This window comes from Rhincodon typus, chromosome 1, assembly GCF_021869965.1.
Source record: "Rhincodon typus isolate 14 chromosome 1, sRhiTyp1.1, whole genome shotgun sequence".
Classification (NCBI taxonomy): Eukaryota; Metazoa; Chordata; class Chondrichthyes; order Orectolobiformes; family Rhincodontidae; genus Rhincodon; species Rhincodon typus.
The window spans coordinates 165,948,715-166,020,803 of NC_063332.1; positions in this window are offsets into that span (position 1 = coordinate 165,948,715).

The following is a 72,089-nucleotide window of genomic DNA, read 5'->3' on the forward strand; positions in this document are numbered from 1 at the left end:
TTACTTAATGGAGTTCCAAGCTGTCAGAAATGCATTAATATTATTTAATACTTTGCTGAGACAATTGTATAACAAGTGTAAATTGTATTGTATATAATTCAGTTTAGTGAACAGCTCAGCAATGCCAGCAAAAGCCCAATGATCAGAACTGACAGCCAATTATACACTCCCAGCTGTGTGCAGTCTCATTACACTAAACAGACCAAATATCTACAGTTAAGAAAAGAATAAGTATTTTAACAGCGCTCTTTAGCAATAATATCATGTTGACTTTTTTCCAGAGGTTTGCAAGGATTAATTTATTAACTCCTTGTTCACCCATAATCACTAAATGCTGATCTGAGATAGCACAATTGAGATGTATGCTTTTTCCCCCTTTAAGGACTGTTACTTGTAACAGGGTGTCACTATTCCCATCTGTTGTGTTGACATTGCAATGGCCAGTAAGTTTGAATGTCTCTCTTTTTTCCCAGACAACAAATGAACTGTCCCCTATCCATTTGCTGCAAGTCCAGTATTTCAAAATTAAGACTCTTCAGGCAATCGCCACTGTTTCTCCAGGACAACAATCCTGACAGAATTTTTATTTGCAGTCCCTCTATTCAGACATTCTTGTTTGAACCTCAGTGATACTTCCTGGTTTGTACAATCCTGCCTTGCATGGTTCACTTCCATTACTGCTCTACACAGCAGGCATAGGCAAAGGAGGAGGCTCTGTCGGAAGTGCCTGCCAGTAACAGCCAACTTTGGGATAGTAGGAAGGATGTCCGAAGTATAATAGAACAACTCATCCTTTATGTAGAGCATTTAACACAGAGATAAGGTGTCTTGTCAGGATCTGTGGCAGGGGTTATGTAAACAATCTGGTGAATGTGCCATGAAAGTATATGAGCTAAGTATTGGGTCTGTTGAAGAGCAGGTATTAGACTATTAAATACACAGTCTAACTTTTCCTGAGTATCTATTTTACTTAATTTCATCAGAACTATTCAAAGTCTCCAATTTAAATGGAGATTTTGCGAGGTGTTCAGAAATAATGGAATTGCTCAGTGGTAGGTTGAATTTCCAGGGCATTTTCCATTTGAATGTGCTACGATGGGAATTCCCTAAGTTCCTGACGCACAGCTCTTATCTACACTGGTATAGCGAATGTCTGGCAATTGGAAAATCCTGGCCTATATTATGTAAATGCGTTGTTAAATCAGAGGTACACTTATAAAGCTGACTGTTCACATTTCAGAGTTTAACTTTGCTTTACAAAGTAATTCCCATTTTCAAACAGTGACCTTTCTGATGGATTTTGCTGCTGATTAGACGTCAGCACAAACACTTCACTGCATTGGTTGACTTTAAATTGATGAACTTAACCTGAACAATAGATTGCTAGAAGAGGAATCATGAGTCTCTGACTTGAATCAATGTGCTACTGGTTAACTTGTCAATCAGCTGTCTCAACATCCTTGGTGAAAAAACCAAAGGTTGATTTTCATTTCAAATGCTTCTATCAAGGAGTGCAGTTCTGCACTATTTGCATGTAACACTAAATCATCCTTGGAACAAAGATGTCTGACATGCATCAAAAGCAATAAAACCTCTCGCAAAGAACATTAAGGAAAAACTAATGATTCCCCTCAAAGAGTAGCAGTTTCAGAATTCGAAACACCTTCGTTGGTGACAGCCAGGGAAGAATTAATATCTACCAGTAACTCTGACAATCAAACATGGGGTACAGATAGGTAACCTGTCAAAAGTCAATGTTATTAAACAATGGGGGAAGGATAAGACAGACACAAACAATTGGCAAACTTTTTAAATGGAGCTGTCCAAACTAATGGTTTGTTAAAATTTCTAAAAGGAAAAAGGCATTAATTTATGTAGCACAGTTCACAATCTTGGGCGTCCAAAGCACTTTAAAGCTAATGAGGTAATATCAAATTGTGGAGGCTGTTATAATGTGGGAAAGGCAGGAGCCAGTTTGAGCACAGCAAATTCACACAAACAGCAAAACTATCATTATCTGACAATCTGCCTTTTTAATTAAAGGATAAACATTCAGTCAGGCACCAAGACAAAATTCGCTGCTCTTTTCCAATATTGTGCAATGGGATCTGTTATATCGACTGGGTGCGTGTATAGAATGAGCTGCCAGAGGAAGTGGTGAAGGTTGGTACAATTACAACATTTAAAATGCATCTGGATGGGTATTTCAATAGGAAGGGTTGAGAGGGATGTGAGCCAAATGGGACTAGATTAATTTACGATATCTAGTCAGCATGGACAAGTTAGACCGAAGGGTCTGTTTCTGTGCTGTACATCTCTATGACTCTATGACTGTACAAATTGACTAAAGCCCCTGCCTAATGCACCATCTGACAGGCAGCACTCCTTCAGAACTGTACTGGAGCCTGGATTCTTGTAGCCATATTTTGAGCATGGTGCTTGAATCCACAACCTATTGATTCAGGGGCAGAAGTGTTCAAGTCAACACAGTCTCACTGGACCATAGAGCTGCTCTCTCATTAGAGAGAGAGACGACTGGTGGTGGTTTAACCCGAGAGTCACCACACTGCAGATGAGGGGCGAGGTTGAGAAGGAGAGTCCTCCATGGTAGCCTCAGCCAGTGTGGGAGTTGAAACCAAGCTATTGGCATCACACTGCTTTGCAGCTCAACTGTCCAGCCAACTGAGCTAACCCGATCCCCAGCAAAAGTGTTACCCAGTGAGCCACACATTCCCTACCGCACTGTACTTGTACTTCAAACCAATACACGAAATTACACAACTGGAAATCATCACTATTTTTCCTTGCAGAAGGTTTACTTGTTCTGACCTCTTCAATTACATTTTAAGACCAAATTTCAACTGAACATCATGAAGGATTAGCTATATAAATTGTGTATCTGCTTATATTTACTTTTTTTAGTCTGTTATTCCCCATGGTAATGCTGATGACAGAATAGATGGTAACATGGACTTCCTGCAGTGAATAAATGTTTTTCCTTTGATACATTATTCTTTTGGGTTCCTGATTTCCAACTTATATAACTATCATGTATCTCCTGAGAATATTTGGCTGTCTGATTATGTGCAGTTTTCTATTGCTGAAATACAAAGCTTTTAGAAAATATCTTAATGTGAGAGAGTCAGTTCTGGGAGCATTTCCCATCTTTCTCATCAGTTGTTACCCCAGGCCATTCACAGTGGACCAAAACTTTCCTAGTCACGTACTTATTGAAATGTCTTTAAAACACTGCAATTTGTAAAGTTTGGGAATTATATGCACCTTAAATTCACCATGGCAAAATCAAATCTTCACACTTCAATTCGCAGTATTCAGGAGTTAAATGCTACTCACATTCCCAAACTTTAACTAAGTGCCATCAACATAAGCTGTTTCACCTGCTGAGCATTTATAATATTTTCTGTCCCTGTTTCAGATTTCTACTACACAGGTGGGTGGGATGAGTTTAGTTTGGGAACACAGCACGGACTAGTTGGACGGAAGGGTCTGTTTCCATGCTGTATGACTCTATGACTCTATGGACAAGGAAGACATGCTCCCCTCCTCCATCAGCTTGGCTTTCTGCCAACTCTCAGGACATCAGTCTGGCCTGTACTGTAACTTAAATGAAATGAGTTGAAAAGTAGCAGCAACTCCCCCTCTCCTCCTCTTCTCCTCCATCAGTGTCTCTCTGCCTGGTAGCAGAGGTCATATGGGTGCAGTATGCCAGGAGACACATTGGTAAGATTGCATTTCAATCCCAAACAAACAGCATGGCCTAAGTTGAACCTCAGAATGTCATGCCTCAGAAACTGTGCACCCTGTCCATCTGCTACATTTACCATTCAATGGAAACTCTTGAGTAAGGCTGGTGTTCATGGCTATCAATGTATACCTTACCACCATCCTTGGCCCCATCACCACTGGTTGAAAGGCCCTGCTGATGGTAAAACAGACTGCCTCACAGTGAGTGAGAGGCTAGAGAGGCAGTCTGATTCAAGGTCAGGATGAGCTATACACCACTCAGGCACAGGATTACTGCCCTTGAGAACTACTAGACAATCTGATTGGTCAAAAGCTGAGTAGCTGCAGCACTGAAACACAGTAATGGCTACCACTAGGACTGCAAGATTTCCCAAAAAAGTAGAAGATGGATACTGGGACGTCAACAAATGTCCAGGGATTTTGGTACTGGTGTGATAATGGAGCCCAGTGAGTGGGGTTCTAGATGCTGAGGTGCGAAGAACAGTGGGTACCATCTTTGTCCTGGATGGGCACAGAGGAGCATCCCCCTACCCCCCACCAATGAGGTACCTGTCCTGCCTTCCTGCCTTTAACCCATGCCATTACAATTGTGTGCTGCCCATCATCTTTCCTTCTGTTGCATCCAATGTATTCTGGCAAGGGAGGAAGAGTAAGGCACTGAGGTGGTCTTTCATTGGAAACTAAAGGGTCTCAATAGGCCCAAGGGCAAGCTAGCCATCTCACACCTGACCAGTTCACCAACACCACCTGCTTCGACCTCCCCCCACCAACCTCCCCAACCCCCCCCATTGTTTGTAATATAGGGGAATTGGTCAGGAATGGGTGGTTCAGTAGGAGGCTAGTCATTGGTTTTATTTCACGTGCCCCCACTCCCTTCAAATACAGGGGCAGGGGTTGTAAAATTCTTCCCCTAGTAGTGTTGGAGCTACAGATTTGCATAGATGAGAAATGAAACTGAGCTCATTGAGTACATCTGTACAGAAACCATACTATTTCGGAACTAGATTCAAACAATGCAGCAATATCAGGAGTTTTATGCACGCATTAACATACATACTCAAACACACACACACACACACACACACACACACATATGCGCACAGACACAAGCACGTAGATATACACACAGCTACACAAATGCATTCAAATACAGACACAAACACACATAGATACACACACACAGATACAAACATAAACACACACAAATACACACCCACAAATACAGACATAAACACACACAGATACACATATACACGGAGATACGCACATAGATATACACAGAGATACAGACACAAACCTAAAGATACATACATACAGACATAGGTACACAGATACACACAAACACACATATAGATACACACGTACACAGACAGAAAAGGTAAAGATAGACATCAGCTGCTGGAGTTGATGAGGTGTATTGTATAGAGATTTCAGCAATGATAAATTACATTGTTGGTTGATTATAAAGAAGAAAATGATTTTAATGAGGTATTCATCACACGTATTTGCAAACCAAAGAAAACACAATGGAGACCAGCATGAAGAGTAAAAGAAAATCACATATAAAAAGCAGCAACATGTAGTATCTTTAATGGAATAACACCTCATAATGTGCCAAAGTGCTTGACACTGGACTGGTCAGGGCAATGCTCTTGACTAACCGTTCTAAATCCCCTGGATGACGGGTGCCCCAAGTCCCTGAAGACTCTAAGACGTGGCACACTGTTTGCTGCAGACAAACTGTGTTTGGTGTAAACATTGCTGCCACATGGTAAAGGTGGCAGCCTGACGTTGCCCACTGACACACAGGAAGGCATCCTCGACTGAGCACTCTTGCAAAGCATGGCCACCTACCTGCTTGTGTTACAGTGCCAATTACCAGTACAAAGCATGACAGGAATGTCATTGGACATCAGGTGAATGCACGCAGCCTGGTGAGTGATATGTCCCACACCACGTTCGAGGTGCCTCTCCCTATGCAGCCATAGTTGCCAGTGTGCCCTGTTTCACAAGTCAACAGGGTGTTGCTTAGATGCTGAGATGGTGGCGCTAGCTCCCTGCAGATCAGGTGCCAGTTCCTATGGTGCTTGTGGGTTGGGTCCTCTTCTGCAATTTAGCCATGGGCATCATGGTAGTCATTTGGAACAAGCAGCGAGTTAAACTTGCCAATAACTGCTGTGATTTCCATGATGTGTATTCTCAAAGGTTGGCTTGTACGGTGCGACAGATCATTCTATTGAATGGCACAGCAGGCTCAAGGGGCCGAATGGCTTGTTCCTGTTCCTTATGGTTTCAACCTATGACAAGTTGATTGTGACCCAAGATAAGTTGGGCTATGAGCAATCTACTTATCAAACTATAACAAGCCTCAAATGGAAATTCACCGCTCCCTGGCAAGAATCTTGCCACACTGCTAAACTTAAGGTTGTGATGACAAGTTCACTCGAATCTGCCAGATCTCTTGCCACAGTCTGCATCATTCAGTTGCTCAAAAGATTCCACCCATGGTTTGAGTTTAAGCTTAAACTTATTTTGTGAGTTGTGTTGGGCTGTCTAAAGCTTGTTGATACATAGATTTTCAGTGAGGGCTTACAGACTTGGAGTAGAGCTTGTGGTAAAGCATTCAGTGTATTAGGAAACAAGATACAAGAGGGGGAAAACACCCAGCAACAAGGTGTCCTTTGACAGGTTTATTTAAAAAGGCAGTGTATGTAGGTTCAGTCAGAGCAAAAAGACACTGTTAGTTTTGCTGTCTACAAAAAGTCAGGGCTAGCAAATAAAGTCTTGAGTGCTTGAGAGTAAACTCCAGAAGCAGAAAACTGCTGGAAGCTGAGTGTATGGGAAACCCAGCTATTTACTCTGGAAGAGTTTGGAAGTCAGTAAGAAGAAAGCTCCAGGAAGAATAACAGTTGTCCCAATTAAACAAGGAACTTTAAAGTGGAGACAGGGTGATCTTTCAGTGAGGTTTGAGTATCAGTAACGTTGTAGTTGAGAGTAAAAGTGTTGAATCTCTATTTCTGATATTTGTAATAAAACCATTTCAAATAATCCTTGTATGCAAAATTGTTTTTTTTTAAATCCACTTTGTGAGTAATAAGCTTTGCTGCTCTTTTGTCAAAAGTACATTACTAGCTTCTTACGACTAGGTTTAGTGTCCGACCACCATGGAAAATAAATAGCAAAACTAAAACTTATGGGCCAAGTGCAGGCAGGTGGGATTAGTTTAGTTTGGGATTATGGTCAGCATGGATTGGTTGGACTGAAGGGTCTGTTTCTGTGCTGTATGACTTTATGACTTTATCTGGCGTATTCACTACAGGCAGTCTATGGATCACAAACAGGTGCTGTTCCTGAGTCTGCTCACAAGTCAGAACACAGTGCAGGACAATATAAAGTAGCCATTGATACGTACAGGAAATATTTATACGTGGGATCTTTACAATTTCACCCCTGTATGGGATCATGCTGGTAATTACAAGTCGTAAGTTGGACATTCATGTATCAGGGACCCCCTGGTTTACCATCATCTGGGGTCATGACTGGTCTTCCTTAGAAGAGTGAGCAGGGGTATCTTGGCACCTCTACAGGCAGTGCACAAGACACCCTCCCCTGACAAAGAAGATTCTGAATCTCACCTGACACATAAATGCATGGCATCCAAATGTAAACTGTCATTAATAAGATGAATAAAGAAAGCTTTGCAACACCAAAATGAATTCAATGCACAGCAATTCCCTAACGCCTTTGTTTAGGTAATTGTGACATCCAACTGGGCCACACAGTAGCACCAAACCGATATTAAAAGCCATGTGTTAGCTCTTTGGGATTCCCCGATGCAGTGGAAAAAAATTCCACTTGCAGTGCTCAACTCATCTCAGAGCTTTAGTATCCATCTAGCTGGCATAACAATTGTGTTTTAAATCACAAGGTGGCCTGGTATTGGAGGAATAATCAGTTTCAGTTAGTATTGTTCCCTGATTTATACCTGTGTCTGTAATTGGTGCTGCCAATTTATTTGCCCTGAGCAAGGCGATGAGGAAAGCTGAATGCAGCTGCCAGATTTCACAGCACTGAAACAACTGCTGTAAATCAACGCAGGGGCTCGATCTTTTCCCAGACGGATTACCTGTGTCTGTCTCCGAGATTGGGAGGCACAAAGGCAGAGGCACATGTTTCAGGTCTTCGGAGAGCGAGGCACTTACTGGTAAATATACTTTGTGATCACTGAGGAATTGCTGGCATGGGACGACTGTGACTGTACCACTGCAAATCAGCCATCAAGAGACATTTCTCTTCTCACTTCAGCTTTCGTTCTTGGGATGCAGGCATCCTTAGCCAGAACAAAATTTATTGCCCCCATCCCTACTTGCCCTCAAGAAGATGGTAGTGAGCTACCTTCTTGAACAGCTGCAGTTTGCATGGTGGTGAAGTGTTTGTCGTAAGGCAGAGAGAGTTGCAAGATTCTGATGGGAAACTGCCGGGAAGTACACATTCCAAGTCAGGGTGGTGGGCAAGTTGGAGGTGGTGGCCTTCCTTCACACGTACTATCCTTATCGTTCTTGGAGCGAGAGGTAACAGATTTGCAGGTGCTGTCGCAGGAGTCTTGGCAAGTTACTGCAGTGCATCCTGTGTATAGGACACATGGCAGCCAAGTTGTGGCTGATATAAAGGAAGTGCAAAGTAGGCGACTGATCAACTTTAACCTGGATGGTGTTAAGCTTCTTGTGTACATATCTTTTAAATGAGAACACGGCAGATTCTTGCACATATATGTGCATGATTAACAGGTGTTGTATGACTGTCTGGTGCCATCCACTGCCAACCTGTAGGGTAGATTTTTTCCACTGTCTCATTTTCTGACTGAGTTTACACGGTAAACTTGGCCTAAAATGGTACAGGAAAATCATGAGGTTGTCTAATGAGAAGTGGGTCTTGTCTTAAACAAGATGTTGTTTATCACATGATAACAAAACAATACAAGGTACTTTAGTAAGAAAGGGGGTTCCTATGACGCAGTGGCTACTCGACTTGAAACGGTGTTTGTTATGTTGACTGTCCCAGTTGCTGAAACAGTCAGTTCCAATGCAAGATGTGAGGAAGCTAACCACTGCTTTGAGTACAATGAGTGTCAGACTCCAAATTGCATGTTATTAGTAAGTGGGTATCCTGCACCTCCTGCAGTGAAAACAGTGGGAGATGGAACAGGAAGGAGGCTGGAATTGCTGCAAAGCAATTTCCAAAGGACAACCATCCTGGTCTGGTGCAGTTCCTCTGCATCTCAGTCCCTCCCCCAGCCCAGTCCCACCACAGTCCAGTCCCTTTCCCAGCCCTTTCCTCCGCAACCCAGTCCCTCCATAACCCAGTCCCTCCCCCAGCCCAGTCCCCCCACAACCCAGTCCCAGCAAAGACCTTGAAAATCCAAACAAATTAGAAATTAAATTTTCAGATATTTAGTAGAATTTCCAATTTAAGATACTCCAGTTCCTTTTCCAAACACAAACAACTCGCTAACCAAGCCTTAGAACTGACTTCGTAGAAAGCAGTTTTTGAATTTAGTCGATTGAAGGCATCTTCACATATTCAGTTTGAAAGGTGGCCAGAAGAAAATGTTAAAACTGTGAGATTCTCCTGGTCAATAATAACGATCTCCTGCCTCTTCCTGAGCACAATTATAACTGAGGTGTGATAATACTTGGAAGTGTAAGTGCTTGCAGCTTTTGTTTTGTGTAAACATCCTGGTTAATTCCTGGTGCTCCGAGCAGGAACCTTGGCTCAAAGAGAATCAGATCAAACATTGGAGCAGCCGCTCTGCAATGAGGGTTCTCCACCCCTTTGCTCCCTTGAACATTGCTGCTGTCTTGTTATTTAAATGTTCAATAATTTCCACGTTGAATCCCATTTTGGCAATCCCAGCATGTATAGCACAGACTGCGCAGAACTGTCTAACTCAGAGCAGGGTCTATTCTCAGGCATTTGTTTTGGATAATCAGGGTATCCTCTTGGAGAGCTGCAGTGTTGCCATGGATTAGGTCTCACTTCTTTTTGTGGTGGAGATGGGGTGTCAGATATCCTTGGAGGGTGGTGATCCAGTAAGCTGTGGAAACTAATGGGGTGGTCCAGGTTTTCATTAGTGGGAAAGATTGTCAGGAACTTTTTGGAAGGTGGTTGAGGCACACTGCGATGGGTGGAGGGGGAGGTGGGTTGGTTTCAAATACCCTTTGGAGAGGTCAGGAACCCTTTGCGCATAGAAAGCATAAAATCCATATGGAACTGTCAAACCAGTAAAAGACCTGGCAAATCTATCAAGAACTACCAAGAAGTGTCAGCTTCTGTTAAGATTGGTCAAGAAATGTCGAGACCTGTTAAAAAGTGTCAAGGGCTGCCAGGAAATGTCAAGACCTGTATGAAAACTGTCAAGACTGACAAAATGTATCTTTAATGAATGAGTGTTTTTCTCAACTTGTGTAATCTGTAATATTGAACATTTAAGTGATAATTTATTTGCAGGGGTACTTGTGGAAGCAAGGTGAGTTGGGATAGTAGTTGAAAGGGCAACGACTACTAGGTGGAAGTAGGTACTAAATCAGCATAAGGGATATGAAAGATCATAGGGTATGGGTAGAGTAGCTAAGTGGCACAGGGACATGGGCCCATGGGGATGGGTATAGGGGATATGAGGGGCTATGATGGATGGCTAGAGGGCCTTAGGTGGTATGGGTTGGCATAGATGGGTGCACTGGTGAAACAATGAGGGGATAATAGCAACGAGGGCTAGAGGAACATTCATACTTTATTCTTTTCATTTAATTTTTAGACCCAGTGGCACAGCCCCAAATCATGTTTTCCATTCAGCCCCACTTGTCAAATTGGCATCTCCTTGTCTCTTCCGGGGTCACCTGACCAGACATGCAATGCAGCCTGCATCCTGACTGATAAATAGCCAGTGTAGATGGTCGGTTTTAAAAGTCAGGTTCATGAAGCTCAGATTCTCCCGTTTCTCAGCAACTGACCCAGGGACAAAAATTAGACTTTGGTCGTGCTAAACTCACACATGTACACATTTCAAACAATAAACAGCACAGATGCAGCCCATTTCCCAGAAGCCCATGAAAATGTTTATGCTGCACTGGAGCCTCCTCCCATTCCTTCTCCCCTAACACTATCAACATAACTTTCTAATCCCTTCTCCTTCGGCTACTCACATAGCCACTGATTAAACACATCTGTATAATCCATTTCAAACACCCGCTGCGGCCATATGCTTCACAGTCACACTACTGGGTAAAGAAACTTCTTCTGAATCCCCAGTTGGATTCCTGATGACAATGTTATATTGACAACCCCCAGTTATGATCTTCCCCAGAAATAGAAACACTCTCTCTGTCTTATTCAATCAAAAATCTGCTGACTCCATGACCCTTATTTTAAACAGTTCTATTCTGTAACTCATCAACCTTCTCTTTTCAGGAAAAGAGAGACCAAATCTGTTCGTCCTTTTTTGGATAGTTATATTCTGTATGTCTGATATCATGCTTGTAAATCTCTTCTGGATTTCCAATATTTTACCCAATGAAGTCCCACCTTTCCACTGTCAAGTTAGAATCTGTCAGATGTGTTACCAGATCATAGAGCTGTTCTCTACTTAGAGAGAGAGAGAGAGACAACTGGTGATGGTTTAACCTGAATGTCTCCATGCCCCAGGAGAGGGGGGAGATCGAGAGGGAGAGTCCTTCATGGTAATATCAGCCAGAGTAGGAACTGAACCCAGACTGCTAACATCACTCCGCAGTACAACTCAGCCACTCCACCACCTGAGCTGAATGGAATATCAAACCAGCTGTGCCCCCAACTTGTGTACATGCTGACCATAACATTAACCAGTATTAGCAAAAATGAGAAAGCATGCTTACTTCAGACTGATTCCTGGGATGCAGGACTGGCGTATGAAAAGAAAATAAATGATTAGGGCTATATTGACTAGAGTTTATAAGAATATGGGGAGAAGTGACCAAAATGTATAAAACTATGAGAAGCATACATAGGGTAGACAGGAAGAACCTTTTCCCCTTGGTGGAGGGACCAGTAACCAGTGGACATAGATTTACAGTCAGAGGCAGGAGGTTAAGAGGAGGTGTGAGGAAAATCTTTTTCACCCAGAGGGTGATGGGAATCTGAAATTCACTGGCTGTAAGGTCAGTAGAGGCAGAAACCCTCATAACATTGAAGAAGTATTTATATATGCACTTATGATGCCAAGGCATTCAAGGCTATGAGGCAAGTGCTGGAAAATGGGGTTATAAATTAAAATAGTTTTTGATTGGTACAGACTCAATGAGCCAAAGGGCCTTTTTCACTGTGCTGTAGATCTCCATCTCATAGAAACCTAGAAAATTCTGGCAGGATTAGATGGCATAAAGGCAGGCTGTTCCTGATGACTGGGGAGTCCAGAAGCAGGAGTCACAGTCTAAAGAGACAGGGTAGGCGATTTAGGACTGAGAGGAGCAAAAATGTCATCACTCAGAGAGTGGTAAGACTGCAGAATTCTCTGCCACAGAAAGTGGTCGAGGTTAAGACAATGAATGTTTTCAGGAAGGAGTTAGGTATAGTTCTTAGGGCTAAAGGGATCAAAATGTATGGGGAGAAAGATTTTTTTTCTTTATTCATTCATGGGATGAGGGCATCAATGGCCAGGCAGCATTTATTGCCCATCCCTAGTCAACCACATTGCTGTGGGTCTGGAGTCACATGTCAGCCAGACCAGTTAAGGATGGCAGTTTCCTTCCCTAAAGCAAATCAAATGGGTTTTTCCAACAATTGACAATGGTCATCATTAGACTCTTAGTTCCAGATATTTATTGAATTCAAATTCCACCATGTGCCGTGGCAGAATTCGAACCTGGGTTCCCAGAACATTATCTGAGACTCTGGATTAACAGTCCAGCAATAATACCACTAGGCCATTGCCTCCCCGTATGGGAACAGGATACTTAGTTAGATGATTAGCCATGTTCAGATTGAATAGCAGACAAGGCACAAAAGGCTGAAAAGACCTACTCCTGCTCCTCCTCTCTATACTTCTACCAAATAAATCATTTCTCCTACAACATATTTGATTTGAAGCCCATTCATTTATTCTATCAGCTTGATGCTCTTGCACTTAAAAGAGAACAAATACTTGAAGTTAACACAAGCATTTTGAGATTCGGGCTGTGATGATCACAGAAGATCGAAGAGGAGTCCATACTTTTTGTAATGAAATTAATAGCGGAGCCGCAGTTTAGTGGCTTGTAATAAAAGACAGGTCTTGTGGAAGTTTGGACACTGCAAACAAACATGAGTGGTTGTTTGCCCTGAATTGCACAAAATTAAGAACCTTGAGCATATTCGAAATTATGAAGTTCCCAATTTCAATGCAATCAGCTCATTTCAAATTTTACCCTGGGGATTGGAGCACTAATTAATGACACACTAGTCCAGCATGCTACACGTACAGTCATACACATCATAGAAATGGACCCTTCGGTCCAACCAGTCCATGCTGAACATAATTCCAAACTAAACTAGTCCCACCTGTCTGTTCCTGGCCCATATCCATCTAAACCTTTCCTATTCATGTACTTATCCAAATGTCTTTTAAACATTGTAATTGTACCCACATCTACCACTTCCTCAGGAAGTTCATTCCACATGCAAACCACGCTCTGTATAAAAAAATTTGCCTTTTACGTCTTTTTTAAATCTCTCTCCTCTCACCTTAAAAATGTGCCCCCTAGTCTTGAAATCCCCCCATCCTAGGGAAATGAAACCCCCATTCTTGGGAAATGAAATCCCCATCCTAGGGAAAAATCCTTCTCTACTGAAAGATTAAATGAGGGCTGGCCATTGCAAAGGGTTGGCATACTGTCTTCTCACCTCTGCAAGATGAGTTCAAAGTCATCATGAACTGATGGGATACAAGTCTCCGCTCTGACAACAGTGTTAACCCTAAGTGAAATGAATTTGGCTGACCTCAGAGCATCCCATCATTTGGCTCAAATTGCTTTTAAATTGGCAATTTCATTCAGGGACAGCCTAAAGAATATCTGGTGTGTGACATGGACATGTCATTCAGGTAGTGAAAGATCTTATTCTGCAGGTCGGAAAAAACAGTAGTCAATAGGACAGACTAGCAAGGAACGATGACCCAGTAATGATTTGTTCATGTTCTCTCTCAGTCTGAGAAACTGGAGCTGCTTAAAGGTTTCAACCTAGTGACGATATCCCAATTCCAAGCTGCCAATAGTCATTTATAGAGTCATAGAGATGTACAGCACGGAAACAGACCCTTCGGTACGATTTGTTCATGCCAACCAGATATCCTAAACTAATCTAGCCCCGTTTGCCAGCATTTGGCCCATATCCCTGTAAACCCTTCCTATTCATATACCCATCCAGATGCCTTTTAATTCTCTTGTATTAAACATTAGAGTGCTTTGTGGAACATGATCTTCTATGATCTAAATGAATGGTGGAACAGACTCGATGGGCTGAATGGCCTACATCTGTTCCTGACACCTAACTGTTGTCAAATCTCCTTGCTCTTTCACATTCATCAACGGGCACTCCTCAGTTTTTCCAAGCTAAATAGCCATCAACACAAATTTTCTTCAATTTATATTCAAAGTGGGTGTCAAATTAAGCCCAGATTTACAAGATGTCTATTGCAATCTGACTTTTGTTTAAATGTACAAGTAATGAGATTGAAGAGGTTAAATGTATCACTGAAGATGAACAGCTCAAAGCTGGAAATGAACAGTTGGAGCACTAATCAGCATCTGCAGAGAATGGTGGTGGATGCAATGACAAAACTGTGGGGCGTTGGGTGTTTGATCGTTTTAGTGACAAGTTACGGGGAACATCTTTTTTTCTTGTAGGGAGAGAATACAAAGGGAGTGAGGCAAAGAGAATGGGGATAAGGAGGTTATGGAGTACTGAGAAATGTAAGAAAATGACATCTACATGAACATAGGAACAGGCAGAGGTCATTCAGCCCACTGAGCTATTGGTAGCCTAAAATTGGGACATTGTCGTTAGCCTGGAATCTTTAAGCAGCTCCAATTTCATATTATTTACTAAGGTAGGATAAGGACAACCATTCAGTTTGAAAAAAAATGCTTTCCAAATTAGTTACAATCAATAATTGTGAAAGGGCACTTAAAATGATGGACCTTATTTATTCAAATTCTGATTTCCCAAATGAAGTAACATGTTCCAGAGTTTAGAGATAGGAACCTTCTTTCAGTCAAATACATTGACTTGATGCCTTAAAAACTCACACAAATTGATTGTGAAATGTCTCTACTGACAGGACTTCAAATCATGCACTCCACTCCTAGATTCATGTCATGTTCTATCCTATTTGCTACCATTCATTAAATGTGCTTTATAACTCTAATTTATGCAATATATTATGGAAATATGTACAATCAAGATAAATGCTATAATTAATTCAGGGAGCCATACCATAACTGACTCGTGAAAGTGATAGTGACCTTTTCCACTGCTCACAAAGTGAATGGCTGCTCATAATTTAATGCTATACAGAGGGAGTTTGCTTTTGAGACCTGTCATTGTCAATGCCTTCTGAACCCCAAACAACTGAGTAAGGTCAATGCTGCACCCTTGTTTCAGGCACAGATCTCACCATTGCAAAATAATTTGGCAGGGTGAAACTTCGCATGTCCAAAATTTGGGGTTGGGGGGCAAGGGTCAAGGCCAGAGTCGGTGGGTCACCTATGAAGTAGTGTTGCCAACTCTGACCATATTCCATCAGGGAAATTCCAATTGCCCTCTACTGCATTAATTTGAACACCATTGATACTTATATTTAATGGATGTACATGTTTAAGGGAAATTAAAAGAACATAATTTTTCGATGGTCTTATGATTTTTATCCCGAACTGCTCATAGCAGATTCACAGAGATTAAGCTGTCTGGAATCACATACAGGCCAGATCAGGATGGCAGATTTCCTTCACCTGAAGAACATCAGTGAACCAGGTGGGTTTTTACGACAATCGATAGTAATACATGGTCACTGTGAAGCTGGATGCAAAGTATTTATTTAACTCCTTTGCCATTTCTTGGCCCGATTATCAATTCCCAGCCTTGTTCTCTCTGTTCACTTTGGCCTCTTTCTCCTTTTATATATTCAAAGAAGTTCTTACTGTCAAGTTGTTTCTAATCCAAGTTTCTCACGTTCAAACTGAATGCTAAATTCTATCATGTTATAGTCACTGTTCCTGTTCCTGCCTCATTACACATTACCAGATCCAAATAGCCTGATCCCCGGTTGGATCCACAATATATTGTTCCAGGACACCATTCCAAATACACCCTACGAATTCTTTCTCATGTCTACTTTTGCCAATTGGATATTCCTAACCTACATAATGATTAAAATCACCTCTTGATTAATATCCCTTTCTTACATATCCTTATTACCTCAGGATTTATTCTCTGTCCTATAGAACAGCTGTTGTTAGGAGGCCTATAGATTACTCCACCAGTGTCTTCTTCTCCTTTTTGTTTCTTGACTTGTTGTGATTTATTGTCACATGTACTGTTATTCAGTGAAAAGTATTGTTTTGTGTGTTAACCAGATATATTATACTTTACATAAGTACATCAGGATAATAGAACAGAATGCAGAATATAGTGGTACAGCTATAGAGAAGGTGCAGAGAAAGATAAACTCTCATACATGAGAGTTCCATTCATATGTCTGTTAACAGTGTGGAAGAAGCTGTTCTTAAATCTGTTGGTACGTGTTTTCAAACTGTTACATTTTCTGCCTGGTGGAAGAGGGTGGAAGAAAGTATAACTAGGGTGGGAGGAGTCATCGTTACATTGGCTGTTTTCCCAAGGCAGCAGGAATTCTAGACGAAGTCCATGTATGGAAGGTTGGTTTCCATGGTGGACTGGACTGTGTTCACAACTCTCTGTAATTTCTTCTGGTCTTGGCAGAGCAGTCACCTTACCAAGCAGTGATGTACCTGGTTACGATGCTTTCTATGGTGCATCTATAAAAATTGGTAAGTGTCATTGTGGGCGTGCCGAATTTCCTTAGCCTCTTGAGGGAGTAGAGGCATTGATGTGCTTTCTTGACTGTAGCATTGACATGGATGGACCAGGATAGATCGTTGGTGAAAATTACTCCTGGGAACTTGAAGCTCTCAACCACCTTCACCTCAGCACCATTGATACAGACTTTCCTTTGCTTCCTGAAGTCAATGACAAGCGCCTTCATTTTATTAACATTGAGGGAGAGATTGTTGTCTTTACACCATGCCACTAAGCGGTCTTTCTCCTTCCTGTACTCTTTCTCATCATTGTTTGAAATCCAATCCACTACAGTGGTGTCATCAGCAAATTTGTAAATGGAATTAGAGCTGTATTTGGCCACACAGTCATGAGAACTTTAGTAGGGGGCTGATGCAATAAACAATAAACTGCATTTATGTAGCCCATGGAATGCCAGAAATAGAAACTTTCTTTTCCTGCTAATGCATTGCCTGTTACTGCATAGATAGCAGGATATCATTATCGTTTTTACATTTCCTTCAGTGAAACAAACATTCACTGTTACAATCTTAGGAGGAATACTGCATAAGAACTTTAGTAGGGGGCTGTGTACCCAGCCTTGAGGGGCCTCTAGTGTTGAGGATTATGGTGGAGGAGGTGTTGTTGCCTATCCTTACTGATTGCGGTCTGAAGTCGAGGATCCAGTTGTAGAGTGGGGAGCAAAGTCGTAGGTCTCGGAATTTGGAGATGAGTTTGGTTGGAATTGTGGTGTTGAAAGGGGCCCTGAAATCAATAAGTAGAAGCCTGACAATTGGCGCCCTTGTTATCCATATAATCCAAGGATGAGTGAAGGGCCAGTGAGATGGCATCTGTCATGGGCCTATTGAGATGGTAGGCGAATTGTAGTGGATCAAGGCAATCTGGGAGGCTAGAGTTGATATGTGCCATGACTAACCTCTTGAAGCTCTTCATAATGATGGATATCAGAGCCACTAGGTTGAGTGGTCATCATTAAGGCATGCTGCCTGATTTTTCTTTGGCACTGGGATGATAGTGGTCTTCTTGAAGCAGGTGACAACTTCAAATCGTAGTAAGGAGAGATTACAGATGTCAGTAAATACTCCCGCCAGCTGCTCCATGCGGGATCTGAGTGCATGGCCAGGGTCTCCATCTGGGCCAAGTGTTTTCTGTGAGTTCACACTCAAGAAGGTCGATTTGATGCCTGCAATGGTGATTGTGGGGATAGGCGCATCCAAGGTTGTCGGAGCAGGTAACATAATTTCACTGGCTTTCTTAACTCGCTGGTATAGTTTCTGCATCATCTGATCCAAGACTGTTTATTGCTATTTACTTATTCCATCGCATACTAACAAAGCTACCCCACTAGCCTTCCCTTCCTGCCTGTCCTTTTGCTAAGTCACTTACCCATGAATATTTAATTCCCCAAATTAAACATAACCGAGCACACAAAGGGTCAAATACTTTGGTATTTCTCCTGAGATTGGGACAGTTAATGTTTGTTTCACCGAATGAAATGTAAAAACAATAATGATATCCTGCTATCTATGCAGTAACATGCAATGAATTAGTGGGACAAGAAAGTTTCTATTTCTGACATTCTGTGTGCTACATAAATGCAGTTTATTGTTTATAGCATCAGCAGGAGCATTCAATCTTAGGATTAGATCAAGAAAATATATTGTTTCCTTTCCTCGTTGGAAACTCCTGCTCATCAATGACAGCTCCACTTTCAACACCACAGTCCCCTCCAGGCTGATCTCAAAGCTCCGAGACCTAGGTCTTGGCTCCACTCTCTACAACTGGATGCTCAGCTTCCTGACCCATAGGCCGCAATCAGTGAAGATAGACGACTGCACCTCCTCCATGATAACCCTCAACACTGAAGCCCCTCCTCCAGGGATGTGTTCTCAGCCCCTACTGTACTCCCTTGTTGCCAAGTTGGGTAGAGCACTTGTAGATTGGGAGGCAGCAAGTTAGAATTTGGTGTTTCTAAAATACTAGGGGGGGAATAGCATTGTTTGGTCCCTTTAAAAGATGATGTGCTTTTTCTGTACTTAGAGATTGAAAACGGATGTCTCTGAGCAGCAGCTTGAAAGTTTGCAAGTACACAGAGAGCACCCAAATTGAAACATTTATATCGAAAGGCCATACAGTTAGCGGGCTAAGCACCAGTTTTCACCAAGACAACAGGCTTTAGAATTTAGCCAAATAATTTGAACAAGGCATTTAGATATAAAAAAAAATTAAATTTAAATCTGATGGTTTTGACAACATAGAACAAATCCTACTGTAAGAAATATTGATATGTCATCACGGGTATGAAAGAAGGGGGCAGTTGGACAAAGACACAGAGCTAACTGCCATCCACCAGAGCCAACAGCCCTCAGTTTTCCAAAGAGAATCGTTGGCTCTCACAGCCTCCTCTATGTCTCAGAGAAAGCACTATCTAAATACCAACGGTACTAATGGCACAACTAGTTAATATAACTGACAGAAGAATTGACTGAGAAGGCACAGAACATTCCAGAAGACACGTAACCTGGCTGTAATTTCAAGATTCTATTCTTTTTTATATAAGTGGGACTTATATTTATTGGAACAGCATACCATTAGAATCTTGCTTTATTCGGGAATAGCTAGTAGTTAGAAGGGATTTATTCGGTTTGTTCGCAGTTTAGTTAATTTGTTCACTGTTAGAGTGAAAAATTGTTAAATAAATTGTTACTTGTTGATTTTAAAGTGAGTGTCAGCCATTTATTTTATTTAACCATTAGAAGTTGCTGAAAGCACGTCTCGCACTCCTTTTACAGATTATAGGGTGAGGTGCTCCTCTTTGGGTGTTACGGTGTTAGTTCTCAGAGGGGGGTCAACCTCCACTTTGTAACACCCTATACACCCACGACTGTGTTGCCAAATTCCAAATGAACGCCATCTACAAGTTTGCTGACGACGCCACCGTGGTAGGACCGGTTTCAAACAACAATGAGTCAGAATACAGAAAGGAGATAGACGGCTTGGTATTGTTGTGCAATGATAACAACCTCCCTCTAAATGTCAGCAAAACAAAAGAACTGATCATTGAGTTCAGAAAAAAAGGAGGAAAAAATGCCTCCAACCACATCAATGGAGCTGAGGTTGAGAGGGTTGAGGGCATCAAGCTCCTAGGAGCGACGATAACCAACAACCTGACCTGGACTTGCCATGTCGATGTGATGGTCAAGAAGGCACAACGCCACTTCTTCCTCAGGCAGCTTAGAAAATTGGGCATGTCCATAAGGACCCTAACCAACTTTTACAGATGCACCACTGAAAGCAAACTGTCCAGGTACATAACAGTCTGGTACGGCAACTCCTCTGCCCAGGACTGTAAAAAACTACAGAAGGTGGTGTGCACAGCCCTGACCATCACGGAAGCCAACCTTCCATCCATGGACTCCATTTACACTTCTTGTTGCTGTGGAAAGGCTGCCAACATCATCAAAATCCTTTCCCACCCCAGTAATGCTCTCCTACAACCTCTTCCAGCAGGCAGAAGATACAGAAGCTTGAACACATGCACCAAAAGTTTCAAGAACAGCTTCTTCCCTGTCGTTATTAGGCTGATGAATGGACCTCTCTAACTTCAAATAATGTTGAGCTTGCGAATGTTGACCTTGCTTTGTGCACCTCCTCTCCTTGTTTGCTGTGATCTGCCTGAAGCACTCACTGCACACTTAGGTACACGTGACTACAATAAATCAAATCAAATCAAACCAAAAGCCAGCACATGACAAAGCCAGACAACATAGAGATAAATGGAGCTTCTTTAAGTGCTGAGCCTGTATTTGCTGCATCTGAAGGTTAGAAGGCCACTGTTAAGCCAAGCTTAGTCAATTACTCACAAAATAAAGAAAAGGTTAGTGAACAAATTTTAAATTGTAGTGCCTCCCCATCTCCCTTGCTTGCCTTTGACTCTCTTTCCTTTTCCATCCCTTGCCTTACTGGTTGTGTCCACTCCGTTTGTTGCTCAGCTCACTACTTTCTCTTCTTAATTTCATTTGTTGGTCATGCCATGAATCACTCCACATAAACTTGTCACGTCTCAATTTGCCAGCCTGCGAGCTTGTGGATACTGAGTCACAGCACTTTCTACTTAAATGTGTTACCTTTTCGTAAGTGTTTCACAGTGAAGAAAGTGAATTTTGGTAGGAGGGTTTGTTTCCCTGGAGAAATTAGGTTGTTTCAAATAACACATGTTTTAACATCATATTTAATATCCCTGCAGACCAGAGAGAAATTAGCAATTTACCAAGAACAATTATGGCTTTGTCTTATTGATGCCTCTTTTTGTTTTATTTGGTTCCTGAATCGCTACAATTCTGACTGTGTAGCCCATATATGTAAATCATGCAGAATATTTTAATTGCTTTTAGCTATAAGTCAGTACAACAAGCAGGAACTATATTACCTTGTATGCTTATTTAATAGTAAATTGCACGTGGACTTGATCAGACCCTCGTGCACTGTGCTGAAGCAAGCAATTAATAAGCTTTTGTGCCTTGGGGTAGTTTTATGTATTTACGAACAAATAGCCTCTGGACGCTGAACATAAAACTGGGGGAGAATCTTGTGGAAGTGATGAAGATCTCACTTGTCAGTACAAAGGCTGATGAGAGACTCAGGTTACCTGCTTTGTTGAAGGCCTGTTGCATCACGAGCTAACCAGGCAACTGAGAGGCCTGAGTGTATCAGAAATCAGGATCCCAGGCCATACCTGGCGTGGTGGCTCAGTGGTTAGCACTGCTGCCTCACAGCGCCAGGGACCCAGGGTTCGATTCCACCACCGGGCGACTGTTTGGAGTTTGCACATTCTCCCTGTGTCTGCGTGGGTTTCCTCCAGGTGCTCTGGTTTCCTCCCACAGTCCAAAGATGTGCAGGCTAGGTGGATTGGCCATGCTAAATTGCTCGTAGTTTTCAGGGATGGGTCTGGGTGGGATGCTCTGTGCATCAGTGTGGGCTGGTTGGGCCGAAGGGCCTATTTCCACACTGTAGGGATTCTGTGATTCTATGATACCGAGAGCTGTCAACCAGACAGAGGCTGCTTGCTGTTCTGTTCATAAGCCTTACCTGGGAGGTGGTGACTTCTGCCAGAACAACTCACACTGGAGGCCCAGAACCATACAGTGAGCCTGGACATCAGAGGGGATTCTCAGGCTTGTGGGGTAAAAGGGTGTTAGCAGCAAGGCTTGGGGAGTGACCCCTCCCAGGTCCTTTGCAGTGAGGGACAGCCCTGACGCCAAAGATTTACCTGTTGCAAAAACATCGCATGGCGACAGGTTGGTTCATAACAGTGGCAGTGGGAATGAGGCCCTTCATTGGTCATTAACTGGCCACTTAAAGGCCTCAGTGATCTGCGATTGCAGCAAAGCCAAGCTCAGACCTTCCCACTCCAGACTTAATCTAGCCAGAGGTAGGATGGGGTGCTCAGCTACCATCCTATTGCCCAAACAAATGCCCTGCCCACCTTCAAAAAGGCCAATAGTGTGGGCAGGTGATATCAGCCATGAAATTCTGAATGCAAATAAATATTAATAACTATTCAGTGAGAAAAGTGGTCCCATTTCCTTATTCAATTTTCCTTCTTCCTCAACCCTCTGCTCCTGGAGATGCTTCTTGTTGCTGGTCTCAAGGCCCGTGTTTATCAGTTGCTAATGGGCACCTACTCCAAATCACCATTTGGCACAACTGGCAGCTTAGCTTACAATGAGAACATTCTCCCCTGATCCTGGACACAAGAAATTGGAGCAAGAGTAGGCCATTCTGCCCCTCAGGCTTTCGCTGCCATTCAATAAGATCGTTGCTGATCTACTTGTGGCCTTTTCTGCCTGCTCCACCATAACCCTGCACTCCCTGGGCATGTAATCTGGGTTCACTCTTTGGTGATGCTGTCGGGAGGCACCATCTAAAAAAGGAAATGATGTCAAGCAAGGACCACATCTAGATCACATAGCAAAGAATATTTCAAACAACATTGATCCCTCAACCGAGAACCATCACCGACAGGTTAGCATTTCCAAAATTTACAAGTTGTGGAGTCCTGTGTGAAAATGGCCTGTAACATTTGTCTGTCTAATGCTGCCAGACATACCCTCCTTAACTCAGGCCGTTAGGAGAAACTGCCATCACTGAGATCAGCAAAGAGCAGATTTCAGAACTGCCCTTCTCCTGGTTTGTGTAGCTCACTCTCTCACTGGAGATTAAGTGAAGCAAACGAGATTTCAGAGTGGCAAGCTTGCTGTCATAAAGTAAATTTCCTTTCTCTTATTAGAGAGAGGCAACTAGTGCTCGGTTAACCTGAGGGTTACTATGCTTCAGGTGAGGAGACAAGTTAAGAAGGAAGATCCTTCAGCCAATGCAAGAATTGAAGTGCATTCCAGCTAATTGACCAATTTGCTGTAGTAATAAGAAAGTTATCAATAAAAAAACAAGTTAGGTCCAAAATTAAAGAACTACATTGGAAATTTGGAACAAAACAATACAAAAAGATAAATAAAAGCAAATATAAATAAAATTGATTTCTTACTGAGCTAAGGATGTTTGAAACAATGTGAATTTTATTGATACTAAATATGCTCGAACTAAGACAACTAATTGCAGAGCTTTATGTCTGAAAAAGACATGTTTGCTATTGTCTTACTAGGTCGTGAAAATGAAAGTGAGTAACATTAGCTGACGATAGAATGAAACTTCCTTCTCTTGACCCACAAACTAAAACCAGCAAAGCCCACAGCTTGCTTCGGTGCTCACTAACCTCAGTGAGAACATTTTTCATCTTGTTAAATTGGCTTTGCCCAGAGGCAAGATAAAACACATTTGTAAGCACGGGTCATTATAATATGCTTTGCAATCAGTCCAATGACCTTCAGGTCAATGGCAAACTGCATTTAGGTTTGTAGAGTATTTCCAGTATGCAACATTGCCATTGAGCAAAAACACTGACATTGAATAGCGATAAATAACACAACAATCGTGGTTTGTCAACTCACTTGTTAGTTTCTCTTCTGGCCAACGGACTGGAAAATATCTAATGTACCTAATCATCTCCACTCACATCATTGTAACATTTAGGATTTTGAAGGCGCTGTGCAAGAAAGATATTGAAAGATTGAGTCCACTGTTCGGGTTATCGAAACTGCAGGGGCAAAGTCTCAGGGTAAGGGACTGATCCTTTATGAGAAGAATTTTTTTTCACTCAAGAGAGTTGTGAATTATCTACCCTTGAAACTTGTGGAAGCTTCATCGCTGATTATTTTTAAAACTGGGATATACAGACTTCTGGTCTCTGAGGGATCTAAGGGATATGGGGAGTGCGCAGGATAGTGAGGTTGAAGCTCTGGGTCACTAACAATTGTACCAAAATGTTGAAACGGGCTGGAAAAGCCATGGTCTGCTCCTGCTCCTGTGTTTTCTGCCACTGAAGTTGATGGTTCTTGCTGCAGTCTGTTTCCACACAGATTAACTAATCCTTCACCACCACATTGTAGTCATACAGTGCAGGCAATTAAACTCTCAAGGGTTTAGATTGAGCGGACAAGTTTTATTTTTTAATTCATTCATGGGATGAGGCCAGCAATTATTGCCCATCCCTAATTGCCCAGAGGGCAGTTTAGAGTCAACCACATTGTCATGGGTCTGGAGTCACATGTAGGCCAGACCAGGTAAGGATGGCAGTTTCCTCCCCTGAAGGACATTAGTGAACCAGATGGGTTTTCAACAACGGATTCATGGTCATCATTAGACTTTTCATTCCAGAAATTCCACCATCTGCCATGGTGGGATTTGAACCTGGGCCCCCAGAACATTACCTGAATCTCTGGATTAACAGTCCAGCAATATTGCAACCAGGCCATCCTCTCTCCTATTCTACTCTCATCAAATTTGTGCACTTGCACCCTTGCCAACATGCGTCAACAGCTTAATGGACAGTGAACTAAAAGTTCCCTTCAGTATCTCTTCCCCACCTAACCTTCCCTAGCCTGGCACCACTGATGCCAAGTGCAACATTCAAAGGTAAGGGTCCAAACAGGGCATTCAAAAACATCCACTATGTTCCTTCTTTAAATGTATAATTGGGAAGAATCTACTTCATTCACTTATACTGCTTCTTCCTTGTCCTCTGAACAACAATTAGTGCAGAAAAGCTGAATTAAAATGTAAGTGTGCATTTGGTAGTGCATAGTTCGACAACGTAGCACAGAAAATAATGCGGATTTCAGTATGCCAAAACTACAGTGAGAAGCTTACACGAATGGACAGAATAATGTTCTGTTCATTCTCTCTCTCTCTGGGTAAGCACAGTCATAGTGAAGACTTCAAAAATTTGCACAGCCCGATATCTAAAACATGTGCGATTACTTGGGACAGAACAAGAACCTCTTGCTTGTCAATGTATTTTCACCATGAGAAGCTAAGAATGTAAGAACATGATGGAATACTTGTAAAGGGGGCATGGAGGTGGTCAGGGTTACAAAAAGGTGCCAATTTTCACAACAAATCCAGCACAGCTTTCTACTTCCCCTACCCAGCTGCTTGACTGTAAGGGCAGCAGGATTTAAAGAGCACAGGCACAGTGGGGAGAAGAGGCCAAGTATTTATCCCCGAGACATTGTGAGACATATTTAATTTCAATTGCTCCCATCTGTGTGGAGAAACTGCAAACACTCAGGAGTTCGGGGCAGATTCTTGGTGAACGTGTCAAGTCCCAGTTGATGCTAAACAAGAAGGTTGACAAGCAAGGTCTTGAAGGAAGTCAATAACTCTGCACAACAAGCAATTATAGAATTATTAATCAACTCTGTTTAAAAAAAAATTGAGAGCTTGATGCCTAAGTGTTTAACAGTGGGAAATAATGCTTTCTGCAATTGTTCCCAAACATTGGTGGATGAATGGGCTGAGCTGTATAGACATCAAGGTCCCAGCAATTGATTGCTAACTTGAATTGAGCCAATTAATCTTTGTCATGGCCACACTTGAGATTCGACGATGGATTTCAGTGTCTCTGTTTCTCCCCACAGTCCTCTCAGCCAGTTTCCTGCTCCTGACCATTTTCCAGTTGGCCCAACCGGAAGAATCAGTGTGCAAGTACGAAGTGGGACAAAGCTCAGACGTGAAGTTCTCCTGTAGTGCCATGGTGGCCTGCTAGTCATATTCTGCTGCCGCTTGTAGCCACTTCCAGGAGTTCCTCAGGCGTGGTTGCCACATTCATCTGTCTTGTGCCTCCTCACACATCCACTATTGCTCATCTGCTACAGCATGGCTATCATCCAACCAATCCTAGGTAGACCCTCATTCCGATGCCCACCATTTTGCCCTCTAGGAGAAATTTTTTAAACAAAATTTATTTGCTTATGGGATTCAAGCATCACTTCAACTATTGCATAGAAAGCAACCGAATCAGATAGACAGAAGACATAAATTGTCTCAATTTCCTGAAAAACAATAAAGTAAACTAGCAGACTGTGCTGAGAAGATGTTTGAATTGATTGCCCATTCCTATTTGCCCTTGAGAACTTGGGGGCAAACTGCCTTCTCGAGCAGTTATTTGCTGTAGGAAGAGCCACAATACATTCAGTGAAGGAGTTCAGGATTATGATCCAGCAACACTAAAGAAACAGCGATGTATTCCCAAGTCCGGATTAGCTTGGAGGGGAACTTGCAGGTAGTGGTGGTCCCATGTATTTGCAGTCTTTATCCTTTGAGATGGTCCTGGTTATGGATTTGGAAGGAGCCTTGTTGAATTTCTACTGTGCATCCTGTAGATGGTGCACACTGCTGCAACTAAGTGTTGGAGATGGAGGTAGTGGGTGCCAACGAAGTACGATCATAACACTAACACCATCACCTGCAAGTTCCCTTCAAGGCACTCAACATACTGACTTGTGCTACATTATTGCAGTGGCAGCAGTGTGCACCATTTACAACACACACTGTAACAACTCACTGAACCTCCTTCAATAGCACTTACAAACCTGTGACATATAACACCCAGAAGGACAATGGCAGCAGGTCCTTGGGAACATCATTACCTGCAGTCTCCAATCTAAACACCATCCTGACTTGGAACCATATCACCGTTCCTTCATGATCACTGGGCAAAATCCTGGGACGCGCTCCCGAACAGCCCTGTGGGTGTATCTAAACCACATCAATTCCGATGGTTCAAAAATGAGGCTTGCCACCACCTTTTCAAGGGAAATTAAGGACAGGCAATAAATGCTGGCCCAACTAATAACACCCACATCCTGTGAATGAATAGAACACAAATCAGATAGACCATGAAGAGGGTCACCAGGCATGAAACATTAACTCTGATTTTTTTTCTTCACAGATGCTGCCAGATCTGCTGAGCTTTTCGAGCTATTTCTGTTTGTGTTCCTGATTTAGACCACAAAGAGAACTGGGTCAAATACCTTCACTCAATACATGGCTCTTAACATTTTACAGCTAAATGGTGAACAATCCAAAACCGTAAATAATTGAATATGGCACCTTACAGAATTGGAAGAGCCAAAATTAATGACTTAGAAATATGATGCCTACTGCTATCATAGTTTATGATTCTTGCATGAACAAATCCCGCTGCTAGTCACTGTGTCTCTAGGCTAGCAGTGTTGTCAAATCTTGTTTCATTTGCATTGTTTAATCAACTGATTTATTTAAAGGGTTAATCATATCCACACTGTGTGTCTATGTTAATCAGTAGCTGATCACATGAAAATGACAGAGAGATATAAATGAAAGACAGGCTTGATAAAACACCGAAGGATACAACATTTTTAAGTCATTCATAATATTGATGGTCATAGTTTCCAGAATGCATAAATAATATAGCCCGAATCAGAAATAGGACAGAACCTATAAGGGATGGGCATGTGCTGACATAGTCCAGGCTTTCCATTCATTTCTAAAGCCCTGTTGGTCTATATTTCACAATTAATAATAGCTCAGTGAGACAAAGGACAGAATTGTGCCACTATACACTAATGGAAACACTTCTATTCATTGTTAACCATGTATGAGAGTTACAATGAAACTTAAGTCACCAGAATACTCCTAGGACAAATCCCTGGAATGATTTTAACTCCACCTCTGAAACAGGGCAATAGAAACCTTTAAATTAGAGCTGGTAGGTGGGTGTCTGGGTGGAAAGTGTCTGACTCTTCCCCCCTTGCTGATATATGCCCAGAGCCTTTCAAGTAGAGTTCCCAAGCATGTTTCTGGTATGCTGATTGGGATCCTATAACCTACATAAGATCCCAGTGTCAAGTTTGAGAACCAGTGGTCTATGTATGCACTATGTACATGCTGCCCATTTGTACGAGGGTTGGGACCTACCCCTGAGGTCAATTGGCCTCAGCACCTGACCACCTTTATGGGGAAGGGCAGGATACCTGCACTGGGCAGCCTGCAGCAATTCGCCCTCCACTACATACCTCCCAAAATTCTGATCTTCCCTACCCTTCCAGCCCACCACCTCCTCCCCATCTGTTTCTGTAAATGGACAAGTGAAGCCACATGTAGTGGTCCATGAGACGACCTCAACCAGTTACCTGCCACTTGTTTCCAACCCCAACTGCACTGACAGTAGGATGGCCCAGGATTCGTACAGAGCCTGGGTTTCCACACCAGCCCCCATCCAAATGCACGCCCCACACAGGGTGAACATCAGCCCCAGTTACCAGATGAGATAACCAGTAACCCTTAAAGGATTGCTGCAAATTCCAGCTAAGTTATTGCTCCAAGCCATGCAACAATCCAGTGCCCATCCTGTCCTCCCTCTTCTGATTGGCTCCACCAAAAGATCACAGGGACTCCCCATCCAACCAACCAGAAGGTAAGTGAGACCCTCAAGACACTTGAAAAAGCTCAGTTGAGCTGGTGATGTGACCCCATCAACTCATGCCTGTAAAAAAAACCCCAATTTAGCTATACATGGACAGTCACATGTGGCATCTTGAGTAAGTGAAATAGTAGCTTAAACATTACAAACGTATTCACAATCAAATAAAATAAGTGACAAACAGATGAAGATCTGATGTAATACCCTTTTGTTACTGTGGTGCTCTGGACTTTACAGTGTCCCAAAGTCAGATAAATTTGAACCAAATTGGATCGACAGTTTTCAAACTTGTCCTCCCAGGAGAGGTACCCAGCAACAAACACAATCAGGCCATTTTACAAAACAGCAAAGAGATAACCAGTTAGGTCAGGCTGGTTGAAGATGATAGGTTTCCCTCCTGAACATATATTAATGAGCCAGCGACTGCTTGAGGAGATGGTAATGAGGAAACTGAGCCTGTGTTCTCTGAAGTTTAAAAGAATTAGAGGTGGCAAATTCTTACCAAGATTAACAGAGTGAATGAACAATCAGGCAGAAAGTATTAGCTGGTCTGGTTGACTGGGTTCAAAACAAGGTGAGACAGCCTCAGAATAAGTGACATAAAATTACAGAAACTGCATTAATTGACATCCTTTTTTACAGCATCATGAGAACCCGAATGAGGAAAAGTCAGATCACTTGGCACTCATCTCACTAAAGTTTAAAAGAATAAGAAGTGATCTCATTGAAACATACAGGATTCTGAAGGGGTTTGACATGACAAATGCTGGGAGGATGTCTCTCTTCATGGGAGAGTGTAGCACCAGAGGGAATAGTCTCATTTAAAGTGGCCAATTTAAAACTGAAATGGGGATGAATGTCTTCTCTCAGAAATTTGAGAGTCTTTGGAACTCCTTGCCACAGAGAACTGTGGGGACAGAGTCCTTGTGTACATTTAAAACAGAGACATATAGGTTCTTGATCACTCAGAGAATTAAGGGCTGTCCATGCTTTGGACACTCTGACTAGTTTATATATTTATCCAAGCGTTCTTGTCAATGAGGTGGACAAAATGACACAGAATTCAATTTGGGGTTCAATTTGATTTTATTAACAAAATAATCCTTACTCAAAACACCATGAGAGCATTCCCCAAATTCCCACAATATTTACTGTCTATCTATCCATCTGAGAAAGGATATTATGTGCAATGATCCAGGTGTTCAAGCTGCACCATTAGAATCTCCTCAAAACAGAAATTGCTGGAAAAGCTTAGCAGGTCTGATAGCACCTGGGGTTCTGAGGAAGGGTCACTTGACCTGAAACATCAACTCTCATTTCTGTCCACAGATGCTGCCAGATCTGTTCAGCCTTTCCAGCAATTTCTCTTTTTATTTCTGATTTACTGCATCTGCAGTTCTTTCTATTTTCATTAGAACCTCCCTCCTCTCTGATCTAGGGCTGGCTCTCTTCCACAAAGTTGGGTCTCGTGGGTCAGGGAAGATCTTCTCCCGGGTCTTCTTGGGTTGCTGCACGGTCTTCCATCACAAGTCATCCTCACTAGTGGTGGCTTCCGGGTGTGTGTTTTTATCCCTCTTTGCCCCAGGCCTCCCAGAACATTCTGTGGCCTTTGGCCAGCGGGGTCATGAGTAGGGTTCAAAGCATTCAATGGGGTCCCAGCAACACCTTTGACTGTTTCCAAAGTGTATGTCCTCAGGCACAGGCTGGAAGTCAAGGTGCCAGAAAGTCTAATCGATACTTCTCCAATACACATACTTTGGGCTCGTTGTAACTTGTTCTCCCTAAACCTCTGTGATCTCTTTGACCTTGATATCTACTGTTGATAGTTGCTGGCTGCAGTTTAATGGCCAATTTTCTGCCAGGCCCAATTTCTCTAGCTGTGAGTCAAATTAGAATGTGCAATTTTGGGCCCTGGTCTCTTGATGACAAAGAGTTATGACCACAGGAACAAATTGCAGAAATATGGATATGAGGGATGTCAGACTAACCTTGATCCTATTGAATGGTAGAGTAGGCTTGAGGCATCAAGCGACCTACTCTTATTCCTATTTCTTATGATCTTAGTTTGAGGTCTGGAAGAGGGCAGACCTGTTATCCCGGGTCTCCTCATAGTCTTTGTAACAATATCAATTTGTACCTGATTGCTAACAAACAATAAGTTACATCTTGTTTAAGCCAAATGCCTCTTCTCATTAAGACTCACTTGTAGTTTTTCTCTATCACTGTCAACCAAGTAGGCCCAGTCAAGGAAAGATGGATCATTGAAGCTTGTGGTGGTTGGTAATATAACACCTAGAACGGTAGACCAAATAAGTCTGAGGTGAGGAGGGATTTCTTCACTAAGAGGTTGGTGAATCTTTGGAATTTCTACCTGAGGGAGCAGCTCAGTCACTGAGCATGTTTAGAATAAAGAACGATGGATTTTCAGATATTAACAACATCTTGAAAATTGGGAATAGTGTGGAAAATGACATTGAGGCAGAAGATAAGCCATGGTCTACAGCAGCAGGCTCAAGGGGCCGAAAAGCTAATTTCTGCTTTTATTTCTGAAGCTCTCATAAAAGAGGAACATAAGTCCTACATGATCACAAACAAAAACAGAAATTTCTGGAAAAGCTCAGCAGGTCTGGCAGCATTTGTGGAGACAAATCAGAGTTAATGTTTCGAATAAGTGGCCCTTCTTCCAGACTCAAAACCTACATGATCACTTTGTTTATACCAATTTAATTTTTATTTCTTAATTCCTTCCTCCGAATTCAAATTTTCAAGCTTCCAGAGTTGGCATCTGTGAGACCCATCTGTGGTTTATTATTCTCTGCCTCTGGTTATAATCAGCAACATAGACATGATGATCCCATATCTTCATCAACAAAACATACATTATGCCACTAAGTAACAATATCATTCTAATACTATTAAATAATCAAATTTCTTTTATAAATCAGTAGAAATATGTTCAATGACTTTATTCACAGCCAATCTTTAATAGGTTTAAGTGCAAATTTAGTGAAATTTTCTTTTCATACTTGGCAAGTATAATGGCTACGCTCTCCATTGAATGTAAACTAAAGCTGTCAACTCTTTCCAGAAACATCAATAGCTGCTGAGCTTCTCTCTTGGTAGGCTTAAATACCCATACCCCGGTGTTTGAAGTAAAACAACCTCAATTCTCAGTGCGTCCTACCCACTTCAAGCAAGCCACAGAATTATAGATTAATCTATGAAGCTTTGTTTAGTTCTTAGTCTTGGAATGAAAATCCCTCCTGCCTGCCCAAGCACCATGTTGTGTAGAGAAGCCTTGGGTAACAAAGTGAATTGAACCTTTTAATTTCAGCTTTGCAACAATTGAGGAGGACATGGATTTTCTGAAAGTGGAATGAAGTGGATGGGAAGTACCAGAGGATTTGGAGATACAAGCGCCAGTTGGTAACTAATAAACAGTGCCTTATCCTTGATAAGCATTGATTATGAAAAGATTTATTTTATATGTTCTCCTTACATATCCTGCTTTATTTATAAGGTATGTGTCCACATGGGTGTACATGTGTTTTCATCAGATTCAAAGATTGTGGCCATGAAATCGATCTTGAGTGTTAGCATTAAAAAGTGTTGTTAGCAAATTAGCAGCTCATTTTATATACTGCCAGTTAGCCTTTAACAGAAAGAACAAGAATCAGAAAGCATATAAAATGGGCCATTGATTCACAGACATCTGTTTTGTGCTACTGTGCAATGCCAGTTTTACCTTCTGGCATGTTCCCATGAATGATGGAACCAATTTTCCCAAATTTTCTTCCATTGTGAACATCTATTCCAAATCTGAGGAATGATGTGGAGGTGCCAGTGTTGGAGTGGGGTGGGCAAGGTCAAAAATCACACAACACCAAGTTATAGTCCAACAGCTTTTGGAGTCTCGCTTCTTCTTCTGGTGTAAGTGACAGAGGTGGCATCAGACACAGAATTTATAAGTAAAAGATCAAAGGGTCATAAAACTGATGCGAATGTATTGAACAAACCTAAGATGGCTGTTAAATCTTTAATCAGTTAGAAAGGAGATGCAGGTTTTGATTGATTAATATGCAAATCCCAGAATCTGAGGAAGGAGACTACAATAACAGCAATTCCTCCAACTCTATTTTAATTTATACTCTTCCCTCTTTTCCTACCCTTCCCTTTTGTTATTGTTGCACTGCGCTTGTGCTTCCTTGATTTACTTAGAGACTCGGATGATTTGGTAGAGGATTTTTTAAGAAAAAACAATAATGGCAACAATTGCATGACCAGCAGGCATCCTGTCTCACACACATGCAGTGGTTAGCACTGCTGCCTCACAGCGTCAGGGACCCAGGTTCGCCTCCACCCTCGGGCAACTGTCTATGTGGAGTTTGCACATTCTCCCCATGTCTGCGTGGGTTTTCACTGGGTGCTCCGGTTTCCTCCCACAGTCCACACATGTACAAGTTAGGTGGATTGGCCATGCTAAATGCACCTAATGGGTTGGCCTGTAGTGTTCAGGAATGTGTAGGTCAGGTGGATTAGCCGTGGGGAAATGCAGGGTTACAGGGATAGTGTGAGGGGATGGTTCTGGGTGGGATGGTGAGGACTTGTTGGACTGGATGTTCTGTTTCCACACTGTGGGGATTCTATGATTAGACCTTATCTGAATGAAGGGCCTGAAATTTGTTTGCCAGCTTTTTTTTCTTTAGGCACTTTGAAATTTGAAGTCCTTATTTTAAATGCCAGTTGCTACACAGAAATAAAAACATCAAAAGTTATCAGCTGAAAATATTGCAGCATATTTGAATTGATTCATGTTAAAGGAACTTGTAAAAATCTTACAGGGCATGACAGGGTGGGTATAAACAGGATGTTTCCTCAGTTGGGGCAATCGAGAGTAAGGCTACATAGTCTTGCGATAAGGGGCAGGTTACAGATTCATATAACCATTTGGCACAGAAACAGGCCCTTCTGTCCAACCAGTCCATGCCGACCATATTCCCAAACTAAACTAGTCCCACCTGCCTGCATTTGGCCCATATCCCTCCAAACATTTCCAATTCATGAACATATCCAAATGTCGTTTGAACATTGTAACTGTACCTGCATCCATCGCTTTCTCTGGCAGTTCATTCCACACAAGAATCACTCACTGCACAAAAAAAGTTGCCCCTCTTGGCTTTTTTAAATCTTTCTCCTCTCACCTTAAAAATATGCCCTGTAGTTTTGAACTCCCCCATCCTAGGGAAAAAGATCTTTGCTATTCACCTTATCTCTGCCCCTCATGATTTTATAAACCTCCATAAGGTCACCCCCTTCAACCTTCTACGTTCCAGTGAAAGAAGTCTCAGTCTTTCCAGTCTATTTTTATAACTCAAACCTTCCATTCCCAGCAACATCCTGGTTAATCTTTACTGAAATCTCTCCAATTTAATAACATCCTTTCTCTAACGGGGTGATCAGAACTACACACAGCTCTATAGAAGAAGCCTCAGCAACGTCCTGTACAACCTCAACATGACGTCCCAACTCCTATACTCAAAGGTCTGAGCAATGAAGGCAAACGTGCTAAATACATTTAAGACTGAGATGGAGGAGAAGTTTCTTCACTCAGATCACAGTGAACCTTTGGAATTCTCAACCCTAGAGGGCTGTGGAAGCTTAGCCACTGAGTCTAGATAGAAATGGATTGGTTTCTGGAGATGAATGGCATGACGAGATATGGAGACAGTGCAGCAGAATGGCACTGAGCAAATATTCAGACACAATTTTGAATGATCGGCGGACATGAAGGGTTGAATGGCCTGCTCCTGTTCCTATGCTCCTCCCGTGTGCAATTACGGGGATGAGAAGTTTATGTAAAAGGATTTCATTATTACTGAGGACAATGAATGTAACTGAAGATCTAAGTGCAAAAACAACAAAGAAAATTGTGTTGACAGCGTTATAAGATTTTATTATAATTTGTCGCTAACTCTGTTGTTGACAGCACACAATGATTGGCCGTGAGAATGAAGGTGCCGAGGAGGGAGGGCGTTAGCAACTGCTCCCAGGAGTGTTACAAAGCCAGGACATGTATTCATGCTTCTCATGGGATGAAAGGTGGAGGTGTGGGTTTTTAACAGGGCTTTTCACAGCCTCAGGATGTCAAAATCAACAACGCACTTCCAAAGGGTGGTGACATTGGAAACATAGCAACTAATTTTCCCGCAAACAGCCAAGATAATGTTAGCGACTGAGGGTTAAATGTCACACAGAAATTGGGGTAGAATTCCCTCCGTTGTTCACAGAATGGTGTCTTGGCATGTTTTCTGTCCATTCGACTGAGCATGTGAGGCATCTGTTTACTGTATCAGCAGCAATGCAGTGTAGAACTCTCTCAGTACATGGAATTTATAAATCCAATTTGGCAGTGCATGCATCTCTGGGAGGGTCCATGTCTGTGGTATACTCCCAAAATTGACCCCCAGTAAAACCTGACTGATATCCACTCTTTATATCCTAATTCTGATGCTGATCTTTCACATTCAGCTACTTGCAGTGGGTAACAAAAGTGCTACTCATTCAATAACTATTATCCCATCCCCAAATGTCAGCAACCCCAGTTTTTATCCTTTGGGTCATAATGAGCAATGTGATGGGACGTTCGTTGCAAAACTTTGTGTCACATCTCATCTCACCTTTCCCAGCCCGGATGCTGCACAGACCACATCCAACGTTTCAGATGCACAGCGAAAGTCAATGAAATCCTTATCCATTCTAAAGGTTAATCAATCTGTAAAGTTGGAAAAAAAACTGCTCTGAAGAGGAGTTATGCTGGACTTGAAACATTAACCCTGTTTTTCTCTCTCCACAGATGCTGCCAGACCTGCTGAGTTTCTCCAGCACTTTCTGTTTTAGTTTCAGATTTCTGGCATTCACAGTATTTTGAAACAAAAACAGAGAACACTGGAAAGTTCTGGCAGCATCTGTAGAGAGGAAAACAAAATTAACAATTCGAGTCCAGTGACCCTCTTGGCCTTGCACAAGGACCTCGCCCTGCAGGAGCCTCCTGGTGTTGACATGTCACTGGCACAGGGTGGAGCCAGGGCCCAGTGCAGACTGGAAGCTAGGTGCCAGCGTGATGCTGTACTGAACTTTTATTTCTGCAATGCTGGACATCTCATTTCTGTATCGTCTAAAATCTTGTAACTACAGAAGCTGTGCCTAGGTACTTTTGTGTCCAAATCGCCGTTATAATTGGTGACATATAAATTTTTCACTATACCATTGAGTATAAGTGACAAGAAAGGCTATTCTATTCTACTCTATTCGTTGTCAGAACTGGACTCGAAACTTTAACTCCACTTTCTCCAGTAATTTCTGCTCCTGTTTCAGATTTCCAGCATCTGCAGTTCTTTGTTTCCATTGTCCACACTGTTTTGTTAATAATCCATCACTAAAGTTGCCTGACCAAATTAACAATTAAACTGAGGTAGTAAGCATAGGTCTAAATGATTACTCGTGGTGGCTTTACGGGGTCTTTTATTTTTAATATAGAAGACCAAAAGTTGCTTTTCATCCTTAATTGCCCAAGAATTGAATAGGTCATTACAGAGGGCAATTTACAGTCAAGCACATTTAGTGCTTTTATAGTCACTCGTAGACCAGACCAGGCAAGGATGGCAGGTCCCTCTCGTTAAATATATACAAGATCCTGAGTGGTCTTGACAGAATAGATGTGGAGAGGATGTTTCCTCTTATAGAGGAATATAGAACTAGGGGTCTCCGCTTAAAATTCACAGGTCACCTGTTTAAAACAGGGTGAGGCCAATCTTTTTCTGACAGTCATGAATAATTTAGAACATTCTTCCTGAAAAGACTTGCAGGCTGGGTTGTTGAATCATTTTAAGGCAGAGGACAATGTAGTTTTTTTAAGCAAAGGGGTGAAAGGCTATTGGGGTAAGCGGAAATACAAATTTGAGGATGCAATTAGATCAGCCATGATCTTATGGACGGGCATGCTGTGTTCCTTCAGCTCCACACTGTGTTGTCCCAGATCATATCCACGATTGGTTCGCATGTGCCTCCCTACAAGAAATGAGTGAACCAGATTTGTTTTTAACAACAATTGCCGACAGTTCTCATGACTGTGACTATTTTTATATCCCAGATTTATTAACAGAATTCAAATTTCACAGGGGACCATGGTGGAATTTGCATGCCTGGTCCAACAGCATTAACATTTGAGCCACTAGATAGCTCGTCTAATGGCTTCACCCTAATCCTCCCCATTATACTGTCAGATGAAAGGCTGTGCTTTATTTGCTAAATCGCTCCCAGCTTATAAAATTGAATACCATCCCACTCGCAATTAACACCATGACAGGAGATCCGTTAGTGGAGAATTAAAATGTTGCTGTCAAAAATCAGATCAGTACTACCAAGCGGGTCAAAACACCTGGACAGGAGTTATTATCATCGAAACACATCTGTCTACTTATAACCACTTCCTGATCAAAATCAATTGCACTCGATTAAACGGATTTCTGCGCATTTCCATTAGACCATAAAAGCATTTTCTGTGCAATAACATGACAGGTGGAGCGACACCTGGGAAAACAATCCCTTCCCTGAGTGATGTGATAGAAACAAAATGATTTTTAGAAGTGCCTTCCTTTTACAGTTAAAACTGAATCAATTTTAGAAGTCTGAACCAGTTTCACTATCAAACAGATTTCCACAATGCAATTAAAGGCATCTTTGTTACTTTACTCTTGAATTACACTCTTTTGGGAATCGCTAACACACATACATATATGTGTATATATTTGCAGAGCTATATATTTAATGTAATATAGATCTTTTGTGCTTATTCAGGGACAATAGTCCATTTAGAATTGTTGCCTTGGTTTGTTAAGGACCTATTTTCACTAAGAAGTCTTTCCATGGTCACTCTAATCAACTCTTTTCATGTAAACATGAAAAGCCAAACTCTTTTAATCTTCTCCGAACTTCTCAGTTACACACATGCAAAGTAATGTGCGGAAGTAATGTGGCTCCAAGACTTTTATCTCTTGGAATCCTCTATGTAAAACAAATGCTTTATCAGAGAGGTCAATCTTTCCTCTTCTTTGCAAGATGGAGTCTCACCAATAGCTTAACTTGCTAATAATGGGAAGGGAAGCGTTGGGTCAAAACATATTGCATGCCTATGGAAACACCCCTAGGTAGGGGATAGGGGAAATATGAGATGCAACCAATGGGTTTCTGTTCCAGATGTTTGCATCTGGGAAGTAAGCATTTCATGGGGGATAAGAAATTGCAGCTCCTACATGTTCAAGTCTATAGCAAGGCTTGAACTCTCAACCTCTGACTCTGAGAAATGATTACCATTAAGTAAACCAAAGAGAGATATCAGTGTTACACTTAAGCCTGTGGCACAGAGTAGCAGGTGGGAGTTCTGGGGTTCCACATTGTACTGATATTTGTAAATCTCAATGCTGGGAAGCTCATTGGAAAAGAAGCTCTGTGCAGTTCTTTTTAATTAATCTTGCAGATTGTTTTATATTTTGACAAAAAGCTTGCATTTTGCTAATTCCATTTTATTCCGTATAAATTATGTCATTAAGTGTACGGGATTTGCAAAAAGACTTTTTCTAGCAATGTAATGCTTTACGTAAATCGACTGCCACATTTCCTGCATTACAACAGTGACTACACTGCAGCATTATTTAATTGACTATAAACCACATTGAGACATCCTGGAATCATGAAACTTGCCATATAAAAGTGGTTGCATAGCTCACAGATGCAGTGGGTCAAGTGTACTCAGTTGATGTAGACCTTCAGAAATCCCTCAACGAGACATCTGATAGAAAACTACCAAAGACATTCAAAAGCATTGGAAGGAAATCAGGTCAAAAGAATTAGAACAGAGGAAACCGAGAGAGTGTTTATGGTAGTCTCTTGGATCAAAGATGATGCTTGCTCAAGGCAAGAACAAGCACAAGGAGTCTTTTAACCTGGGGAGGCTGAGATGTTGTAGCCACCACATGGTTCTGGCAGATCAGGAACCTCAACCACTCTTAACACCTGCCATTGGTGTATTAAGAGGATTTACAGATTGCAAATGAATCCGTTTGACCACATTATGGCACACCCTCCTGTAGCTATCAAATGTTTGGATGGGACTTGAGCCCAAAGCCCTCTCGCAGAGATCAGGACACCAACAACAGACCTCCGTAAAACAGTATGTAAAATGTAGTTAGCAATGTCCTGTCCATGGCACCTCTTCTGTTTGGTTGTAGGGTTGGAGGGAATGCTTTCTTAGACTCTTGAAAGTAACGACGAAAGGAACCAAGGTGGAATGCTGCAATGAATGAATGATTGGTAAGATAGTGTAACAAGCAAAAAACTAGTGATATGGTAATTGGTGAGATCAAGTGAAATGGAAAAGAAAAAAATTCGGTGGCAAAGATGATAGGTAATAAAATGCTAATGGAATCCTGAATTTTATGCCAAGAGGTATTATTAAAAAGTTGCGATGCAGTGTGAAGCTACACAAAAGTATGTTGATACCACGGCTGGACTTTCGTCTGCAGTTTTAGGCATGATATTGCAGGGAGAATCTTGAGGGGGTTTAGTGCAGATTGACAAGAATGCTGCTGGTCAGAGGAAATCCACTAATCAAAGACCTGAACAATGAACATCGTATTTACTTAAACAAAGAAGTTTCAGGAGAAATTTGACAGAGTTGTTTAACATAGGTGGCACAAAGTAGAAGCAGACTGTTCGTAATGTTCCATGATTCTAGAACAAGAAATAGATGTGCAAGATTAAATGCAAGAGATTTAAGACACCAAGCAGGAGAAACATGTTTATAAAGGGTTGTGAGCATCGTAATTTATTTTATACCACACTATACAAGTCACAGACAGGAAGGGGAATATGGACGCTAGTGGTTCCTGGGAACACAATGACTTGGGACAAAAATACTGCATGCCAAATCTTCGAAAAGTTTGCTTCGCTGAATGATGTGCATTTGAACTTCTGCCTACAGAAGGTGAAGCTGCCGACAACACTGGCTGGGATGAGATTAGTTTTCCACGCAGCTGGACAAAGCTTCATTTACTTGAAAATGATCAGACCGTTAAGGTAAAGAGTGAACCTCACCTTGAGTTCTCCTCTTTATATGCAATGTGTAGAATTTCCCAAGGCAGCAATAATGTAATGCTTTTTGCTTGATGACTCGCTTGCTGAATCTATACTGAAGCAAATTCAATTGAATTGCTGCTATTTTATGTTATTAATTCACAGGATGTGGGTGTGGTAGCAGGCAGGGCCACCATTTATTGACAGCCATCAATCATGATTGTTTTGATCTTTCTTATTACCACATGAATGTATTCAATATTTTAAGGAAACAGGACTCATAGTGCAGTGCTGAACATCCTTTATAGCTGCAACATCTTTTTCCTAACACATTATTATCTGGGCCATTTCACAGCAATCAGAATCAGTCAAGGAATCCCTGGATTAACTTCGGTTATAACTGAACAGGAGAAGTACAGAGAGCTCTGCTTCACTGAGCTTAGGGTTTATAAAACTTACAGTAATGCCAAATTGGAAAGAAATTCTACAATTTTAGAATCACTTCCTGCTAATAAGTTTTTTTTAATCCTCCCCTTGGGAACACAGCTAACCTGAAGTGAATGCAGCTGTTATTAAGAATTGAATTACGATAAAATGAGATCAGCTTACATATTTAGGCTCGGTTACTCTTATTTGTTGCAAATTAATTCAACAGTGACTGCTCTGTAATGTAAACACTTCTACAGGGACTTGAGATCCCAGGATACCATCCTACTCTGAGCAAACACCCATGAAGATATGTTCCGTAATTGTATTGAGCCAAACGGGGCATTATCTGAGATTGGCTTCATTTTTAAGCAATGCATTAAGGACCTTTTAAAAATTCTGGACTGGAAAATTAACAACTACCTCTAAGTACTGAGGCAGTAGGATGACATGGAGCCAAGAAAGCAGGGCAGATGTTAGACAATTTATCTTAACTTCACTGAATTAACTCCTGGTAAGCCGTAAAGCATGTCACCCAAAAGTCTATAGTTATAATTGTCTTGGATTTAATGAGTGGATCAAGAGTTCATACATTCATGACAAATGGTCACATTCAACTAAAAAAAAACTATGGAAGCCTATTGTACTGATATCCACAATTTGGCCTATGTGGTGTTTCGAGAGACCAGTTCAATTGATTCTACTTTCCCCACAGTCAACCAAACCCTTCCTATAAAATGCATTGGTGACCCTCATGCATGAATGCCAAAAAGATGGCGTAAAAATTCAACAGGTAACAGGGAAAGCAAATGGACCTGCTGGCCTTTATTTCAAAGTAAATGGTATAAACGTGGGGAGGTCTTGCTAAAACTAGTCAAACCACACCGTGATACTGTGAACAGTTTGGTCTCCTTACCTAAGGGAAGATATACTGGCATTGGAGGCACTCCAGTGGAGAAGGTTCATGAGATGGATCCTGACTATGGAGGCCTTGTAAGAGGAGAGGTCGAGTAAGTTGAGTTTGTTTGGAGTTTAGAAGAATGAGAGGCAACCTTTTTGAAATGTATAAAATTCTCAGGGAGCTTGATAGAGCAGATGCAGAGAAGTTGATTCCCCTTATGGGACAATCTAGGACCAGAGGGAATAAACTCAGAGCAAAGTGTTGTCCATTTAAGATGGAGATGAGGGGATTTTTTCTTTCCTCTCTGAGGTATGTAATTCTATGAAATTCTTTACTGCAGAGACCTATCTAGACTGGGCTGAAGAAGTAAACTCAAGACCGATGTAGACAGATATTCCGTAAGAGAATCAAGAGTTATGCATAAAGGCAGGAGGGTGGAGTTGAGGATTAAGAGAACATTAGAACATAAGAACCAGAAGCAGGAGTAGGCCATCTGGCCCTTCGAGCCAGCTCTGCCATTCAGTAAAATCATGGCTGATCTTTTCATGGCCTCAGTTCAGCTCAGTTTCACGGCCCCACCCTCTCACCATAACCCTTAATTCCTTTACTATTTAAGAAAAATTATCTTTCTTAGCTTTAAAAACATTCAACGAGGAAGACTCAACTACTTCACTGGGCAGGGAATTCTACAGATTCACAACCCTTTGGGTCAAGAAGTTCCTCCTCAATTAAGCCCTAAACCTGCTCCCCCTAATTTTGAGGCTATGCCCTCTAGTTCCAGTTTCACTCGCCAGTGGAAACAACCCCCCTGCTTGTATCTTATCTATTCCCTTCATAATTTTATGTTTCTACAAGATACCCCCCTCATTCTTCTAAATTCCAGTGAACATAATCCCAGTCCATTCAGCCTTTCCTCATAAGCCAACCCTCTTAACTCTGGAATCAACCTAGTGAATCTCCTCTGCATCCCCTCCAATGCCAATACATCCTTTCTCAAGTAAGGAGACCAAAACTCCAGGCGTGACCAGCACCCTATACAGCTGTAACATAACTTCCCTGCTTTTAAACTCAGTCCCTCTAGCAATGAAGGGCAATATTCCACTTGCCTTCTTAATTACCTGTTGTACCGCAAATCAATCTTTTGCAATTCATGCACAAGGACACCCAGGTACCTCTGCACAGCAGCACGCTACAATCTATTACCGTTCAAATAATAGTCCCTTTTACTGTTATTCCTACCAAAATGGATGACTTCATATTTATCAACATTGAAGTCCATCTGCCAGACCATTGCCCACTCATTTAAACTATCTATATCCCTCTGCAAACTTTCAGAGTCCTCTGCACACTTTGCTCGACCACTCATCTTAGTGTCATCCACAAATTTTGACACACTACAAATGTACACTAAGCAAATTATAAATAATTGCAGTCCTAGCACTGATTGCTGAGGCACACCACTAGTCACTTTTCGCCAACCAGAAAATCACTCATTTAACCCCACTCTTTGCTTCCTGTTAGTTAACCAATCCTCGATCCATGCCAACACATTGCCTGTAATTCCATTCACCTTTATCTTATGCAGCAGCCTTTTTAGTGGCACCTTGTCAAATATCTTTTGGAAATCCAGATACACCACATCTACTGGGTCCCTGTTGTCCATCGTGCTCGTAATGTCTTCATAGAATTCCAGTAAATTAGTTAAACATGACCTGCCTTTCATGAATCCATGCTGCATCTGCCCAATGGGTCAATTTCTCTCTAGATGTCTTGCTATTTCTTCCGTGATGATAGATTCAAGCATTTTCCCCACTACAAAAGTTAAGCTAACCGGCCTATAATTCCCCAGCTTTTGTCTATCTCCTTTTTTGAACAGTGGCATCACATTGGCTGTTTTCTAATCTACTGGAACTGCCCCAGAGTCCAGCAAAGTTTGGAAAATTACCACAAGTGCATTTGCTATTACTCCCGCCATCCCTGGGCTGTATTCCATCAGGGCCAGGAGACTTGTCTACCTTTAGCCCCATTAGCTTGCCCAACACTTCCTCTTTCATGATAATGATTGTGTCTAGATCCTCACCTATCATAGTCTCCTTGTCATCAATTACTGGCATGTTCTCCTGGTCCTCCACTGTGAAGATCGACACAAAATACCTGTTCAATGCTTCAGCTATTTCCTCATTTCCCATTATTAAATCCCCCTTCTCATCCTCTAAAGGACCAATGCTTACCTTAGCTACTCTTTTTCGTTTTATATATTTGTAGAAACCTTTGCTATCTGTCTTTACATTCTGAGCTAATTTACTCTTGTAATCTATCTTACTTTACTTTTTAGCCTTTCTTGTAGCTTTCTGTTGACATTTAAAGTTTTCCCAATCTTCTGGTTTCCCACTGATCCTTGCCACTTTGTGTGCCTTATCTTTCAATTTGATAGCCTCCCTTATTTCCTTAGGCATCCATGGCTGATTACCACTTTTCCTTTTTGCTGATGTATACTTTTGCTGAGCACTTTAAAAAATTGCTTTGAAAGTCCTCCACTGTTCCTCAACTGTCCCACCATAGAGTCTTTGATTTCAGTCTACTTTAGCCAACTCCTCTCTCATCATACTGTAGTCTCCTTTGTTTAAGCACAGGGCCCTGGTATTGGATTTTATCTTCTCACTTTCCATCTATATTATAAATTCAACAACTTAACTCAGAGCCCTCTGGGTTATTAATCTTCCAAATAGTGGGAACAGTTTCTCTCCATCAAATCTATCAAAGTCCTTGATAATCTTAAATACCTCTATTAAATCTCCCATTAGCTTCTAAAGGGAATAATCCCAGTGTCTCCAGCTCGTTCTTGTAAAATCCTAGTCCCTTGTGATTTTTATGACTTTAAGAGTGATGTCCCTTTAAGAAATCCAATGAGCCTGTATCTGGATGGCAACATATGACCAGAGGCAACTGTCATTCTGCATTGTAGCAGTGTCTAAAGATCACTCTGTAATGTCTGTATTAGTTTAGCTGGAAATAAACCTATCAGGGATCTTCAAATAAGTGGAATACACTCACATCCTATTAAGTCATTTGTGTTGCATCCAGATTGCCCAAGAATTTCATTACAGGTCTGCAGGTGGGATTGCCCCTTAAAAAATGGAGGCAATATAGTTTAAAGACCAAGGATATAAACATAAAAATAGTACAATTCCCATAGTTCAGAAAAGAATTAAGCACAGATAACAGAAGAAAACAAGGTTCAATTTGTAAACTGAGAGTACATTTAGAATCACTACAGTGTGGAAGCAGGCCATTCACTCTATTGAGTCCATATCAACCCTCCAAACAGCAGCACACCCAGACCCACATCATCTACCCTGTATTCTCAAAGCTAACCAACATAGTCTGTACATCCCTGGACAATTTAGCACAGCCAATCCACCTAGCCTGCATATCCTTGGACTGCTGGAGGAAACCTGAACACCTGGAGAAAACATACATTGATACGGAGAGAATGTGCAAACTCCACACAGACAGTTACCCGAGGGTGGAATTGAACCTGGGTCCCTGGTGCTGTGAGGTGGCTGTGCTAACCGCTGAGCCACCGTGCTGCCCCATTTAGCTAAACAGAACCCAGGAAACAGGCAACAGAAGCATATTTAAAATTTAAAATTTAAAAGACCAATGGACATCAGCCCAGTGCTGAACAAGGAGAAACTGCATCTAAACTTAACCAAAGAAAAATAGATGGTGTTGCATTGGGAACAGTGCAGAGTCAACAGCATAAGCCCTAACACAATGTATAGATCAAAAGTTAAAAAAGGATCAAAACAAAAGACTGCTGAAGACACATTCAGCATATCCCCATTGGAATAAGATTACTGAAACAGTCGTGCATATTAGAAGTGTCTAAAACAAAGAACAGCAGAATGATGGATACCAAATTTCCATGGCATGAACTAGAAAGCCACAGATCTCCCGTTTGAGTTCAAACATTTTAAATGAAGACTGCAGCAATGCTTCATTGAGCAAACAGTTGAAGAACTGGTTAGACAGACGGTGAAAATGCTCACTGTTGTCAAAAATGAGCAGTTATATTTCAGAGGCTGAAATTTCAGAATGAATAATAATGAAGCTAATGATTCCCTCAACAATTATTGAAATGTTCTCTGGAAAAAGAAGCACACAGCATTGATCCACCTTTAGCAGATGGCAGATGATATGAAGCCATTGGAGGACAACAGCATCTGTAAGCACCAGGTGCAGCAAACAGCATTGATGTTGGAGTCAAAACATAAAAATCAAGCAAGCTGTGCAGCAAGTTAAGTCTATCACACCCACTACGAAGCTGCCCTGTAATCTAAAATAGATGCGAGCCAAAAAACCCAAGATCTGCAGATACTGGAAATCAGAAACAAAAACAGAAATTGATGGAAAACACAGCATCTGTGGAGAGAAAATAGAGTTAAAGTTTCAGGTTCAAAGACCATTCTTCAGAACTGGTGCAAGCCAGTACACTGCAAAGGGATAGTGGGCCTGCCTATGAGGGAAATCTAGCTCCAGAGACACAAGCAAACACTACATCAGGGAAAAATGAAACAGAAAGTAGATGCAACATTTGGCAACAGCAGCAAGGAATGCACCAGAGATCTGCTCAAATATGAGCCAAGTTCACGGCAAAACAGACCAAACTTAGGACCCAGAGTGGGACAACTCCCAGCCAGCTAATGAACAGGCTTTTCACATTGGGACTGCAACGCGTTGTGTGAATGAAGTCAGGCAACTAGAAGACTTTTTCCGTAATTGACATCATTTGCCCAAAAAGCGAAATGGAAAACGCAAACTCAAAACCAAGACCGCCGTGGGAACTATTGCTAATACCTTCCATATAATTCTGATAGACGTGTACCGGGAGCATTGGAACTCAAGAGTACAACCAACAACTGCAAAGTTAAAAGCAAGATGCTGGAAATCTGAAATAAAACCAGAAAAGGCTGGAGAAACCGAGCATGTCTGTAATGTCTATGTTAGTTTAGCTGCAAATTTTACACATGATGGTGATGGAAGACACCCGTGTCAGATGCCAAATGCCTGGCAAAATTTGTAAAGAAATAACGCCTACAGCTCTGCCTTCAACACTGCAATTCCAAACAAACTCATCTCCAAACTCCGAGACCTATATCTTGGCTCCCCCCTCTGTAACTGAATCCTCGACTTCCTGACCCACAGACTGCGATCAGTAAGAATAGGCAACAACACCTCCTCCACCATAATCCTCAACACTGTTTCCCCGTAAGGCTGCACACTCAGCTCCTTACTATACTCCTTATACTGTGTGGCCAAATTCTGCCCCCAGCTCCATTTACAAGCTTGCTCAGGACACCACCATTGTAGGTTTATATCTCAAACAGTGATGAGACAGAATACAGGAAAGAGATTGAGTGCTCAGCAACACTGTGTAAAGACAACAATCTCTCCATCAAGATCAGCAACATGAAGGAGCTGGTCACTGACTTTAGGAAGTGGAATGGAGGGCACACCCCTGCCTGCGTCAATGGTGCTGAGGTGGAAATAATCCAGAGGGTCAAGTTCCTGGGAGTGATGATCACCAACAATTTGTCCTGGTTCACCCACATCGATGCAACAGTCAAGAAAGCACAACAACGTCTCTACTTCCTCAGGAGGCTGAGGAAATTCTACAAAGACTCTTAGCAATTTTTTAGATGCACCTTAGAAAACATCCTGTCTGGATGTATCACAGCATGGTTTGGCAACTGCTCTTCCCAAGACCGCAAGAAGATACAGAGAGTCATGAACACAGCTCAGTCCATCACGCAAACTAGTCTACCATCCATTGACTCCATCTATATTTCCTACTGCTTCAGGAAAGCAACCAACATAATCAAAGACCCCTCCCACCCAGTTATATTCTCTTCCACCCTCTTCCATCAGGCAGAATTTATAAAAGTTTGAATACATGTATGACAGATTCAAGAACAGCTTCTTCCCTACTGTTATCAGAGTTTTGAATGGGCTTCTGAAATGTTAATTCTGATCTCTCTCTGCTCCTTTTCTTTCACTGTAACACCATATTCTGCACTCTGTTCTGCTACCCTGATGCACTTTGTATGGTATGATCTGCCTGATTGGCACGCAAAACAATACTTTTCACTGTATCTCGGTATACTTGACAACAATAAATCAAGCTCAAACTCTTATGATGAGAATAATGTTGTCAGGTCTTTATTTATGAGTTGCCCTAAGGAACTGGCCTTGGACCTTCTACTTGCATAGGGGCAATCTTTGTAAAAATGATGCTGCCACCGGTGGAGTTAGTTTGGGAGTTCTAAGGGATTGTGCCAATGATAATCGTGGAACAGCAGTAAATGCTGTACAACCTGAAGGTGATAGCACTCTCATAACTCTGCTGCAATTATTCTTCTTAGTGACAGTGTAGAGGTGCTGTCAAAAACACCCTGGTAAAATGCTGCAGTATGACCACAGGGAAATGAGATTCAATATCAAACAGAAAGCTGGTATTTCTACCCAAAATGTTTGGAAGCTGAAATAAAATAACTGGCAAATTTCCAGAAATGCGATGAGCTCCCAGTGCCTCCATGTCCAGTCTAATGATCAAAGGATTGCTTGAATGTAGATTTCATCTCTAAAAAGGCTTTATAACAGCTTTCTGACAGGAAGGGAACAACATGTAAAAATCACAAAAAAGAAACAGGATGATTCTTTTTGCAAATTATGAAGTGTCTTGTACACGTTACCTCCTTTAAGTTGTACATTTAATGCAGTCATGTCCTAATTGAAAGCAGATGGAACTGTAAAATCAAAATCAAGGCTGCATTAATGTAACCACTGTGCAGTGAATGGGCCAATTTAGTTCCAGCTTAGACTGAAAATTTCCATCCAGATCTTGGCATTCTAATTCCTAATACAATGCTCTGTAGAAGCACAAGAACAAAGAGCTTTGGGATATGAGGCGGAAATAAACTTTTACAGTGACAATCATGTGCATAACTTGCATAATTTGCAGCTGGCGCTGAGCTGGGTTTTACATGCCCATGTCAAGTGTGTTTTCAGCCAGGAGAGAGGGTGGTATGCAAAACAGAGTGGGTGCCCAGACCATCACTTTTGCACCCGCTCCTGAGCTTATCCCCATCATACATTAATAGGTGGCTGGTCACCAAAAATGGCAACCTGCCTGCCTTATTTAAATAAACAATGAAGGAGACTGTTACCAAGCCAATTGGCCACAATGATACGCTGCACGTGACCATAACATGGTTGACGTGAGCAGTCAGCCTGGAGCGGGCAACTCATTTGTTTATTTAAAGCAACTTTTTTTAAAAAGAATGGGAAGGATAGAGGGTCATTTTATCTGAGGAAGGTGTATCTTTATTCATCAAGAGAACTCCCCAAAGACAGAAGCCCCTACCAATTCCTTCCTTGCCAGCCTGCTCTCCAAAATCCAACTCACACTTCACCCCCACCCCTCAAAAAGCTGACCAAACTCTTCCCCCATTCAATGTCTCCACCTCACACCAGGAATCTATTAGCCCTTATTTATTTGCCTTCTCGAAGTTCAATCCCGAGTTCTTGGCCCAAAGGGTGGAAATTCCACTCTGCGCTAATTTAGCCATCCTGCAGTGCATTGTGGCCAACACCCCATCTCCCCTATTCATCCACTGAACCCATAACTTCCCGGTGAACGCTACCAAATGTTTCTGTAGAAGTAAAGAGGTATTCTTTGGTAATCAAATATTTTCCCAAGCTCTCTAACCACTGTCAGCCATTTTCTGCTGCATTAGCCATGGACAGTTACTGCACCCAAATTCCCATCATGCATTCTTGTCATAGTAGCAACACACTAGGCACGCCATATCACGATTTACCCCACAATCTATATTTTCTTTAACATATCCTTTCATGGGACATGTGCAAGGACAGCATTTGTTGTCGTTCTCTTGAACTGAGTGAGTTGTTAGGACGTTTCAAATGGCAGTTAAGCATTAACCATGTTGCTGTGGGACTGCAGTAACATATGGGTCAGACTGGGAAAGAATGGCAGAATTCCTTCCCCAAAAGGATATTACCAAACCAGGTGGAATTTTTACAACAGGTGATTCTAGTTGTTATGGTCAGCAAGACTGCAAATTTATTAATTGAATTTAAATTCTACCAGATGCTGTGGTGTTATTTTATATCTTAAGCTCAGAGTGGCCTGAGCCTCTGGATTGTAAACCAGTGGCATTACCAAAATGCCACAATCCCCTCAGTAGGGGAGGGACTTATTAGAAAGGGTGAGGCTGCTGGATGGTGAAATACATTGAACACTGTTATTTTAATCTTCAATGGTTTCTTTCAGATTTAAATTTGTGAAAGAAGATCTCTTTTCTCTGCTGTCTGTAAGTGCTATACTTTAAATCAATTTGAGCAATCTCAAATTATATCTCAAAAGACAGAAACAAAAACACTGCCAGAAATTCAGCACTAAATTTGCGACCTTAGTCAAAGAAGAAATGGCACTGACATACAAATACAGGAGTACTGTTCAGAGATTGAGACTGACTCGTTCTTCAAGGGCAAAGTCTTGCTCTGTTCTTAGCTGAGATCCACACAGCCTTGGATACTGAAACTGGGCTCCTGAAGTTGCCAAGTATTTAAACCGACCAACAATAACAACATCCCCTTACAGATCAGAAAAATTCGCTCACTAAAAAACAGGTTCCAAATATTTTCTGCACAGCAGATCTGCCACACACTGAAGCAAAGTTCTTCTGTAGTGAAGTCCCTGAAAATGTGGGCTGCTCCTCTTCCTGGCCTCACCCCAGCCCATCTTTCAGACCTCTTCCAGCCCCACGGCCCTTTGAAATATCTGTGCTCATCTAATTCTGGCCTTAAAATCTCCGATTTTAGTTCTTTTGCCACTGATGGTCAGGCCTCAGCTGGTGAGGTTCTGAGCAATGGAATTTACCTTCTCATCTCTCCGCCTCTCTACCTCATTTCTGTACTTTGAGACGTTGCTTCTAACCCACCTCTTTGAGCAAGGTTTTGATTCTCTGACCCAATATTGCCTTGTACGTCTCAGTGGTAAATTTCGCTTTATAATGAAGCACCTTCAAATATTTTGTTATGTTGTAAAGGCTATATAGAAATACAAGTTATGGCTGTTGTTGCAGTCATTGTTGTGAGGAAGGAAACATAGTAGCCAATGCTTATCTTCCAAAAAGGGAAGTTCTTTGCTTGCATCAATGCAGGGAAACAACAGAGTTCACAAAGAACTTGATTTATTAGTGGTAGCTCGTATTGAAGGGAATCAGTATAGGAACATGAGCTCGTCAATAATCAATCCCAGAACAAGGACTAGCAGGGCTCCAACTGCACTAGGCTTAAGATTAGAGCTGTACTAACTTTAGTCTAACAGCTTCAGATAGTTTGAAATAAAAAAGGAAGATATTGAGAAAATAAAAAAAGCGAAAGAAGAGGAAGAGAAGAGCAATTCGTGAATGCCAAACCAATAAGAATTGCTACTCGTGATTGGCCCCAGTCTTATCATTTTGCACAACTAGGGTGTTGTTTTACATCTTGAACTCGAAATAAACTCAGCACATCCACACATTGAAACATAGGATCACCTGAAGCCAAAGAGATGGAAAGATAGCACCAGAATGCCAAGCCTCGTCAGACTTCGACCATTTCTAGCTTTTTGGCATTTCGAAAATGTCATGTTCTATCCTGCTTCAGGTGGAAATGGATCACCTATCATTTGCCTACAGTGATATCTGTTGCCACAGTTCTGTCCATGCATTAAATCTATTAGGATCTGTTTGTGTTGGGAACGACAGTGGGGCCAGCAGCATTCATTATGATCACCACCGAATCTTTATGGTGTACATACTCAATCTTCATTCTGAGCTTTCTGGTTTTACTTGGTTAATAATATTTTCTAAGGCTTCCTCTGATTGAGCTACAGTGCTATCAATTTACCACAGTTTGTTAGGTATTTGCCTCCAATTTATACATGTGGGAGTACATCAGACTCTCTGAATATTTGTTCTGTGTACAGCTTGAATAATTTTAGCTACCTTGAAACAAATCTGATTATCCATCTTCTGGCCTGATGCTCACGATTTGTTCCTAATATAGGTTTTTGATAAATTTCACGGTCATATCTTTATTGTTAATATCACATTTCAGGAGCACACATCTACATGCATTGGATAATGAACATGACTGAACACAATTTCATAGTCTATGAAACATATATAAAAGTTCTTATTTGTCTTTAGATATCTATTAAATTTTAGTCTTAAGTTAAATATTTCCTCTCTTGTTCCTACTTCAGGTATAACCCCAAACTTTCTTTCACTAATTTCTGCCTCAATTATGCTATTATTTCTTTTTATTATCATTTTCAGATCACTTTAATGAGACAGAAACAATGGTAGTCACAAGAAAAGAAACTAGAGCAAAGATTAGTGGACAGTGTCACACAAATGCCAGGCTATGACCATCACCAATAAGAGACAATCTAACTACAACCTATTGACATTCAATGGTGTTACCATCACTGAACCCCCCACTATCAACATCCTGGTGGCTACCATTGACCAGTAATTCACCTGGACTCACCACTTAAACACAGTAGCTACAACAGCAGGTCAGAGGCTAGGAATACTGTGGAAAGAAACACACCTCCTGACTGCCCAAATCTTGTCCACCATCTACAAGGTACAAGTCAGGAATGTGATGGAATAGTCCTCACTTGCCTGGATGGGTACGGCGCCAACAACACTCAAGAAGCTTGACACCATCCAGGACAAAACAGCCCACTTGACTGGACCTATATCCACAAGCATTCACTCCCTCCACCACCGATGCTCAGTGTGTACTATCTATAAGATGCACTGCAGAAATTCAGCAAAGATCCTCAGACAGCATCTTCCAAACCCATAACCACTTCCATCTGGAAGGACAAGGGAAGCAGATATATGGGAACACCACCACTTCCAAATTCTCCTCCAAGCCACTCACCATTCTGACTTGGAAATATATCACCGTTCTTTCACTGTCACTGGGTCAAAATCCTGGAATTCCCTCCCAAATGGCATTGTGGGTCAACCTACCGCAGAAGGACTGCAGCGGTTCAAGAAGGCAGCTCACCACCACCTTCTCAAGGGGCAACTAGGGATGGGCAAGAAATGCTGGCCCAGACAGGGAAGCCCATATCCCACAAATGAATATTTTTTTTTTTAAAAAATGAGGTGCTTTGTTTGTCTGGTTGAGACTTGAACCCAGGCCTCCTGGGACGCCACCACTGCACCACTATTAGAGGGCATCTAAGGAGACATAATTGGACCAAAAGCTCATCAGTTACCATTTTAAAATCATACTTCTGACCTTATCTTTTATGCAAGAATTTGACAATATTTGTGTAAGGGAGAAATGAGGTTGCTTATAGCATAGAGGTGCAGAAGGAAATAGGAGACAGAACTGAGCCATAACAATGTCAACAATGGTAAGAGCCATAATTATTATGTGACAGGTTTACACTATAATTGTAAACATTGAGATTTCTGTTTGAATTAGTTGTCATAGAAATGGGCACAAAACTGAACTATGGCATATTGCATTGATGAAACTAAATGTTGAGTTTCAATGAGTGAAATTTAAGATCCTGGGAAGTTGAAATAACCCAGTGCCATTACTCATAATCCAAATGGGAAATGACCAAAAATCAACCATTTTGTAGTCACTTTACAGATTAGTCTTTTCACAGCTCTGCATTGACTCTTCCTCAACAACTTAAATTCAAGATTAAAGCCTTGAAACTATTTGAGAAGTGATCAAAGGGTGACAAGAGTGGAGCAATAGTCTCAATAAGAGGGTGATTCTAATAGGCTACTGTGGGGAGGTTGAGAGTGGCAACTGAAGCTGACAGAAAGGATTTACATGAATTGCACTTCACGGGGCTGCAAACAGCTACTTGAACTTATTCTTGCTATTGAGAGAGTCCAGATTCTTGTTATCGAGGGAGTCCAACGAAGGTTCACCAGATTGATGCCCGGGATGGCAGGACTTACATATGAAGAAAGATTGTATTGACTGGGCATGTACTCACTGGAATTTAGAAGAATGATGGGGTATCTCATAGAAACACATAAAATCCTGATGGAATGGGACAGGCTAGATGTGAGAAGAATGTTCCCAAAGTTGGGGAAGTCTAGAACTAGGAGTTATGGTCTGAGAATAAGGGATAAGCCATTCAGGACTGAGATGAGAAGAATTTCTTCATCTAGAGAGCTGTGAACTTATGAGATTCTCTACCTCAGAAAACTGTTAGGGCCAATTCGTTAGATATATTCAAGAGAGAGCTGACATGGCCCTTGTGACTAAAGGGATCAAGGGATATGGAGAGAAAGCGAGGGTGGGATACTGAAATTGTGTGATCAGCCATGATCATATTGAATGGTGGTGCAGGCTCGAAGGGCCGAATGGCCTACTCCTGCACCTATTTTCTATGTTTCTATGAATTGTCTTTGGCTCACCTAATATAGTTTAAACATCAACTTTATAATTGACAGCAATAGTATTGATAAATACTGAGCTTCATTTGATCAAGACTGGGGACCAAGAGGGATTAGAGCAGATCGTATAAGTAAAGCAGACTTAGATCATCATGTCTATGGCAGGCCACGGCTACAACACATCAAAACGAATCCATTGCCAAGCACTCACACCCTGCAGCACCTTCAAATATGTATTCAATTTTTCCTTTAAAAGATGCAGGGTTGCCTGCCTCAACCAATCTGTGACAAAGCGTTTCATGATTTTTGCTGAGACACAATTTTTTTGCCCTTTGCACATTCCCATGATTGCATTAAAAAGTATTTTATAGTTAAGCACACCCTAATGGCATGCAATGGGAAGGGATTGCCAACTCTAGTCTGTATTTAATATTTTTATAATATACAGATTTTGCAGTGTTGATTAAAGGCAGGGAATTGTCTTATTGTATTTGCCAGTAATGTCAAAAGTGCATAATCGGTTCAGTCTAATCTTCCTGCCACTGCATCAGATTTTACAATCAGAGAATCATTCTTACTAGGAAAGGCCAAGGATAACTTAAGCTGCTCAGATTCAATTTGCTCTTGCAGGTTGTATAATCAGCAATGAAATACACATGTTGCAAGCAGAGATTAATCAAGTTAAGATACACAGAATCGAGGCTTAGGATCTGTAAGACAGTACATTGCAGTTTGGAGGATATGCTCCTATAGGAATAGAACCCCCAAAAGTATCACATCATTCGATAGGTTCAATCAGCAATGAATGAGGAAGAAAAATGTGGTCAAAATAGCATTTGAAAAGAGATATTTCATTAAGTATTGTCATTGCCTCTCTGTTACATTAGATATATTCTGACTTTGGCCAAGTGTCTGGTGATTCGTATTATTAAACGTAACAGGATAGAATACGTTAATATTAATTTAAGTGTTTGTAAGAGCATCTATTTTATGAAGTTAAGTGAAAATATTAACATTTATCACAAGTCAAAAGTGAAAACCGAAAGAACTGCGGACGCTGTAATTCAGGAACAAAAACAAAGTTACTGGAAAAGCTCAGCAGGCCTGGCAGCATCTGTGAAGGAAAAAACAGAGTTAACGTTTCAGGTCCAGTGAGTTCTGAGGAAGGGTCACTGGACCCGAAACGTTAACTCTGTTTTTTCCTTCACAGATGCTGCCAGATCTGCTGAGCTTTTCCAGCAACTTTGTTTTTGTTCAAATTAAAAGTAGTTGAAACTTACTGAGATGCTCAGTCAGCGTCTGAACAGCAGAAATCTTTTGATGGTTTGTGACACTTCCCGAGAACACTTCCAGCTGATTCAGAGGTCTGTCTTTTTCTATTCAATGCCATGCACTTGTACTTTCCTTGAATACTGAAGAACAAAAAGAACAAAAGACAAGTACAGCACAGGAACAGGCCTTTCGGCCCTCCAAGCCTGTGCTGATCATCATGCCCTAACTAAACTAAAAAACAAACCTTTTGCACTTATTCGGTCCGTATCCCTCTATTCCCTCCTTATTCATGTAACCATCCAGATGCCTCTTAAATGTCGCCAATATGCATGCTTCCACCATCTCTTCTGGCAGTGCATTCCAGGCTCCTACCACTCTCTGCGTTAAAAACTTCCTTCACACATCTCCCTTAAACTTTTCCCTTCTCATCTTGAAGCTGTGCCCCCTCATAATTGAAACTTCAAACCTGGGAAAAAGCCGCTGACTATCCACCCTATCTATGCCTCTCATAATTTTGTAGACCTCTACCAGTCTCCTCTCAGCCGCCGTCTTTCCATTGAAAACAATCCTCGTATTTTTAACCTTTCCATATAGCCAATGCCCTCGAGACCAGGCAACATGCTGGTGAACCTTCTCTGCGCTCTCTCCAAAACTTCTAAGTCCTTCTGGTAATGTGCCAACCAAAACTGCACACACTACTCCAAATGTAGCCTAACAAGGGTTTTATATAGCTGCAACATGGTTTGCCAATTCTTGTACTCCATGCACCGGTCAATGAAGGTAAGCATGCCATATGCCTTCGTAATTACTTTGACCATCTGTGTTGCCACTTTTAGGGAATTGTGGACCTGCGTGCCCAGATCCGTTGTATGTTAATGTTCCTAAGGGTTCTGCCATTAACAGTACAATTCACACCTAAATTTGATCCTCCAAAATGCATCACCTCGCATTTGTCTGGATTAAACTCCATCTGCCATTTCTGTGCCCAAATCGCCAATCTATCTGTATCCTCTTGTATCCTTTCACAATCGTCAGCACTATCAGCAACTCCACCAATCTTCATGTCATCTGCAAACTTACTAATCAGACCACCCACATTTTCTTCCAGATCATTTATATATACTACAAATAGCGGAGGACCTAAGACTGATCTCTGTGGAACACCATTAATTACCGGTCTCCATTCTGAAAAATCTACCGCTACCCTCCGTTTTCTATGACCAAGCCAATTTTGTATCCATCTAGCCAGCCCACCCCGAATCCCATGTGATTTTAGTTTTTGTACCAATCTTCCATGTGGGACTTTATCAAATGCCTTACCAAAGTCCATATAAACTACATTCACAGTGCTTCCCTCATCAATTATCTTTGTCACCTCTTCAAAAAATTCAATCAGGTTAGTGACACATGACCTTCCCCATACAAAACCATGTTGTCTGTCACTAATTAGTCTATCTGCTTCCAAATGTGGATATATCCTGTTTCTCAGTATCTTCTCCAAGAGCTTCCTCACCACAGATGTCAGGCTCACTGGCCTATAATTTCCTGGATAATCCCTGCTTCCTTTCTTAAACAAGGGAACAACATTGGCTAATCTCCAATCCCCTGGAACCTCACCTGTGGTCAAGGAGGATGTGAAGATATCTGTTAATGCCCTAACTATTTCTTTCCTTGCCTCTCGCAGTAACCTGGGATAGATCCCATCTGGTCTTGTCTACCTTAATGCAACTTAGGATACCCAAAACTTCTTCCTTCAAAATATTGACATTCTCTAGAGTATTTGCATCATCCCTGACCTCAACATTAGTCATGTCCTTCTCCTAGGTGAATACCAATACAAAGTGCTTATTAAGGATCTCCCCCACTTCTGTGGCTCCACACATAATTTCCCTCCTTTGTCTTTGACTGGGCCTACTCTTTCCCTTGCTACCCTCTTTCTTCTAATATATGCATAAAAAGCTTTGGGATTCTCTTTGACCCTATTTGCTAAAGACATTTCATGGCCCCTTTTAGCCTTCCTAATTCTGTGTTTAAGTTCCTTCCTACTTTCTCCATAGTCCTCAATGTCTTCATTACTTTGTAGCTGCCTAGACTTATCATATGCTTCCTTTTTCCTTTTGACTAAGGTTATAATTTCCCTTGTCATCCATGGTTCCTGAATCCTGCCATTCCTATCCTTCAGTTTTGAAAGGACATGTACGTTCTGCACTTTAATCAATTGGTCTTTAAAAGCCAGACATGGATTTGCCCTCAAATAACTGCTCCCAATCCACATTCCCCAGTTCCTGTCTACTTTGGGTGTAATTGGCCCTTGCCAATTAAGCACCCTCACCAAGGCCCACTCTTGTCCTTGTCTATGACTACTCGAAATCTTATGGAGTTATAGTCACCAAGCCCAAAATGCCCTCCTACTGAAACATACTGTCTCAAAAAGCCCTCCTGGATACATCTAATTAATTGCTCTCCAACCAAGCCCCTGGCTCTAAGGGAGTCCCAGTCAATGAGAGGAAAGTTGAAGTCACCCACCACATCTACCCTGCTTTTTTCACACTTTTCCAGAAACTGACTACATATCTGCTCCTCTGTCTCCCGTGGGGTTTTGTATAGACCTCCCAACATTGTGATTCCACCCTTCCTATTCCTGAGCTCCACCCATAATGCCTCACTGCAAGATCCCTCCGACGTGTCCTCCCTCAACACAGCTGTGATGTGATCCCTAATCAGCAATTCAACTCCCCCCAGCCCTTTTTTGTTTTCCTTTCTGTCCCGTCTAAAACAGCGTTATCCTGGATTGTTACGCTGCTAGTTCTGCCCCTCCTTTAACCTTGTCTCTGTAATGGCAATAACATCATAATTCCATACAGTACTCTATGCTCTTAGCTCATCTGCCTTACCTGTTATACTTCTTGTACTGAAGTAAATGCACTCCAGACCTCCAGTCCCTCTGAGCCCCGTGACTTCCCGCTGCCTGCTTTTACTCTGCACTATGCATATCTCAGTCTCACTTTTGTCCCCAGTCCCTGTGCTTGCTGGTCTGTTGTTTAGTTCCCACTCCCCTGCCACACTAGTTTAAATCCTCCCAAAAAGCATTAGCAAATCTCCCACCCAGGCTATTGATGCCCTTCCAGTTCAGATGCAAACTGTGCTTCATGTACAGGTCCCATCTTCCTCAGGAAACATCCCAAAGATCCATATATCTAAAGCCCTCCCTCCTACACCAGCTCTGTAGCCACATGTTTAACTATATTCTCTCTCTGTTCCAAGCCTCACAAGCCCATGGCATGGGTAGTAATCTTAGGATTGTCTTGCTTTTTAGCCACTTACCTAACTCTCCGAATTGTCTCTCGGGACCTCTTCCTTCTTCCTCCCTATCCATGTCATTTGTGCCAATGTGGACAATGACCTCAGTCTGTTTTCCCTTCTGTTTCAGGATGTCCTGTACCTGCTCAGAGACATCCAGGACCCTGGCACCAGGGAGGCAACGCACCATCCTAGATAGACAACAGAGGCTGGAAGAACACAGCAAGCCAGGCAGCATCTGGAGAAAAGGAGTAGTCAACGTTTTGGGTGTTACCTTTCTTCAGGACTACAAGACCAACCTAGAGTCTTGTTCACGGCCACAGAAACACCTGCCTGTTCCCCTGAATACCGAGTCACCTACTACTATCGCTCTTCTGGACTTATTTTGGATTTCCAGTTTATCTCTTTCTATTTTATGATTCACTTTACAGTTGGGGTTTGAAACACAAGCTTTGCATAAAAATTATTTTGCAATCACAGCAGATCAATTAACCAATGTGTCCTGTAAAGTCTCTGATAATTGATTGTTCGAGGGGATTGACTACCTTTTAAGCCAAAGCAGTATAGCTCTTTCCAGAGGCAATCCAGAGGGTCGCTGGGATGCAATGCCTGTGAACTGCTCCCTGTTACAAGGAGGGATTGGAGAAGGGGCCACAGAAATCTCATTGCAGGTTTGGGAAACTTCTGGACTTGGCATGGGTTAAGCCACCAAATGTGTAGATGGTCTGTCACTAATCCAGAGCAGTCTCCATAGAATTTCAGTTCAAGTCTTTGAAATGCTCAGGCTTTTAATATTATTCGTAATTCTTCATAAATTGTTCCTCGCACATTATAATACCGTCCACTGAAGAGAAGCATTGTGCAGATCAACTGCAGTTCCCATAAACAGCACCTCCCATAACACAGAAAAAATGCAACACACTGAGAATCACAGGAGCACAAACACTGAAATGCCATGAGTCACAGGAAAAAGATATAGGTAAAGGCCATTCAGGCCCTTGAAATTAAACCACTATCGCACATGGGCGGCACGGTGACTCAGTGGTTAGCATTGCTGCCTCACAGCACCGGGGACCCAAATTCGATTCCACCCTCAGGCGACTGTGTGGAGTTTGCACATTCTCCCTGTGTCTGCGTGGGTTTCCTTCAGTTGCTCAAGCTTCCTCCCAAAATCCGAAGATGCGCAGGTTAGGGTGGATTGGCCATGGGAAATGTAGGGTTACAGGGTAGGGGGATGCTCTTCAGAGGGTTGGTGTGGATTCGATGGGCCACATGGCCTGCTTCCACACTGTACGGCTCCATTCAATTGGATCGTGGCTAAACAGGACCTCAATGACATTTAACTTTCTTTGCTCCATCTGCTTTGACACGATTATACAGCAATATTCTTAGTGACTTTGTGCTCAAATGACAAAGATTCCTGTTCACATTGGGTATAGCCAGGAGAAAGAATTGAAATGACCTGTAGCACTTTAGCAGAAGGATTATTTTCCCGTATTGAGTCCTTCGGGATCAAAGATAACTTTGTTGCACCCCAACGTAATGCATTGCAAATAGCTGGTCAGCCCAATACATCATCTGCAAACTCTGTTAGAGGTAGGGGAGGTGGTGTTTGAAGGATTAGGTGGTTTGGAGATTTATGCACTCCCTCCAAAGCCTTGTCTTTACCTCTGCACATTCCTACAAAAGTCTTACAAAGCATTTGGTCCCGTATTTCTATGATTCTTTGAGCACCACTACAAATTAACTGGTGATTTCGGTTATGTTTTGTTTGTGGAAATTTATTGTGCCAAGGTGAGCTGCTGTCTACCCAGGGTGAACTTGGCAAAAGTGTGAAACGGATGACAGCATGTCAGCAGATCACACCTCAGTTTCTTTTCCATCGAAATCAGCCTAAGCAGAAATAGGCCAACTCGGGATGGAATGGCACCCTTCCTCCTCTGAAGGATATTGGTGAATCCATTGGGTTGGGTTATCAATCCAACTGATCTCATGATTACTTTCCTGGTGTCACTGCGTGAATAATCAAGTTCATTTTCACAGTTTGCTGTGAAGAGAATTTAAATTGATGACCTCTCGAGCTGTTGTTGCAATGTTTAGATGGGCTCAACGGCAACAATTTTCTATGAATCCCCTCCAAGTACAGTGGCTGTTAGGTAGACAAGTATTGCAATTACTTTGCATAACATACAATCTCAAAAACATCAATGAGAGAAGTATTCAGATTAATTTGTAATATTGTGGTAGGGATTAAGAAAAGAGTGTTAGTTAACACATCAATAATTCACTGCTTTTCTTTGATTAGAGACATGAGATCTCGTTGAAATATATAAAATTCTGACAGGCTGGATAGACTAAATGCTGGGATGATATTCCCTCTGGTCATCGGGTGTCTAATACAGGGGCTTACAGTCTCAGGATATGAGTAGGCCCTTTCAGACTGAGACGAGAAAAGATTTCTTCATTCAAAGGGTGGTGAATTTGTGGAATTGTCTGTCTCAGAAGGCTGTGGGGGACCAGTCACTGAATATATTTAAGAAATAAGTAGATTTCTAAAGGCTAAAGCTGTTAAAAGGTTTGGGGCAACAGTATGAGTTTGGTGTTGAGATAGATCAGTCATAATCACATTGAATGTCAGAACACAGGCTGAAAGGCTTACTTCTGCTCCTTTTTTCTGTGTTTCTATGAGACCCCTAAATATCCACTTTTATGGATAGATGTGATCTCTGTTTGTCACATCAAGCACTGTAGAATTCTGTACTGATTTGGATTTCATCTGGAATTATGGTTACCATTCCCTGTCCTGGTACTTGACCAGTCAGCTTACCTGACTCCAGGGAGGACAGTGACAACCAATTGAGCCAAGTAAATCCAGAGCAACCAATCCCTAGAGATCCAGAAAAGACATGTTCAATCAGATGTGACAGTTCAGAGCTGGGGTAGATTGTGTAACTTTCACAACTGAAGCAAGCAATTGTAAATTCAAACACCAAGACTCATAGCAACTGAATGTAATGCAGTTGAAATGATTGGGAATGTGTAACCTGTTATGTAATAATAATATATCAATCCATTCTAATGTCACAGAGTGATCTCTTTAATCCACATGGCTTAATGACTTGACATGTAATTTATTGACATCTTAACTTGACAATATGTTAATTTCTGTCCTACTTCCTCAATTTATGTATATTCAAGGATTTCATTTCATGACATGAAATTATAAAACTGCACTGCATTAGTTGAATTAATGTTGCTGAATAATATCTGAGAAATGAGCAAATTTGATATTATCATTTTAGATCACATTATTTATTCAGCCATCAATCGTTGAAATGTTCTGCATGAAAATAATGCTGAAACAAATTAGTCCAACACCATCATGCACAATTTTGCGGAATTTCTGTTATTTAAGCTTTCATGGATGGCTGCTTATGGCATACCGATAACATTATAGCAGGACTATATAGGGTAGATGGATTATGTAGGGTAGATGGATTATATAGGGTAGATGGACTATACAGGGTAGATGGACTATACAGGGTAGATACAGGAAGGATGTTCCCGATGGTGGGAAGTCCAGAACCAGGGGTCATAATTTAAGGAAAAGGGGTAAACCTTTCAGAACTGAGATGAGGAGGCATTTCTTCACTCAGAGTGGTGACCCTGTGGAGTTCACTATCACAGAAAGAGTTTGAAGCAAAAACATTGTATTTTCAAGAGCAAGGCTGATGTAGCTCATGTGGCTAAAGGGATTAAGGGATATGGTGGGAGGTCAGGATTAGGTATTTAGCTCAATAATCAGTTATGATCAAACTGGATCATGATCATAGGGGCTTGAGGGTCGAATAGCCTACGCCTGCTCCTATCTTCTCTGTTTCTACGTACAAAAGACATAACAGTGGTCAGGACAATAGAAGGGTGAAGACATAGGCCAGCCTCAATTCTCCTACTCAGCATGAGATTCTGCTTTTACTGTTCATTCAAGCCTCTAGCCATTATAGCTGGAATTTTATCTGAGGGTTGGGAGTGTGTTGTGAAGTCCCAGTGCTGGGACCATCCAGGATTTCCAAGCCTGCCTGACAGGCATTGGGATCATACTGTCAATTCTCCCAGAGGCAGTCTCACAATTGGCCATCTTGAGTCCACCATCAAGTGAAGAATGGTGGAGGGGCTCTCTCCGTATTGCTAGGCCCAACCAGTGGGGCCTCACATGTGGAACTCCAGCAGCATTGATAGGAGAATTGGTCACTGCTCAGGCAGGCTGGAGAACCCACAGGCATCTCAAGATGAAGGCACCCTACGGAGGCTAAGTTAAATTTTTAAAACTTAGGTGGGGAGGGTGGTAGCCTTTCCAACCCAGGAGAAAACCCAGCTGTTGGGAAGGCAGGAGTAGCATTTCCTACTGGTTCTCCTCTTCTTAGTTCATGAAGATTTCAGTTCAGATGTCCTCCTGACCCTAGATTATCTCCGAAAAGCAATCCCCATGACATCTAGCAGTCTCCTAAAGTGGGGTGAGGCCTCTTAGTGTGTGCAAGAGGCGGGTGGTCCTGAAAAATGGCCCTAAATTGGCCAGCTAATTGTTCTGATTGGCCGGCTGCCTCGATTCGACACGCAGATATATCAAACATGAGGCTTGTCGATGGGTAATCTCCCCAGGAGTACAATCCATCAGGAAGACATTCCAACATTATTCCCCAGCATCTAGCCCATCTGCCTCTCAGCCTGTTACCCAGCATTTATGTCCAAGAGGCATGGTTAGATCCTATGCTAGGTTCAAGATATTATCAAATCAAATTTTGGAGTGCATTAACATGATTGCAAAATGCTTCTGCTGTAGATGCTTATTTTGGTGCAGTTACTGCTAATTTTCTTTAATTGTTGTTCAACTGTTGTCTGAAGGCATCAATTTAAACCTCTTTATTAGGGGACAAACCTCATTTGTTATGTAGATCTGCATTTTCCATATTTTTGTTTGGAATTATAATTAGCTTTTTGTATCTCCTAAGCCATCGCTGCAATACTTTGTAAATTCTGCAGTGAGTTTGCTTGTTGCTGTTGGATACAGGTTTGCTGTCTTCTTAATGTTTTAAAATCTACAGAGTAAAGGGGGTGAAGCTGCTTGCTGTGGAAGCAACAGTATGTGAAAACTGTCTACATGATGTGACATGGCTTTATATACTAAACAGTTACATCTATTGCAAATGGAATGTATTTTGCTGCACACAGATTGAAGAGATAAATTGAAAATTCACAAATGCTGAAAATGTGAAGTGAAGAAAGATTGGAAATGCAGAGAGAGAAACTGGTGCTGAGACTCTCACCCAATAAATGCAACCCTTACCAGAACACAAACTTATATTTATAGAGCAATTTTATCATAACAAAATACCCAAGGCATTTCACAGGAACATTATAAAACAAAGCATGACACGAAGCCACACAAGGAGATATTAATGGCACACATTTTCCCCTCAGGCTCATGGAATGGAAGTCATACCCTTTTTGGAGCTACAGAAGCATACATCTGACTCATAGAACCTCTACAGTGCAGAAGCAGGCCATTCAGCCCATCGGGTCCACACCAACTCTCTGAAGAGCATCCCATCCAGCACCACCCCCTACCCTACTCCCTGTGACCCCCACATTTCCCATGGCTAACCTACACAGCCCTGGACACCGTTAGCAATTTAGCATGGCCAATCCACCTAACCTGCGCATCTATGGACTGTGAGAGGAAACCGGAGCACCCAGAGGAAACCCACGCAGACACGGGGAGAATATGCAAACTCCACACAGACAGTCGTCTGAGGGTGGAATCAAACCCAGGTCCCTGGCACACTGAGGCAGCAGTGCTAACCGCTGAGAAACTGTGCCGCGCATGTCATGTTTCATGTCTGACTCTGCTTGGGTTTCCTATTCTTGTGTGCAATTTATGAAGTGAAATGTGATTCTGAAGGAGTGTGGGTGCCGAGGTGTGCAAATTAAAGGTCTGCCTTAGTTGCCTGGTACAACAGCCCAGCTCTGAACATCTTCCTCATTCCTCTGAAACCTCAACCCTTACAAACTCCATCCACTTTATTCTCCCCCCTCCATATATTTCACGACCCATGTCCCCACACTCTCCTCATGCCCCACATATCATTCTGCCATCCTATGCTTTCACATCTATCCATACCCTTTAAGTACCTTCCTATAGTCTCTTGCCCAGAATCCACCATGTACCATCCTTGGTGCCATGAATTAGCAATATGTGCAGGTGAGAAATGTAAAACCTGTCACAATCCAATAAACCTCTGTCATTGACGCTACAAAAATAAAGTCTGGTGCCATAGAAAAAAACATATTTAATTCCTTAAGTGGCCACTGAGATATGTAAAACAAGCAGCCATGAATTCAGCAACTGCGCAAAAGGCAGATTGTGTTAGAATCATACAATCCCTATAGTGCAGATAGAGGTCATTCAGCCCATCATGTCTGTAGCGATCCTCTGAAGACCATTCCATCCAGACTCACATGCCCACCAGTAGAATCCCTCACAGACACAGTGAGAACATGCAGACTCTACACTGTCGCCCAAGGAAGTATTGTTACAAACTTTGTGAATCACTCTACTGAGCAACTCCACTCAGTCCAGCATTCGTAATGGCTTCAACAATAAAAACATTAGTTTTCTGTTCCTGACTCCAAAACTGGAAGATTGATAGTGTTTCATTTTTATTTCAAAGCACTGTTCCTGTCAATCACTGGACTGGAGCAGATGATCTTTTTTAAACTTTCACCAGCAATGTGATTTTTTCTAAGTAAAACATATTTAACATTTAAATCTCAATCCAGAACATGACTGAAGAATTTTCCACCACTTCCTTTTTTTTGGAACAATTTTGAATGCATTATTGCACTTTGTCCACTGGGAAAAATACTGTAATGCATGTCAACATTTACACAATACCCACCAATCTAATCGTCAATGTATCTTTACAGAATAGACCCCCATAAATAATCATGTAATAGAAAACACATTTACATGAGAATGAAGCAGCTAACAGTAGCTTGTGAAACTATCAAAACACTTAACACTTCTCTGTTGGAATGCCGCAGGTGCCTCAACAGACTTTAACCAGTGGCCACAAAGGAGAATTTTTGGGGGACATGGGGAACACAGAACCAGCACACACATTCTCTATTGTCCTCACACTGGTGCCATGTCCTCAGAAGAAGAGAGTGTTCACCTTGCATCCAAGGCCTTCCTTGCATATTTTATATATTTGATCTCCCTCAGTGCAATGCAGAGGTGACATTAATTGCTAAGTGTGCAGGAATTTTAATTATAGTTTAATGAAATGCTTTGTTTAAAATTGTTACTTTACTCAACTTCTCGCAGCTCCCGTGTTGCCCATTTACTTATCTGAGTCAGCACCCAGGCATAACCAATTGAGCACAGCATGTAGATCAGACTCTCGTAATCAAACACATAAAAATTCACATTAACGCTCCCAAGACATGAAAATGTCTCATGAAAATAGCTTGTGGAAAGGAGTACAGAGGAAAATAGTGCAGTAAATAGACTAAGTTCAATATTTCACATCCCAATTCTTGCCTCCATTTGGAGACAAAAGTCCAGCCTGGTACACTGTAATGGACATTCAAAAGTTTGGTCAAAGTGTATCAATGTTGGAAGAACTTAAATCAGTGATGCACAAGAGCCCAGAATTATAAATGCACAGATACCCTCATGTAGTTATCAGGCTGGAGGAGATTACAGATGTAGAGGGCAGTGAGGTCAAGAGGGATTTGAAAAGATAAGTGAGAAGTTTATAACTAAGACATTGCTTGACCTGAGCTGATCTGAAGTATTAACTGATCTTTATCTTTCAGATATTGACTATGTATTTCCATCATTTTTAGGCTTTGACCTTGTACAGAAACTGTGAGGTGAGAAAAAGATCAAGGTCCATCAATTTCATCTTCTACCATGTTTGTTATCACATGATATAATGAAAATGGAGTTGTTGCTTAATCATAGTTATCAATGTCTATCAATTAATCTACAACATCATAAGACAGGTCAGGTAAACGGCAGTAGTAGAAAGCAATGGGAACCACATGTCTGAAGCTTCCTGGTTTGCTTACTACACACCACATCTTTAATTAATTAAAAAATCTACCTGAAAATATTAGCTTCCCAACTTTTATAGTAATGAGAGATTTAGTCTTACAAAGCAAAAGGCATTATCAAACATAATTATATCCATAGGATGGTAAAAGGAGGTATTGCACACGTTTAGGTGTTAAAGTTAGAGTAATGGTATACTTCTCGGTGAGTCTACTCCTCAAGTTCTCTTACAGTATCCATTTTATCATTAGAAATTTAACCATAAATATTTATCACTTTCACTGCACTGTAATGGTACAACATGCATCTTGCCTCTTATTCTTATTTTTGCATTTCCCAAATCCTGAGGTTTAATGGAAAATGGTCTGAGGATTCCTGGCCTCAACTTCAGTGTATCATCTAAAAGGATTGATCTGTCTGCTCAGGTATTCAATTTAAAACAAGGTTATCTGCCATCAAATGTAGTCTCTGTGTAGCAGAATTCATCCTGTGGCTCTGTACCATCAAAGGTGTCAAGGTCTTGCTGTGGACTTGGCACATCCTCTGGGGAGAGTTCAACCATCCTCTCTACGTCTCTAACCATCAAGGCTCCCACAGACTGCTATGATCTGTTTAATTTTCCAACCTGCCACTGAAGCCTTACTCCAGTTTTTCTCTTTGCATTCACAATTCTTTACAAAATTGGATGAATTGGGTTCCCACCAGTAGACCATGCCTTATCCCTTTGCATGTTTGGCATTGGCATATTTTCTAACTGCTTGTTTCTTCCATTTTTCTAATTTTGCTCTGAGGTTTTGTTTCTGTTGTATTTTAATTACTTTGGCTGATTAACTTTTTTCCACCATTGTTAATTGCATTCTCCCATTCTTTCGACAGTGTGGGATTCCCCATTCTTTGGTTTGGTTCACATCTTGAGGCCCATCATTAGCTGGTCATGTCCACCACTGACCTTTATTTTTGTTATTGCATACCGCTGGGTTCAGGTCATTGTCTACCCTCATGGTTTATTATCAGTAGCTTCAATTCAGACTCTCATCACCCACCTCTAATTCCATGGGTCTGGTCACAATTGCCACTGTGTAGTAATGTGAGATCTACACTGTTGCGATTGAACAGCAACAAGCTTTATTAAAAAAATAATTATTTACAGAGAATGGTAAGAGAGAACATCTAAGGTGGAGTTCGCCCAAGCTCCATTTCCAAGTAATCTATCACCACTATGACCTGAATCTTTTTGCACATGCTTAGCAGCTCCACCCACAGTAAACCTACAATTCCTTTCACTCTGCACCTTTCACGTGTTTACCTTTGAAGGGAGACATGAAACATACCAGAACCCAAATGGAGTGGAAATTACCATCTCAGGTCATTCTGCAGTCTGTAGGACATCCCTAAAATATGGAAGGCAGGCATTCACCTCTACCAAAGAAAAATGGTGGGGACCTTTCCTCAGTTTTCCCTAAGTGCAATAAATTGAGAATTTTATGTGCCCAGCTACCGAAACACACTATCTCAAATCAGAGTTAATAATGTTATTTGCAGGTTCTGGGCCAATTTTCTAAACTCTGTTGTGAGAACAATCCAGGGCAAAATCATATAGAATTAAACTAAAATTGCTTTTCTCCTCTCTCCAGGTTTTGGTGAATAGGGAAGAAAAAGGCAATTGGAGATTGGAAATCTCTAGGAATACCTCCAACCAGTATTGATGATTCTAGGCCATGGGCATGACATTCAGGAAGCCTCCAACACAACTCAACTTTCTTTTCAATCATCAGCTCTTCAAGGGAGAAGTGAGTATTTTACTGTGGAGAAGTGGTTCGACATTACTTCCAACAGCTGGACTTTTTTAGAGCCTCATCTTAAAAGTGGATTACTCTGACAGAAATTTTATTGCTCACACTATCTACTGTCATATCTGCGAAGCAGGAATACAGCTAGAAATACAGTCAAAACAAAAACAAACAAAGTTCTGTTGGAAATTGTCCCAATTTCTTCACTTGGTTGCACTTATTTTTTCTGATTGTCTATTTATATCGTCCCATATGCTTCATTGTATTTGAGACATTTAATATTGTTCAGAGAACACAGACTCACTACTTTCAAATGGTATTTGTCTTTTGTGACCATCAACAAGTACAGTAATTTGCATATTGCAGACTCATTAAAAGGTGTTCAATCATATAGACATTGATAAAACGTGACAATGTCTTCAGCATGTTTCATGTCCACTCTTGAGTGATTATTATACTTGTACTTCAGGTCCATATTGCCATTATCACAAGCACAAGAGTTTATAAGATGGTGTCCTGGGGCCTGAGGGTCAGGGTTGGGTTCTACCAGGGTTAAAGGGACCTGGAAGGTCTCCTATACATACCCACATGCCCTAAAAAATCCCAGAAGTGAAGGATCAACTTGTGGGGTGGGTGGAGTCCAGGGTACTGCATTCTATAATCATGACTTTGGACACCAACTCTGACACTCCTCAACAGGAGTAATTTTGGAAAAGGATCTTCAGTGATTTTTTAATTTGACAAAAGCCAACTTGTTGAGGTGGCAGGGAACAGAGATTTGGGCAGTGAGAATTTCTGCCCACTCCTCTGCCATTGCCAAGCTTCATGGGACCCCACAGATTTTGTCAGAACCAGGGGTAGACGACCCAAGCAGTCACATCTTAGTGCTCACACCAAGACATATCCACTGATCCCTGTTTTCTGCAAAACCTCCAGCCTCAATTCACTTAAAGGAAATAACTGTATTTTATAAATTGAAAAGGAAAATCAATGGCAAAAGCCACAGTCAATTCCAACCAGCCTTACCTTTTGGTCAACAAGCACGGTAACTTCCATTGCACTGCATTACAACGTACATTACAACATTTCCTAGTTGACATATAATCATTGACCATAAGTAACTAAGAAGATTTATTATTCCTTAAAATACTTCACTGCAGCGACCCAGGAGACCTCGCATCTAAAGAAGAATTCTAATTGCAATTAATAGAAATGAGCTAAAATAAAGACTGGCAGAGCCATCAGTTAGAAAGCACTTGAACCTGATAAACTATACATGTGCAGACAAAAGGCAAACTTGATCAAATAGATCAGCCCAATGTTCTAAAATAAATATGGGTTGAAGGCACGGACTTTTGGAATTACTCAACAACTGTGCAGCTTACTTCTTACTAAAATCTCAAAACATTTTTTTTCTTCCTACATCACTTCTCTTCACCTTTCTGCTAACCTTGTTCAGTGTCATCTACGACCTTAAATGACGATCTCCAGTGCGCTATATTATGCTTTAAACCCAATTCTGTGATCTACACAATGAGATACAGGGTCTTGAGTATTTTTGGGCTGTGAGTGTCTGCACCCTGTCTCTGTGGCTGCATTCTCCTTATCACTCAGAAAGATTCTTCAATTCCTTATGTACTGTAACACTCATTTATTTCCATCTGTATATAGTATGGCTCTCTAGTGTAGTGTCTATGACCTCTCTCTTCACATGCTCGTTGCGGACTGGTATCATCTCTTACTGATATCACATCTGGTTCACTAATGTCCTTTAGGGAAGGAAACTGCCATCCTTACCTGGTCTGGCCTACATGTGACTCTAGACCCACAGCAATGTAGTTGACTCTTAACTGCCCCCTAGGCAATTAGGGATGAGCAATAAATGCTGGCCTAGCCAGCGACGCCCTATTCCATGAATGAATAAAAAAAATTACGATTTGTATCAGCCAGCAAAACCTAAAGAACTGAATCTTCCTAAAAGAAGCAAGCTCAGTCAGTGGCTACTTTAGGAATTTAGAACTTAGAACCAGGAGTGGCCTATTTGACCCTGTGAGCTTGTTTGACCATTTCATGAGATGATGGCTGATCTGGACACAGCTCCACTTTCCTGCCTGCACCCAATAACCTTTGACTCCCTTGTCTTTCAAAAATCTATCCAACAAGGCCTTAAGTAAATTTAAATATCCAGCCTCCGTGACCTTCTAGGAAGAGAATCTTGAATTTTAATAATCCACTGAGAGAAAAAAAATCTTCATCACAGTCTTAAAAGGAATCTCTCTTATTATTAATCTCTGTTCCCCAAGTTGTAGTCTCCCATACAAGAAGGTTCATTCTCCAGGTATCCATGCTGCCAAGATCCTCAAGAGCTAATATGTTTCAATACGTTCACTTCATTCTTCCAAACTCCAGTAAGTAAAGGCCTAACTTATGCAAGAATAGGAAGTGTTTAATTTTTCTTTAAACCACATGCACAGTTTGGTTTGACCCCTAATCAGAGCCAGGATGTTGGCATCTGCAGCTGGAATACAAAACTATGTTTAGCTTTCCAAGATGTTGAGAACAAAAGCCCTAGCAAAGAAACATCAGGCCTATGCCTCACCGACTATGTAGAGAGCAACTCAATGGGAGAATCAGTGAGAAATGTTTCTGCAACACAATTTAACCTTGCAGAAGCTACATCTATTAAGAGATAGGTTTCCACATCTACCCTAACAAACTCCCTAACAATCTTATATGTTTCAATAAGGTTCCCGCTCATTCTTCAAAATTCCAATGACTATAAGCCCAAACTGCTCAACCTCTGTCCTTGAGAAAATTCCTCTATAACCAGAATCAGCCCAATAAACTTTCATTGGATTGCCTCCAATGTTAGCATATGCCTCCTTAGATAAGGGGACCAAAACTGTTTACCATATTCCAAGTATGGTCTAACATGCATAGTTTTATCAAGACCTCCTTATCTTATACTCCATTCTCTTTGAAATGAAGGCCAACAGTCCATTTGTCTTCCCTATTACATACTGAACTCGGATGTTAATTTTTTTGTGATTCATGCTCAAGGACCCCCAAATCCTTCTGTGCTGCACCTTTCAGTAGTCTTTCCTCATTTCATTAATATTCAGTTTTTCTATTCTTTCTGCCGAAGAGCACAACTTCCTGTTTTCCTACATTATACTCCGCTGGCCAAGTCTTGGCCCATTCATTTAACCTGTCTAAGATTTTACAAAAAGTAGCAATGCAATTCAAGACTCAACACCCACTGAAGCAGCAAAAGGAAAAATTGTGCATAGAATGTAAAATAGTACAGCACAGGAACAGGCCCTTTGTCCCATGATGTTGTGCTGAACATGACACTAAATTGAACTAATCCCTTCAGCCTACCCATGGTCCATATCCCTCCATTCCTTGCTTATTCATGTGCTTATCCAAAAGCCCCTATCGTATCTGTCCCCATCACTACCCCTGACAATGCATTACAGACTCCTACAACTCTCAGTGTAAAAAACTTGCCCATTACATCCCCTTTGAACTTTCCCCCTTTTACCTTAAATGCATACCCTCTAGTATTAGACATTTCAACACTAGGAAAACGATTCTACCGTCAACTCTATCTATGCCTTTATAAACTTTTACCAGGTCTCCCCTCAGCCTCCGCCCCTCCGGAGAAAACAACCCTAGTGTGTCCAGCTTCTCCTTACAGCTCATATAACTGCCTTCCCAACCCACTCCTTAACACTCCACAGGGATAATAATTTTAGGCCAACGTTACATTGGTGACCCCTTAAAACTGGAATGCAGAAAGAAAGAAAAACTTCATAAATTAAATTTTCCATTCCCAACGATGGAACTTTCCTTTAAGAAGAAAACACTCGAGCAAACAGCCTCCTCCAATAAAAAAGTACTGCAATCA